At 35.8% G+C, this 72,089-nt stretch overlaps 5 protein-coding genes across 20 annotated transcripts in view; 4 read left to right on the top strand and 1 right to left on the bottom strand.

Annotated features, from left to right (window-relative positions):
* Window positions 1-11,313: 11,313 nt before the first annotated feature.
* LOC150032951 (uncharacterized) lies at window positions 11,314-12,489 on the top strand. The gene is made up of 4 exons (XM_090307083.1): window positions 11,314-11,560; window positions 11,778-12,014; window positions 12,120-12,357; window positions 12,465-12,489. Exons 1-4 carry the CDS (start codon window positions 11,314-11,316, stop codon window positions 12,487-12,489), a joined length of 747 nt encoding a protein of 248 aa, XP_090163209.1.
* Window positions 12,490-18,324: 5,835 nt separating this feature from the next.
* LOC120092055 (Pentatricopeptide repeat (PPR) superfamily protein) lies at window positions 18,325-22,804 on the top strand. 7 transcript variants are annotated; one of them, XM_090306605.1, is made up of 6 exons: window positions 18,325-18,477; window positions 18,636-20,590; window positions 20,702-20,925; window positions 21,651-21,762; window positions 22,133-22,251; window positions 22,482-22,804. In XM_090306605.1, the coding sequence occupies exon 2, from the start codon at window positions 18,765-18,767 to the stop codon at window positions 20,439-20,441; it is 1,677 nt and encodes a 558-aa protein (XP_090162731.1). In that variant the 5' UTR covers window positions 18,325-18,477; window positions 18,636-18,764; the 3' UTR covers window positions 20,442-20,590; window positions 20,702-20,925; window positions 21,651-21,762; window positions 22,133-22,251; window positions 22,482-22,804. The 7 variants fall into 7 exon arrangements, with proteins under 7 accessions (XP_090162731.1, XP_090162730.1, XP_090162728.1 ...); XM_090306604.1 differs by lacking the exon at window positions 22,482-22,804 and having other exon boundaries at window positions 20,702-20,878; window positions 22,133-22,406; XM_090306603.1 differs by lacking the exon at window positions 22,482-22,804 and having other exon boundaries at window positions 18,347-18,477; window positions 18,621-20,590; window positions 20,702-20,878; window positions 22,125-22,406.
* A 3,132-nt stretch (window positions 22,805-25,936) lies between these two features.
* LOC120090170 (uncharacterized) lies at window positions 25,937-32,325 on the top strand. 2 transcript variants are annotated; one of them, XM_039047695.2, is made up of 2 exons: window positions 25,937-26,300; window positions 31,971-32,325. In XM_039047695.2, the coding sequence occupies exon 1, from the start codon at window positions 26,115-26,117 to the stop codon at window positions 26,259-26,261; it is 147 nt and encodes a 48-aa protein (XP_038903623.1). In that variant the 5' UTR covers window positions 25,937-26,114; the 3' UTR covers window positions 26,262-26,300; window positions 31,971-32,325. The 2 variants fall into 2 exon arrangements, with proteins under 2 accessions (XP_038903623.1, XP_038903622.1); XM_039047694.2 differs by lacking the exon at window positions 31,971-32,325 and adding an exon at window positions 26,638-26,860.
* Window positions 32,326-56,793: 24,468 nt separating this feature from the next.
* LOC120090995 (binding protein) lies at window positions 56,794-65,742 on the top strand. 3 transcript variants are annotated; one of them, XM_039048757.2, is made up of 17 exons: window positions 56,794-57,025; window positions 57,132-57,454; window positions 57,572-57,732; window positions 57,818-59,006; window positions 59,143-59,334; window positions 60,095-60,754; window positions 60,910-61,086; window positions 61,493-61,560; window positions 61,657-61,879; window positions 61,961-62,060; window positions 62,177-62,292; window positions 62,372-62,429; window positions 64,045-64,196; window positions 64,275-64,473; window positions 64,757-64,909; window positions 65,001-65,080; window positions 65,607-65,742. In XM_039048757.2, exons 1-16 carry the CDS (start codon window positions 56,893-56,895, stop codon window positions 65,057-65,059), a joined length of 3,963 nt encoding a protein of 1,320 aa, XP_038904685.1. In that variant the 5' UTR covers window positions 56,794-56,892; the 3' UTR covers window positions 65,060-65,080; window positions 65,607-65,742. The 3 variants fall into 3 exon arrangements, with proteins under 3 accessions (XP_038904685.1, XP_090163538.1, XP_038904683.1); XM_090307412.1 differs by having other exon boundaries at window positions 65,618-65,690; XM_039048755.2 differs by lacking the exon at window positions 65,607-65,742 and having other exon boundaries at window positions 65,001-65,219.
* A 329-nt stretch (window positions 65,743-66,071) lies between these two features.
* The window catches only part of LOC120090996 (histidine-tRNA ligase), a 6,887-nt gene continuing 869 nt past the window's right edge, over window positions 66,072-72,089 (bottom strand). The window contains exons 2-8 of one of the 7 annotated variants that reach the window (XM_090307414.1): window positions 70,983-71,186; window positions 70,548-70,653; window positions 70,027-70,166; window positions 68,668-69,135; window positions 68,381-68,464; window positions 68,201-68,299; window positions 66,072-66,368 (exon numbers count right to left, since the gene is read on the bottom strand). In XM_090307414.1, coding sequence (XP_090163540.1) covers window positions 68,229-68,299; window positions 68,381-68,464; window positions 68,668-69,135; window positions 70,027-70,166; window positions 70,548-70,633 — 849 coding nt within the window. In that variant the 5' untranslated portion in view covers window positions 70,634-70,653; window positions 70,983-71,186 and the 3' untranslated portion in view covers window positions 66,072-66,368; window positions 68,201-68,228. Of the gene's footprint in view, window positions 66,369-67,344; window positions 67,773-68,200; window positions 68,300-68,380; window positions 68,465-68,667; window positions 69,136-70,026; window positions 70,207-70,547; window positions 70,654-70,982; window positions 71,187-72,089 lie in introns of those variants that run through there. The other 6 variants (XM_039048761.2, XM_039048759.2, XM_039048760.2 and 3 more) reach the window with 6 other exon arrangements.

Genomic DNA, 72,089 nt, shown 5'->3' with positions numbered 1-72,089 from the left:
GGGAAGAAACCACCAGAAAAGATCCCCAGGTATTCTCGAAGTGAGTACCCAAAGCATGGTCTTTGGTGAATTTGGTAGAGGAAGAAAGAAACCCAGATCGTGTAGGCGATAAGCAAGTGGGAGGGAAATCGACACTATCGCAGAGCAAAATGCTTATCATTTAGGAGAAGCTACACGATCGTGTAGGTTTTACTGAATGATCATTTAGGAAATGGTATACGATCGTTTAGCAAACTCGGCACACTATACGATCATTTAGAGAAGCTATGCGATCGTGTAGGAAATAGTGTGCGATCGTTTAGGCGCGAGGTGGACGATTGTTTAGGCAGAGAGGAGCTATCTTATAGTCTCTTGATTTTCTTAAGTGGTCATTTTCTTTTCTACCAGCGCGCTCCTCTATTTCTTTTGGACGATTACGACGATTGATTCAAAAATGAAACAATTTTCATTTTAATTCATCGGTTATAAACTCATTCCCACTAACCCACGTCCAAACGTGATTTTTGGATTAATTATCATATAATTAACCAATTAATTAATAATAAATATAATCATATTATATTTTTATCCTATAGTTTGATATCACATATCTACTATACAAGGCTAAGTAAATTCTTCCTTGGGTTTAGTTGTATCTCGATTTCTTGAAGATTTCTAGTTAATTGTACTGAATTTTGCAAACTTTTTGGGTTGTTTTGGCTTAGTTTTAATGGAATTTTATTGAATTGATCTGAAAATCGATTGTATTAAAATTCTTACTAGCAAAATCTTCATGGCGCTATGCATAATTGATGATTGAGTTGCACAAACTAGGATTACATGTTTTAGGCTAAGACTTTTTCTATCTTACGCATGTTTGCCCTAGTTTAATCTTGTCCAAATCAATCGTACTATAAGATTAGGCTTTCCAACTTGTAGTACGTCTCAATGTGTGGACCCTTTCGTAATGCAATTTAATTTTAACTTGGATTTCGCTTAGAAAGAATAGTTTTGAGTTAAATTAGGGTCATTTGGTTAATTGGGCATTAGTATCTCTAATAGGTTATAGTGTTCATGGATTTGGTATTATTAATTAGTGTCTAATGATTGAATTTGGCATACATGCTATTTCCAAGTTCCCTTTTATTGTTTAACTCCAACCCAATCGTTTACTCACTATCATTCGAACTTCTTTTCTTTGCATGTTACTTTTTAAATTCCGTTTTCACAACACAAACCAAAAACCCCTGTTACATGAATTCTTTAATTAACTTAGCTAGTCAATAGTTTCCATGTGGATTCGACCCCGTTCTTATTACTCTTACTGCATTTTGGGTATTAATCTTAGGATCGGTGATTATATTTCTTTGTTTGGGGTCAATGATCGTATGCGACAATGTTTCTATTTAATCTGACAATTCCAAAAAATTGGCGTCGTTGCCGAGGAAATTTGGTAACTAGCCTAGGGAAATTTTAGAATTCTGAATAAAAACAAAAGGAAAAAAAGGGAAAAAGTGTTGTTATTTGCCTTTGATTTATGACCCATTCTTCTGAGAGTGCAGAGATTGCCTATTTTGCAGATATTGCTCAAGAGGAGAGTCGAATCTGAAGGGAACACAGAAGAGAAAGACTAAAAGAAGAAAACCATCAATTTGCTAACAATCCAATAGAATCCATGGTAGAGCTTCGGGAGAAAACGTTGCGGGAGCTAGTTAAACCAGATATAGAGTAACAGCCCCTGTACATAGTCTTTCCTCCAACCACCATGCCATTCGATCTCAAGCCTGGTTTGATTAACTTGTTGCCAATCTTCAGGGGAATTTCTGGAGAGAACCCTCACAAACATATCAAAGACTTCCATATGGTGTGTGTAAGTATGCGACCCCATGGGGTTATAAAAGAACAATTAAACCTTAGGGCCTTTCCTTTTTCATTGTAGGATGACACTAAGGATTGGTTGTACTACTTAGCCACCGGGTCAATAACTACCTGGAATGAACTGAAAAAAAAAATCTTGAAAAAAAAATTTCCATCTTTTAGAGCCAATTCAATTAGAAAAGATATTTATGGAATTAAACAGAATATTGGAGAAACACTGTCTGAATACTGAGAAAGATACAAAAGATTGTGTGCTAATTTTCTACATCATCAAATATCTTATCAATTATTAATCCAGTATTTCTATAGTGACTTACTTTCTAGTGATAGGAGTTCCATTGATTCTGTTGCTAGTGGTGCTCTTGTTAATAAGACACCTAAAGAGGCTTAGAAATTAATCTCGCGCATGGCTGAGAATGATTAGAATTTTGGGACCAGGGCTACTAAGTTTGATTCGTCATCTACTTCTAAGGTAAAAGAGTTTAGATCACAGCTTTCTAACTTGACTGCCTTTATTGAAAGAACTCTTATTCAAGAGTACCTACAAGCGGAAGCAGATCTTTCCAATTCATTGTGACAGAATTACCGCATATACCTTCAAACATACTTTTATAAAGCTAAAGGGATCAAGAAATCATACCAGATGAAGATTTCTTGAGTCTGAAGCCCAAACGTCTACCTCGAATAGTTACCACTCGAACAGGAGGAAACAGAGAAGACAACACCACTTAGAGCCCTCAGTATCCTTGGAGTGAGAATCCAAATTGTGGGCTTTGTTCAGATTTGGTAGAGAGAAGAAGGAAGAGCGACCGTACACAATGATCAAGCAAGTGGGAGATACGGTCCTCTATCGCATAGACAATATGCTTGATCGTTTAGGTAAAGTGTACGATCGTGTAATAAAAGTAAGCAATTATCTTAACGATCGTGTAGGAAACGGTAAACGATCGTCTACAATCATGTAGGAAAAGGGTGAGCGATCGTACAAAACGATCGCGTAGAAAGAACTAAATGATCGTCTATACGATCGTTTAGTAAATACCAGGAGCTTAACAATTGCTTAGTAAAAAGGTAAACGATCGTTTAGATAATAGCGCGCGACGGTGTAATTGGTATACGATCGGTTAGTAATATTGTACATGTAAGCGATCGTGTAGTTCTATCGTATAGACACTGATATTCTAAACAATGACACTATCTTTTTCACAAACCCGCGTACCCCGAGATCAACATACCATCTGCTATTTATAATGCACTCATCCGTTATTTTAAACGAAGAGGCGCCTTCCCATTTCCTTTATAACCGTCCAAGATCTTATCTCCTTCATAACTTATAAATTAATATCAAATATTAATTATAATATTTTTTTCCTACTAGATATAAATCATATTTATATCCAATTTTCTCCAAATTAATGTATCTCATACATAAAGTTAATTATATCATATTTAATTAACTCGTTCAATTATATCATATATAATCGAACTCCCTCTTGTCAATTTGAACATTTCAAATTGACCTAAAAACTGACTCTCAACTTTTATCCAAGCTACCAAAGGGACCTTATAGACCTATGGTTCGAAGCTTCAACAGTACGTGAATAGCTGACTAAATTCTTTAGGCACGATATCCACCATCCGTTAACTGCCAGGCATTCCACTAAAGATCGACAGTTGAACTTTTCTTGCCATAGATATATTTCTATGTCCATTGGATATAACCAATCATCAGTACGATGACCCTTCATAGATGCTCATAATTACAGCAGGCCAATTTATCATTTTACCCCGGTAATTACATCTTCCTCCTTAAGTACCACTGATCACTCTAATGAACAATACAACATAGTCCTACTATGTGTGAACACCTCTCGGGCCATGAGAAGGTGTGTGGCGCCACATCGTTCAAGTCCTGGAATCAACCCTTAAGGGAGTCATCTATCTACTTGCCCTTGACTCGGGGAAGAAGTGAATTCCATCTTGTGTAGCTGAGTTCCCAGCTCCCAAATCATACGAATCCCCAAAATGGTAGGTTTGAGTCGGCGTTCTGGCCACTCGCACCCATGCAAATCAAAGGACCGCCCTCAATGGCAGGAGTTCCCAACTCACTCAGGATTGAGGTCATGTTACCTATGATCATCCTAGTGAAGTGAAGCCTCAGTTATGAACGGTATTATATAACGAGACGTTAACACTTCGTGGTCAGGTCTTATACAAACTCTATGTATAGGACACCCCTGCTCGCATGTCCCCTACACGAATGATCAGGATCAGATCATCTATGATAAGTCAAAACACTTGTGACCATTCCAAAAAGCGGGCCACATCCGTAGCGTTACCAGAATAAGGTTTCCCTTCTATATCCATATACTACAGACCATTTTGGTTATCACTCAAGACATGATCCACTTGTATGTCACCACATACATACTTAAGTCACATACAGAGAACCAGGGATTTTATGTTTATTGGTTTGTGGTAAAATCTAAATGTGCAAAGTTAAGTAGTGAAGTAAATATAATTTATATTATACATCACAAGTGTTCGTACAAAGTTGTTTACAAACTACTAGACACGAGACTTTAGGGCACAAACCCCAACACTTATTATGTAGATGACATAAGGGAGAGTAGCCCAAGTAAAGAGTTGTGGAGCTTGTGGAGAGCTAGGACACTCTTCTGAAGCATGTCCTCAAGCCCAAATAAATGCAGTTAGGGGTTACCAGAGGAAGTATGACCCTCATGCTTCTATATGAAACCGAGGATGGCGAGATCACCCCAACCTCAAAAGGGGAGGTCAAGGACAAGGGCATCATAGTTCGAACCACTCCAACCAACCATCATCATCTTCTCCAGGTATGTCATTAGAGGACATCGTTAAATCTTTGGCTCACCTTTCTTTAAAATTTCAACAGTACATGCATCAATTGAAAAAGGACTCCATCCAACTGTCACAAGACACCAAGGCACTACAACATGAGACCAGGATGGGGTTAGCAATTTAAAGTACTCGAGTTACTCAATTAACCATAGTGGTGGGCCATTTAGAAGGTAAGAGTTCGGGGAAGCTACCTGCTTAATCAGACCATGCGAATGTGAGTGCCATCACGCTTAGGAGTGGGAAGGAGTTTCCATCTTCAACGCCCTTCTCAGCTACCCCGACACCACCGGTTGCTATCTCAAATCATCAGGTAAGTCTAAGAAGGAAGTACAACAAAATGTTTGAAGTAGAATTTGAGGCACCACTATTGACTTTTGATGGGGAAAAATAAGTTGATATGGTTGGTCATGCGATGATAATGCGTTGGTCTGATGAGTATGGTTATGCGTTAAGTGTGTATGCGATGATCATGCACTCCTATTGCAAGATTTCTTATTCTCTCGCCAAGTATAACAAGATTGCAAGTTTCTCAGGATGATCTGAGGTTGAACACAGGGACTTGCAACTAAAAGAGAAATGTAAAGTGATGTTTTTGAGGTGGAGAATAAAAAATAAAAATAAAGAAGTTGATTAACTATGCACTACTCCTACTCCTAGCTAAATAAACAGTGAACAATTGAAGTCTAACTATAAGAATCATTAGAGACGCAGCAGCTATTAATGCATAATAATATGCATGGAGAAGCAGGATTGAGGAGGAGACATCGCCAAGTCCCTTTTGGTCGCAAGAGTAGTCCCAGCTCACCATACTCATGCATTGCACACCTCTCGGTGGTCAACTACATGTGTCATATCTCTATGACGCATGAATGATGTTGCGTTGAGCATATGGTTATTTCTATCTCTAGGAACACTTCTTACTTTGCTTAGTGAGCTCCACAACTACTTACCCTCTCGACAGTTGGTTATAGCTACTTGTTTCTATTAGCGATCATAGACAAGCATTGTGATAGCCTCGCACTAAGGAAATAGGATTGAATTGCTACACTCACGCATCACACACCTTTCGGTGAACAGCTACATGTGTTATATCTCTATGACGCATGATTGAATGTGCGATGATTCTTATGATTTGCACTTAGCTCATGGTGGTGAAGAAAAAACGATAAAAAAGAAGATAATGGAAATGATGTTAAAGGAATTAGAGAGATGCATTGTTTACAAATGTATTAATATCTTAACCCAAAATGTAATACAATATAGAGGTGAGAAAGAGAGGTGGAAGGCTAGATGTAGACAATCTCTTGCTTTCATCAGATGTATGTCAAGGCTGTCGGTGGTGCAATGGATGGGCGGTGGAGTAAGCCCTCTCAAGCTCTATCTCCGGCGAAGCTCGATCATCTAGCGAAGGTGGTCGTGGTAATGAAGAACTCTTAGAGAAATTCTTGCTTATGCTCTCACCTGTGATCACAGGAATCTACCCAAGGTAGAAGTCTCGGATACTTGAACATTGGCGCCAAAGCTCTATTTATAGAGCCTAATACCAATAGCTTTGATAATCTCACTCTGATTAGCCGCCATCATTGACGCGGTAGGTGAGAGTTTCATCATGATCTGATTGCTTGTCAGAAGATCTGCTCTGCAACTCAGATATCCCGAGGTATACGATCATATTCGTTTCTTCTGAAGGATCAACACATTTCACCCACTCATTGTGATCATACTTCTATCATGTTTATCATTCTGTAGCTACTTCAGTGCATGCGACCAACTTATCTTCATTGAGATCGGCACATGCTTGACTCTTGCGATAACTACAATAGACACTTTGACGCATGATAACGCATGATATGGGGCTAGGATTTGTAGTGTAAATCAACGCAAATTTATTATTTCACATGAATTCTTAGTATTTATCATCGCATATTCTACTCATCTACCCTCATTATTCTAAGTAAAAGGCTGCAATAGCTTGTATTTCTACAAGCTATCAACTCCCGAGGTAAGTACATATCCCTTGCCTTCAATTGAACCTTATGTACCTAAGGCTTCTTTTCCTACTAGGTTGGCGAAATCGAAGTAGGAAAACAAGGATGAAGAACTGATTGAGATGTTTAAGAAGGTTAAAATCAATATCCCCCTCTTGAATGCGGTGTTGGGATTGGTGTCTTAATTCTCCTGGAGTCTCGTTGTTTGTATTAATACACATTGTTTGATGAATAAAATAATTGTTATTTCATTCTGGTATTTACTCATATCCAATAAACAAAGCTCCTTGGTTATCTTATGTGAACTTAAGCATGTATATGTGATATACAAGTAGATCATGCCTTAAGTGATAACCTAAATCGGTTTGTAGTATAAGGATTAAGGTGGGATACCTGATTCTGGTGACACTATAGATATGGCCCACTTTGTAAAAGTTTGCAAGCATTGTAAACTACTATAGATGATAGATCCTGACCATTCATATGGAGACGTGTGAGCGGGAGTGTCCTATATAAAGAGTTTGTATAAGATCCGGACCACGAGATGATTAAACTCTGTATATAACGCCGTTGATACTAGAAACTTACATCTCACCTAAATGACCATAGGTGACACGACCTCAATCAAAAGTGTTTTGGGAACTCCTACCTTTGAGGGCGATCCTTTGATTAGTATGGGTGAGAGTGGCCAGATTGCCAACTCAACATGCCTACCTTTTTGGGGACTTGTTTGATCTGGGAGCTGGGAACTCAATCCAATAAATGAAATTCACTCTTTTCCCGAAATAGAGATAAGTAGAGAGATTACTCCCTTAAGGGCTGATTCTGGGGCTTGAACATAGTGGCCACAGCTTCTCTTTGAAAGAGATGACTCGGTCATAGTAGGACTATGACTTATGTTAATTAGATGGATCAGTGGTACTTAAGGAGTTAGATGTAACTATATGAGCATAACGATTATTGGCCCAGCTGTACTTACGAGCGATCTGTGAAGGATTGTCGCACTGCTGATTGGTTAAAATGGACACATAATATATTTGTGGTAAGGAGAGTTCAGTTGTCGGTCTTTAGTGGAGTGCCTGACAGTTAACGAATGTTGGATCCCGTGACTAAAGAGTTTAGTCAATTATTCAAGTACCGTTGGAGCTTCGAGCTACAGATCCATAAGGTCCCCTTGGTAGCTCAATGGATTCAGCTGAGGATCAGTTCTTGGTGTTGATTTGAAATGTTCAAATTGACAAGAGGTAATTCGATTATATATGATATGATCAATATGATGTATGAGATACATCTAGTGGATGATTAATGTAAATGAGATTTATATTAATTACCATGGAATAGAAAAAGAACTATGGCTTATATGTTTCATGAGATGAAATATTAAAACTATAGGTTATAAATATAGTATGATAGGTTGGTTATTAATTATATTTATAATAATTTTAATTATTGGATAATTAAATCTTTTTCTTTAATAACCAATTGAGTGGGAGGTTATTGGTGGATCATGGTAATGTGAGATAAAAAGGAAAATTGTTTTCCTATTTTTAGTAACGTTGAAATTTGAGATTGTGTTAATTCTCTCTTGGAAAAAGAATCTCACGGAAGTTGTCAAGTCAATAAGATTTACTAAGCGACAGCGTGACAAAGGTAAACAATCGCATAGTTTTTTTAAGAGACAGACACAGATCTATGCGATGAGCTAAACAATCGCTTAGTTTTTGCTAGACGATTGGGCATCGACCTATACAATAGGTTCAGACTTCTCCTAATTGCTCAATCGTTTACATGATTGTTGTATCCTCCTTCATCTGCCTCATACCAAGTCCACACAGAGCCCAACTTTGGATTCTCACACCGAGAATACCAAGGTAGCCTTCTCGGTGGTGTCATACTCAACTCAACGTCGTCGAGGTTCTGTGGAGGTCGTTCGTGACCGAGGCGATCACTGAGTTCAAGTGCACGGTGTTCGTGCTATGTAGCGGTTGTGTTATTCGAGCATTCGAGGTTGGAGTGTTCGAGCGTTCATGAGCAAGAAGCATGGAGACGAGTCTACCGACGTGCGTAGAGTTTCTCCTTGATTTCTTGTTGTATCATGCTGTAATTTCTGTAATGAATGCATAACCATTTGTTTTGTTTACGACTGTAATTTGTAATGTTCATACATGATTGTAATTTGGAATGATCTTTTCCGCTGCTCAGGAAATCCTCGTGTTCGATTTCCTTCATATGGTCCAATAGATTCCAAGGTATGCTAAATTCCTCAAGGAACTTTGCATTAAAAGAGGATAGGTAAGAACAAGGAGCATGTGGTGGTAAGTAAAAATGTTTTGGCCTTGCTTAAGTGAAATATTCCTGAGAAATGTCGTGACCCAGGTATGTTTACTTTACCCTGTGTCATCGGTAATAGAGTCATTCAGCATGTTATGCTTAATTTAGGAGCCTCTATTAATGTTATGCCTTATCTCTGAAATTAAATGATTTGCAAAAAAACTACCATATGCATTCAGTTTGCTCATAGATCTTACATTTCAGCCTCTAGGAGTAGTTGAGGATGTTTTGCTTGTGAAAGATTTGATTTTTCTTGTTGACTTCTACATTTTGAAAATGGATGAAATCTCTACCCTTGCTTCTTCTACAATTTTGTTAGAAAGGTCATTTATGAAAACTGCAAAAACAAAGATTGATGTTGATAAAGGATGTTTTTCTATGGAATTTGATGGAGAAGTTGTCTCATTCAATATGTATGATTATAGGAAATTCCCTGAAGAATACCTTTCTCTTTGCATGGTTGAGACTCATGATTTGGTGGATGAGATTGTTTTGCATGATGATGATGATTCTGATGAGTTGATTACCCCCTGTATTTATTTGAATTCACATGATCTATCCCTTTCTTTTGTTGATGTTAGCAACTATGATAAACCTTCTTCTGACATTAGTCTTGTTGATTCGCAGTTACCAGGGATTGAGTTAAAGGCTCTCCCTAATCATTTGAAGTACATGTACTTGGGCGAAGGAAACACCTTTCATGTGATAATCTCCAGTGAACTGACGCCGACCCAAGAGTGCTCTTTAGTGAAGACTTTGAAAACGTAAAAGGAAGCCATTGGGTGGATCCTTGATGACATCAAAGGGATAAGTCATTCTCTCTACATGCATAGAATAACCTTGGTGCACGGAGCCAAAGCCACGATTCAACCTCAAAGAAGGCTTAATCCTACAATGAAGAAAGTTATGCTTAAGGAAATCATCAAGCTCAATGAGGTCAGTATTATTTACCCAGTTCCTGACTATAAGTGGGTAAGTCCGATTCACATGGTACCAAAGAAGATCAGCATGACGATTGTGGAAAATGATAAAGGTGAGATGGCGTCGATGCACGTTCAGAACAGATGGAGAATGTGCATCGATTTTCGAAAGTTTAATAAGGTAATGAAAGAAGATCATTTTCCAATTCCTTTTCTTGATCAGATGGTGGAACGGCTTGCCGAGAAGCCATTCTTTTGTTTTCTTTATGGATTCTCAGGATTTTACCAAATCCCGATCGCTCAAGAAGACCAAAAAAGACAACCTTCACCTACACTTATGGGACTTACGCCCTTCAGGAGGATGCCTTTTGGGCTTTGCAATGCCCCAGATACTATCCAAAGGTGTATGATGATTATTTTTTCGAATTTCATAGAAAAGTGCATCGAGGTTTTATGGATGATTTTACAGTTTATGGAAAGTCTTTCGATAATTGTTTGCATAATCTCAGTCATGTGATGAAACGCTGCACCAAAACTAATCTTGTGCTTAACTATGAAAAGTGTCACTTTATGGCCTTGCATGGTATTGGTTTAGGGCATCTAGTTTCTGCTAAAGGTATTGAAGTAGACAGAGCAAAGATAAATGTTATTGTTAACCTTCCCTATCCTACATGTATCAAAAAGATTCGTTCTTTTCTTGGTAGCGCAAGTTTTTACAGGCGTTTTATCGAGGAATTTTCGAAGTTGGCTCTTCCTCTATCCACATTACTGCAGAAAGATGTGCCATTTAAGTTTGACAAGGACTGTAAGAAGACCTTTGACACTTTGAAGGAAAAGCTTATCACTACTCCCATTCTTCAACCCCCACGATGGGATATTTCGTTCGAGATAATGCGTGACGCTAGCAATCTAGCAGTAGAAGCAGTTCTAGGATAGCAAGTTGACAAGAAAAGTCATGTCATATGTTTTGCTTCGAGGACCCTTAATCCTACCCAAGTCGACTACAGCACGACTGAGAAAGATTTTTTGGCTATTGTTTTCGCATTAGATAAATCCCAATCTTATATTTTTTTTTTCCTGTTAGAATTTATACTGACCATTCTGCCCTTAGGTACCTCATGACCAAGAAGGAGTCCAAACCTCGACTAGTTCAGTGGATTCTTCTCTTCCAAGAATTTAACTTGACCATCAAAGATAGAAGGGGGAGGGGGGCAGAAAATTCAGTGGCAGACCATTTAAGTAGGACAGTGTAAGAAGAAGATCCTACACCTGTACGAGAGGATTTTCTTGACGAGTATTTGTTCCAGATAACCACATTGATACCATGAGATGTTGACATGTTTAATTTTCTGGTGACTGGTAAGTTCCCTCATGATATGCCTAGTTCTAGGAAAGCTAAATTGTGCAATGACTCTAAATACTTTGTTTGGGATCCACCTTACCTTTGGAAGATTTGTTCTGACCAAATTATTAGAAGGTGTGTCCAAGATGGAGAATTTGAGTCAGTATTTTCATTCTGTCATGAGCTGGCATGTGGAGGGCATTTTAGCCCTGAGAGAACTGCTAGAAAAGTTTTAGATAGTGGTTTGATATGGAACTCTTTATTTACTGACTGCTCTGCATTTTGTAAACCTTGTGAAAAGTGTTAGAGGTCAAGATCTCTTTCTAGGAGGAATGAAATGCCACTTAACTCGATTCTTGTCTGTGAGGTTTTTGATGTCTGGGGATGGATTTTATGGGCCACTTTTCCTCTTCTTATGAATATTTATGCATCTTTTTAGTCGTTGATTATGTGTCAAAGTGGTTGAGGCTATTCCCACTAGGACTAATAATACTGCTGTTGTTTCAGGATTTTTGAAGGCTAACATATTTTCCAGGTTAAGTATCTTGCATGCTGTAATCAGTGACCAAGGTTTCCATTTCTGTAATCGGACCATTGAGGCCCTTCTGAGGACGTATGGAGTCCATCATCGTGTTGCCACTCCATACCATCCTCAGACAAATGGCCAAGCCAAGATATCAAATTCGAAGTTTAAAAGTATCCTTGAAAAGATCGTAAACCCAAAAAGGAAGGATTAGAGCACACGCTTCGACGACACTCTTTAGGCTTATAGAAGGGCTTTTAAAACCCCTATTGGGACAGCACCCTTCAAGCTTGTTTATGGAAAGGAGTGCCATCTATTGGTAGAAATTGAGCACAAAGCCTATTGGGCGGTTAAGCATTGTAATATAAGTTTAGCCCAAGCCGCGGAGGAAAGGCTTCTAGAATTGCAAAAGTTGGAAGAGGTGCGACTTGAAGCCTATGAAAAATCTAAACTTTACAAGGAAAAGACGAAGCTAATTCATTATAAAGGTCTTGTAAGGAAAGAGTTCAAGGTCGGGTAGAAGATGTTGCTTTTTAATTCGCACCTCCAACTCATGTCAGCTAAGCTTAAGTCCAAGTGGCTCAGTTCGTTTGAAATTATTAATCTTTTTCCCTATGGTGCAGTGGAGATCAGGAGCTTAGCGACTAGAAAGGAGTTCAAGGTGAATAGGCATTGTCTCAAGGTCTACAATGAAGGGGAAGTCAACCAAGCTCAATCGAGCATTGTGTTGTCATCACCCTTGTTCATTTGAGCCCATCCTCACTTAACGTCGAGCATACGACGATAAAGAGTTCGCTTCCTGGAGGTAGCCAGGCGTCAAATTTATCTGCTTTCATTTTCTTTTCTTTATTTCTTTTGTTTCTTTCATTTATTTTTGGTATACTGGGTACAGAGAAGCACAACTGCTGAATTCCTTTTGATAATTGAATCGATTCTTTTATTCATATGTTCTCTGATTAGCCTTAAGCATCTAAGCTCGTCTTTTTGTGCTATGAATAACTTTTCGTTAATTGCTGTGAAATGAAATTAAATATTTGTGCTGAAAATCTATCTAAGTGTTTGGTTTTGAATGGTCTGTTCGCTCTATTTGTCGTTTCCTTTTGACGACAAGTTGATGATGCACTAATTGGGTTGTATATTTTTAAAAAGGAAATTCTTTCATGATTTTGAGCTGCTTATAAAAACTTTTTCATGAAAGCCATGCATAATGAACCTAGGAGAAAAAATATCGTTATAAATCTCTAAAAAGTCTTAGAAACGGGTTATCCATCTCGAATTTTTGTTGTCACCTTGAAAGACCCCTTTTTAGCTTAGGAATAACTTTTAGTGTCTGAGAGCAAAAATAGACAAGGAGAAAATAGTGGTCTAGTGTGTGAATAAATATATATATATAAAAGAAGAAGAAGAAGAAAGAAGCAAAGTAGTTTCTGGAAAAAAAAAAAAAAAAAAAAGCATAAAAATGAGGCACAAGCCGGCGTGCCTGCAAAACAATAGCGTATGTGTGTGCATGGATAGAGGAGAAAAGAGCTACCTCCGCCGTGTCTAGTTAGGACCCGCGAGAAAAGAGCATTAGCCCTCTAGGTAAAATTAATGCTCTCCATGTTTTATGTGTGTGAGTTTTAGGCACTCTTGGCTAAAGTGTTGCTCTTTGATTAGCAAGAACGGTATGTCTTAGGCTGATAATCGAGCCAGAGTAGAGGGAAGATGAAATGGGACTAGGATAAATCTTTTTCGGGTACTTTTCGATTTATGAAAAAAATTTCATGCCTTAGTGTTCATTCATACATGATTTGATTGTATAAGCCCCTTTTATAATGAGTCTCAATTGAGTGATTAATAGAATTTGGATTGTTATGTGATTTATCATGAAGCCCTAAAGACTTTAAGACTTGAGATAGGATCCGATAAATAGAGTAAACAGTTCCTTGCCAATTGCATGATTGAGTGTTATGACCTTGCTCAGGATGATCAAGTGCTAAGTTGAGGGTGTTTGTTAGCTCTCAAAAAGAGCTAATTTTATATCCTTAATCTTACTGATTTGAATAATTCGTATGCTTTGATTCTCTTATTTATAGGTAACTCACCCTCAGAGAGCAAGTGAGTTGTTGGGATGAAAATTGAGCCAAAAAGAAGCAAAAACGGAAGTTGGATGCACCATAGAGTACAGATACCAAAATAACCAAACTGCCTTTGAGGGCAGCGTTGCAACCCTCCCCTAACCATCGCTAGACGCTGAAAAGCAGTAAGCATTGCATCCTGGACAAGCAGTCAGCGTCGCAATGCCCCTTTCCCCCCCCCCCCCCCCCCCCCCCCCCCCCCCCCTAATGCTCTAGCTCGACGCTATTGGACAGTAGCTATTGAACATAGCAGTGTTGCAACACTTAGCAAAGCGTTGCAATGTTACGAACTTTAATGGACAACTGCTTCTGTGCGTGTTCAACTGAGCATCAAAGCAGCACATCTCTGACGCTTGAGTTCTGATTTAGCTGTAGCATTGCAACGCTCTTTGTAGTGTTGTGACGCTGCATTGTTCTACAAATAAGAAGCTTTGCTAGAAGCTGAAGGTGTAGAAAAAAATACCAAAAAAAGGACGATTTGGACGAGATCGGGACGATATCTAAGCTATTTTTCACCAGATTCATCATTCTTCCATCCCCATTCTTTGATTCTTTCATGTTTCTATGTAAGGCTAGGTAAATTCTTCATTGGGTTTAGTTGTATGTTTGGTTTCTTGAAGATTTCTAGTTAATTGTACTGAATTTTGTGAATTCTTTAGGCTGATTTGGCTTAGTTTTAATGGAATTTTATTGAATTGATCTGACAAATCAATTGTATTAAAATTATTGCTTGCAAAATCTTCATGGTGCTATGCACAATTGATGATTCGGTTGCACAAACTAGGATTGCATGTGTTAGACTAAGACTTTTTCTATCTTACGCATGTTTGCCCTAGTTTAATCTTGCCCAAATCAATCGTGCTATAAGATTAGGCTTTCCTACTTGTTATACGTCTCAACGTGTGAACCCTTTCGTAATGCAATTTAATTTAAACTTGGATTTCGCTGAGAAAGAAGAGTTTTAAGTTAAATTAGGGCCAATTTGATTTAATATCGAATTTGGTTAATTGGGCTATTAGTATCTCTAATAGGTTGTGGAGTTCATGGATTCGGTATTTTTAGTTAGTGTTTAATGATTGAAATTGACATACATACTATTCCCAAGTTCCCTTTTATTGTTTAACTCCAGCCCAATCGTTTACTCACTAACGTTCGAATTTCTTTTCTTTGCATGTTACTTTTTAATTTCCATTTTCACAAAACAAACCAAAAATCTTTGTCACATGAATGCTTTAATCAACCTAGCTAGTCAATAGTTTCCCTGTGGATTTGACCCCATTCTAACTGCTTTTACTGCGTATTTGGTATTCGTCTGATTGGAGAACTGGGAATATAGCTACATAAGATGTAATTTACTTCTTCCCTAATATTAGGGTAAGTAGATAAATTGCTCCCTTAAGGACTGATTCTGGGGCTTGAACAATGTAGTGTTGCACTCTCCCTTAGCCCGAGAGGGATTTGGTTATAGTTGGACTATGACTTATTGTTCATTAGAGGGATTTGGTCATAGTTGGACTATGACTTATTGTTCATTAGAGGGATTTGAAGGGATTGAATTCTGCAGCAGAAATGTTCTCTCGTGTGAGAACGCCTTGCATCTTGCGATTCGATTTTTATAATAAACAAAATCGTTATACTAGACGGAATAGAATAAACACGTAAACTAGCACGAGATTGTGGAAAGGGTTAGAACGGTTCTTACCATTATAGATTCCCCAAGTGCCACAAATAATCCTCTCCAAGGTTCTACGAACGGATCTTCAAACGATCTTGATCACAAACAACTCTTTGAGCGATCATAAACAAGTACAAGTGCTCTCTAATGAACAATCTGTTTATGGTCCAACTAATAAATAGAAATCCCCCTCGGGCCAATGAGAGGGTAGGGCCCTTTGTTCAAGTCCCGGAGACACCACTTAAGGGAACACTCATCTACTTACCCTCAAGGAGAGAATGAGTGAATTCCATCTTGTATGATTATGTTTCCAACTCCACACTTGGTCTTGTCTCCAAATTGGTAGGCATATTGGGTCGGCAATCTGGACACTCTTACTCTTGAAAATCAAAAGACAATTCCCTCATGAACAGGAGTTCATAATATGCTCAGGACTGAAACTAAGTTGCCTAAGTCATCCTATTGAAATAGGAACCAAACTAGTCAACGGTGTTGCATCTAGTGGTTACTATTTCACGATCCAGTCTTATGCAAACTCAATGCATAGGATACCCCCACTCGCATGTCACCCACACGAACACATTGGATCATTACATTTGTGTCAAATACAAAGTAGATCGTATCCCTAGTGTTACTAAGATAAGGTACCTAGCCTTATTTCTATTCTATTGACCCTTTAGGTTGTATCTTGAACATTGATCCCTGTATGTCTCCACATACAGTTCAAGACTCATAAGACAACCTTGGATGTAGTTTATTGAATTTAGGGTTATTAAGACAAAATAGACAACAATACAATAATATTTGTTGATTTAATATGTATAACACTTTATTGATGACAATCAATTAATAGCATTTACTATCTACGAGTTTTAGGGCATAAAACCCAACAGAATTAGTGGTACTTAAGGAGTTAGACGTAACTACAAGGGCAAAGCGGTCATTTCGGCCCAGCTGTACTTACGAGCAATTTGTGAAGGGTCATTGCGTTGTTGACTAGTTATATCCAATGGACACAGAAATATATATATATTGCGAAGAGTGCAACTATCGGTCTTTAGTGGAGTGACTAACAATTAACGAAAGTTGGGTAATTTAATTAAAGGAGTTTAATTAACTATCCAAGTACCATTGGAGCTTTAATCTACGGGTCTATAAGGTCTCCTCTATAGCTCAACTGAGATAATTGAGAATCAATTTAATTTTGGATTAATTTGAATTATTCAAATTAATTGAGGAAATTAATTATATATGATATAATAATTTAATTTAACTATGATATACTTAGTATAATGTATTTGATACATTATAAAATGAAGTTTATTTTGAGAGGAAATAAATATTTGAATATGATTCAAATATTAATTGTATGAATTAGATTCATATAATTAAATTTAATATAAATTTGATTTATATTAAATATCATAAATGATTAATAGAATTCAAATTATAGGTTATATCGTATTTGATACAATATAAAACAAACTATAGGTTATGCGTTATATTCGATATAACATATAGTTTAATATATACTATATGATAAGGTGGTGGTTATCATATATATATATATATATATATATATATATATATAACTCCTTCCCTTGTTTCTCTCTGATGAGGGACATGGGAGATAGGGGTTATGTTGATCGTCCTCCTAAAAATGATACTGGGGTCTATAAGTTTTTGCTCTCCCAAAACAATAAAAAGAAAAAAGTTTCTCTCTAAAAAATCTTTCCTCTCTCTTTTTACCAAATTAATTCACAGAGCCTACAAACTCCCGTGATTCTCAACCCTAAGGAGAATACATATGGTTCTTTTATGGTGGTGGCCATATTGGGTATTGCTTCTGTTTGTGTTCCAAGGTGGGTTTGTGACCAATCTAGAAGGAAATTCGTAAAGAATTTGATTCTTCAAGAGGTTAGTAATCTAGACCCCAAATTTCTTCTCTGTAATATTATTCTAAGCATGCGGTAAATTATTTAGAATGCACAATAGTGTTTTGGATTTTATTTTTCTGTGTAAATTTGAAAATGGAAAATAATCTCGCTTCCGTCTGTGGTTTTCACAAACCTTCAAAAGGAACTTAACACAAGACCGAATAGGAGTAGTTTTTTTGTTCATGCGTGACTTACTGTTCTGGTATGGTGCAGCCACATCACTTAAAGCATAACACTTTAAAGGTTGAATCATTGTTTATCCCTATTTATCGATAATTGTTTATTGTTTCAAGTAAATTTATCACTTATCAAAATATAAATTGTCCACTAGTTACTTCGGTTACAATGGTCCATAGTAATCAATTTAAAAGTCGACCTAGTCCTATGGGTTCGATACTTGGAATACTTCAAGATTATTACTTCATCGATAGTGTATGCTTGCACTTAGATCTCATCTAGCTATATTTTTATCACTCATACACAGTTGGTTGATCAGTTCTAATCTAATGTATTTAATGAAATGTAAAACATCTAAATTCGATATATTGATGGGTTTTTTTAAAAGAAAAACAACACTATAGCTTCTTCTTTTTTTTTTTTTTTGTGAATTGTGGATTTTTGAAATGTTATTCAATAAATCATTTGTATGCATTGGTCAATTTTATTTTTGTACAAGAAGTTATTTTATTGAAATTAAGAGGTGAATTAACAAAAAAAAAGGAGTTAAAATTGCAACACCTCACAAGTTAAGGTCAGAATTCATATTTTTCTAAACATGTTATTTTACCAAAAATGATGGAATATCTCTCTCTTTCTCCTCCCTCTCCCACCAGACACGACACAAGCAGCCGCCCCCTTTTCTCTTCAGTCTTCTTCTCCGGTGAGCCTTAGGCGGCGGAGATACCCAGTAAGTAGATACAAATGTCTTTATTGTATCAGATATCAGTTAGGGAAATTTATGCTAAAGATACAACCAGAATTCTTCTTTCTAGCTTTGTTAGATATGCGTGCGTCTTGTGCAATTTGCATAACTCCATCTTATCGTCACAGTTTTCTACCCGTCAGGTTGTTCCAAAAATCTCATCACGAGTTAGAGATTACAGTGCCAATTCGAATGTTGCACGTACTAACTGGCTGATCACAAAGCTTGGTAAAGAAGGAAAAATTGGAGAGGCACGTAGGGTGTTTGAGGAAATGCCTGATCGAGATGTGGTCTCATGGACTGCAGTGATTACAGGGTATATTAAATGTGGAATGATTGAGGAAGCCAGGAAGCTATTTGATAGACTTGATTCTATAAAGAATGTTGTTACTTGGACAGCATTGGTTAGTGGATATGTAAGATTGAACAGGATTGAGGAGGCTAGAAGCTTGTTTGATGCCATGCCGGTTAAGAATGTTGTGTCGTGGAACACTATGATTGAAGGGTATGCACGAAAGGGTTGGGTTGATCAGGCTTTTGATTTGTTTGAAAGAATGCCAGAGAGGAATGTGGTTTCTTGGAACACTGTTATTACAGCATTGATGCAATGCAGGAGGGTAGATGAAGCTCAGGAGCTTTTTAATCAGATGCCGGAGAGAGATGTGATTTCTTGGACGGCCATGGTGGCTGGTTTGTCAAAAAATGGGAGAATTGATGATGCCCGTTTACTGTTCGATAAAATGCCAAAGCGGAATGTGGTTTCTTGGAATGCAATAATTACTGGGTATGCTCAGAATATGCGGCTTGATGAGGCATTTGAACTGTTTGAGCAAATGCCAGAGAGGGATGTGCCTTCATGGAACACTATGATTACAGGGTTCATTCAAAACGGTAAACTAGAAAGGGCAGTGGATTTGTTCTACAAAATGCCCAACAAAAATGTTGTCACTTGGACGGCAATGATTTCTGGACATGTTCAAGATGGGCAAAGTGAAGAAGCATTGAAGATCTTTTCAGAAATGCAAGCAGCAAACAATGTAAAACCAAATGAAGGAACTTTTGTCAGTGTGTTGGGTGCTTGTAGTAACTTAGCTGGCCTTTGTGAGGGACAACAAATTCACCAGATAATAAGTAAGTCGGTATACCAAGAAGTTGCAGATGTGGTGTCAGCTTTAATAAACATGTATTCAAAATGTGGGGAGTTGTATATGGGTCGGAAGATATTTGATGATGGATCAATGAGCCACAGAGATGTGGTTTCTTGGAATGGGATGATTGCAGCCTATGCTCACCATGGCCATGGCCATGAAGCAATTTGTTTATTTGATGAAATGCAGGCATTGGGGTTTCGTCCTGATAATGTCACCTATATTGCATTGCTTTCTGCTTGTAGTCATGCTGGCCTTGTGGATGAGGGGTTGAAATTATTTGAAAACCTTGTAAGAGATGGGTCTATAAAACTAAGAGAAGATCATTTCACATGCCTGGTTGATCTTTTTGGCCGAGCTGGACGACTTCAAGAGGCGTTTGATTTCATTAAGGGGCTTGAGGTTAAGCCTTCGGCATCTGTTTGGGCAGCTCTTCTTGCTGGATGTAATGTTCATGGGAATATAGATCTAGGTAAGTTAACGGCTGAAAAACTTTTAGAAACAGAACCAGAGAACGCAGGAACCTTTTTGCTGTTATCTAACATATATGCTTCAACTGGAAAATGGAGAGAAGCTGCCGAAGTAAGGTTGAAAATGAAGGACAAAGGATTGAAGAAGCAGCCTGGTTGCAGTTGGATAGAAGTTGGAAATGCAGTGCATGTGTTCGTAGTGGGTGACAATTCTTATTCCCAATCTGAAAATATTTATCTTTTACTTCATGATCTACATACAAAAATGAAGAAGATTGGTCATACATTGTACGAAGATTTAACAATGGATTTCAATTTAGTAATTGCATGAGCCTGGAACTGGTAGGAAATTTGCTTGGCCAACCATATGTTCTTCAATGTGATGCTAAATGCATTGCAATCTGATGGGGAAAGAATATAAGAGTAATTCCTTCTTATGGGGATTATCGTGAAAGATTTTGCATGTGACGACGTGACGAGGTGTGGAACTCTGTTGGATCATGATCCTCATTCGATTATGTGTTTCACAAGTTTTTGACAGAATATTAACATCACAGTAACAATGAAATGTACATCTTCTTGCTCTTCCAGTTGGCTTTCAGAACTTGGATGCAGCTGTTCTGATGATTAAAACCAATGCAGGACAACAACCCCTTTTTTTGTCCTTTCTCAGCTTCGCAGCAAGAACTAGTAGCAACGGATTGCTTGTGGTTTATGAGATCTTCACAAATAGAGTTCTCTTTATACGTTCTTATACTACACCCAGAGGTTGGCTCGATTCCTATGTCCATGATACAAGAATTATCCAATGACACGTAATATTCATGGACTACACTCGATTGTAATAATAGCAATTTCACTCAATTTGCTTCCTAGTTGCCTTTTCTGATGAATTTCATAATTTGACTTGTGAATTTTGAATTCTAAACTGAGTGAATTGAGACTACAGTAGTTTCCCTTTTATTCTAGAGTTGATTGAATCTCTCCTTGATCTGCTAAACATGAATCCTCCGTCAACTATTCTTTTATAATTATAAAAGTAAAAAAATTATTGTTAGAATTCTACTTTATTATTTTAAATATATTTAAGATCTGAAATGTCTTAGGGATTTTAGATCTAGAAAACTAGGTTATTGATTACTTTTACTTGTTTAGATTTGGTTACTCGGTGGTTAAATACATTTTCAAGTGAGAAGTTCCATGAATTTGTAGTTTTCTGGTTGTAGAGACTTTCAATAGTGGGTTCTTATTTTCTTTTATTTTAACCAGGAATTCAAGAGAAAAAAAAATGGAGAAACGTCTATAACAAACATAAAATTTACTTCTGGCTCTCTTCAACGGATCTGCTGTATGTTTTATTCTTTGTTATGTAAAATTATATAATATTTGCAAGCAGACAGTTCACAATTAATCTTTAGAGTCAGAAATCTGTTAAAATCACATTTAATTGGTAGTTTGGTATGTTTATAACTTTGTATTATTACTTCCTTGTAACAGCAGATTTCCTGTTATTAATATCCACTCCATCTCTCCTTGCCAGCCATATTCACAGGTAAATGGCAAATGGCAAATAGGGAAGCAAGCGACCTGTGCGGATGAGATTACTTTCATTCCACCATCAACTACTAAGCTAAATATCTCCCCTGTTACAGGTCTGTCTTCTTTTAGTGCATAAACCATGTTATTCGAAAAAGGGATATAGTGGGAAGCAATTAAACTATCGATTTCAATAAGCTGGATTTTGTGCTTTGATTATTGGAATAAACACTTTTCATTGTTTGTTCATGTGATTTTTGCTTTTGATTTTAGGAACATATTTTATTGTTTTTCCTATTGCTAAATTATATTCGTACGTCTCTCATGCGGAAGAAAAAAACATTTGTATTCCTATTGGAAATAAACAATGGCAAGTGAGAGTTGGGGTTTGGCATAAGAAACCTGAAGCTAATAGAAGTTCCATAAAAAGCCTTGTAATTAGCCAAAAATATACATTAATGTTATCTGTAAACGGTAGAATACCAGGACCCAAGAACTTCATGGATCCAGTGCCACTTAACCGAAACAGCAAAGGCAACACAAATCCAAGGAGAAGTCGAGTTGACTGTGGATCTTCACTTCTTGAGCACTTCCATTCCTTTCAGGTTTCTTTATCTTTCATCTCTTCCATTCATTTCGTCTGATTGACACTCGTTTATATCAGAATGTTAAACAGTTAATTCACATTATCTATAAGATTTTTGTACGTAAGTCTTCTTTTTTGGAAAATTGAAATTTGACAGACTTCTTCAAAACAAAACTTTCTGACCTTTTGTTGACATCACTAAGCTTGTTTATGGATGTTTTTTTTTTCTTTTCTCGTTCTTTCCCTCAGTTTGTTTCTTGTCTGAAAAAATTTCGCACGTTCTTAGAAGAAGAAGAAACAACTATGCTCCATGTTGTCATTGTCGTAGGCAGAAAACAAGGAAGGGAATGTTATTGTTGCTATAGTTGGAGGTGAAAATACATGAAAGTGAGAGGAAGAAAAGAGAGGAAATAGAATGAGAGTTGAGAGCTATGAAGCACAGATACTTCATGTAAGGCAAAGAATCAGTATCAGACACGTATCGGATACTGATACTTCTAGATACTTCTCATATATGTATCTGACGCGCGATTTAACGTATCTATACTCTGACACGCGATTTGACGTATCTATTTCTATGCGTACTTTTTTTAAAGAAAAAAGACAAGTAACTCATCTAATTTTTCACAATCTAAAATTAGGCAACCTATTTAAAAAGCTCACTACTCAAGTCCAAAACTAAAAGAAAATAAATAAATAACGGACTAAACCCTAGATTAGAATCATCTAATCTTCATCTTTACATTTGAGTCCCTACAAATTCCACCAAAATATAAACTATTTGGATATTTTCAACAATAAGTTTTTCGTTTATCTTCATACTTCTCCTTCTAATCTTCTTCTTTGCAATATGAGTCACTTTTCTATTACATTTTATTAATTATTGTACTTCATCTTCTTAGATGTTGCTTTTTTTGTATTGTATTTCAATGTTTGTATTCTATTTTATGCTATCGTTATTAACTTGTATGCTAAATTTATCTATATCTTAGATTCTTTTAAAGAAAAAGAAAATGTATCTTCAACGTATCCGTATCCTCGTTTTTTAGAAATATATATATTAAAAAATATATAAAAAAATGACGAATCTTTAGACGTATTTATATCTTAGTTTTTTAGAAATTAACGAATCGACATATCCGATCGTATTCATATCGTGTAGCCGTATCTGTGTCTATACTTTATAGGTTGAGAGAGATGATGAAAAGAAAAAAATATATCAAAAGGTTTAGAAAACCTTTATTTTGAAAACTAAGGCAAATAGCATTTTGGTCTAATTTTTAGGTTAATCTATCAAATTAACCCTTTATTTATTGCATGTAAATTTTTAATCATGACCTAAAACCTTTATAAATCCAACTGGGTTAATGACTTATATATAAATATAATGCATACATTTCTTTTAGTATAACTCGCAATTTCTGCGTTGAGTGTTCAAGTGTTGTTTGATCGATTAATATCTATCTAAACTGATCATTTAGCGCATAGCTCAATACTAAAAGGGTTAAGGTGTAACAGATTTGGTAGGAACGATATAAGATTGAATTTAGACATAAATTCATGCTAATTGATCTTAGACAAAAGGCGATCAATTATAAAATAAAGGATTGTGAGACTTAGGGATGTGTTTGAAATACATTTTCAAGTGTTTAATTTAAAAAATAAGTCATTTTGTAAAAAAATTGAAGTGCTTGAAAATTACTCGAGATAACTTTCGAAGTGTATTTTTAATAATTTTTGTCAAAAATATTTAAAGAAAAATGAGTATTTTATAAAATGGGTTTTTTCTTAATTCAATCCAAACGGATCTTAATTATCTAGGTTCAATTGATTATATCGATCACTGGGACTCTTAAAAACATGCTTGAAAATAAATGGAAATAGAAAGTGGACCTGACTTACAAGTGTAGATAAAATATGAGGAATCCCGTGAGGAGCAATTGCATTGGGGGACAAAATACAATTGAATTATTTGATAGTTCGTATAGGCTATAGCCATTGTGGGGATGAACTTACATTTAATAAATGTGTTCATCAAATAATGATATATCTAATCTCAAAATGAATATAATTCAATCAACATAAAATTTAGAGATTCCATAATTCTATACCATTTTAAAATCTATGAATAATATAGAAATTACACTTAAAATTTAGGACTCATTTGATAAGTTCTCATTTCTTATTTTTCGTTTTCCTAGAAACGAACTTGTTTGATAACTATTCTCGTTTATTATTTTTAAATTTTGAAAAACCTTTTCTAAAAAAAGGAAACCAAATTCTAGAAAATCACAAAAGATAGATTCCGCTAGTCATGGGTTTGAATCACAATGGCTTCAATTTTTTGATCCTTTTCGATTTTTATTTTCATTTTTTTGAATAATCCAATTTTTATATTATATTTTAATATCCCATCCAAATATTTCTAAGCTTTCCTTTATTTATGTATTAGTTTAATATTGAATCATAAATTTTTTTAATATTTAGACTTGTATATTATTTAATTTTCAAATTTTCAATATTTTTTAACTTTAGTATTTTAAATTTTGCAGATAGTATAATTGAATTAGATGTGAGTTGAAATTATTTAAGAGAATGACTCGAGTGACTAATGACATTGTCAATTAAATTTGGGCGACATTTGAAGTATAGAATAGAAACAACTTTGTTTTTGTATTTAGTTGTACATCGAGACTTATTTCCATTACATAATATAAATTTTTAATAATTTATTTTTCGATATTTAATATAGTTGTTTTAGATGATAAAACTGTTAGAAATATTTTTAAATATAGCAAAATATCACTGTCTATCAATCTGATAGACTAATATTTTCATATATTTGTAAATAAGTTAGCTGGTTTTTGTATATTTGAAAACACCCCTTTAATCTATGACATATATATATATATATATATATATATTACTGCAAAAAAAAAAATCATAAACAAAAACCAGAAATAAGAAACAGGTATCAAACAAGTTTGTGTTTCTGTTTATTTGTTTCAAGAATTAAGAAACATGAATAGTTATCAAACATATTCTTGTCTGATTTTTAAAATACAAGAAATAAGAAACAAGAAACAGAAAAATAGGACACGGGGAATAGAAACATTTTCAAATGACCTCTTATGGACCAAAAGTGTATGCTTTCCCCTTAATACATCTTATAAAAATGTTTTTTCTAAAAAATTTCCCTATTATAAAATAAGGGGAAAATACATTTTCGTTCCTAGGTTTTGGTCTAGTTTTTATTTGGTTTTTAGGTTTCAAAATGTTACGTTTTTTTTAGTTTGATTTCAACTTATTCCTTAGGTTTCAAAATGTTACAATTTTATATATGAGATTTGAGTTCTGTTTCAATTTATTCTTTAGGTTTGAAGATTTAGATTTTTAAACTTCAAAACTTTTCTAAATACTTACTTTCAGTGTATTAATGTAAATTTTAAAATTAATGAAGTCTCGCTATTTTTTCATTATCATCAAAATTATAAAAATTTACTTTATAATTATTTAACATTACACTAAATGAAATTGAAAATTAAAAATGTAAATCTCGTGCTAAATTGAAACTAAACATTTTATTGATTTAAAAAAAATAAAAAGTGTAACATTTAAAAAAAAAAACTACTCTTCCCTTAAAATAATGTGAAAAAGGAAATCCTGATCAAATCATCTCGAGGTACACGCTATGACCTATGAGTAACATTTCTTCAATCTTTAGCTTGCAGTTTTTATCTTTTACTTCGCACAATCCAAATTCTCTCTACCTCTCTTCTCCAATGGCTTCCTCTAATTCCAATCTCTCAATTACTTCAATGGATTTCCTCTGAAACATCCCAATCTACGTTTTTTTTCCTATAACAACACACAGCGAAGGCCATGCCATTGCCATTGCACTTGGCGTTCTGGATCGCCGACATGGTTTGGGTAGCCTTTAGCGGCTGTATTACTTCTTGTTTGGCCTTAGCCGACGAGGTCGCCGGCTCCATCAGAACTGGCGATATTGGCGCTTTTCACATTGGCTGACCGGAGATTCATTCGATTTCATCAATTCCTAACTCTCTGGTTTGTATTGTAACCTCGAATTTTTTTCCCTTTTGTTTTCACTTCTGAAGTTTGATTGTTTGTTTTGTCTAGTAATTCTGTTTCTGACCTAATTCATGTCCACGCGAGAGCAACCTTGTGATGATTTTCTAATCTTTTATTTCTGTAAATTGTGCTCTCCCTATGCTTTTGATGATATTTATAGGGTTTCTAAAATCGGTTGGGTCATTGTTTTTGTCTTAATCATTTGAACTGTGATCTGGAATGCCATTGCGCAACAATTGATTTGCAGAGTCTTTTGTGTTTTTTAAGAAATTGAAGAGGTTGCAATTTGTTTATTTCTTGCTTTCTTATACAGAGAAATTATGGCTGCCTAAAATGGAAACTATAGGAATTTGGTTTCCTCTTCATTGATTCAACTGACATTGTCAAGTTTGAAGAGCAAATATGGCAAGTCTTTGTGGCAGCATTTTTCTGCTTCTAGTACCAGTGAATGTTTAACATTTGATCATTGGGCATTCAAAATATGTCATTTCCATCCAATAGAAGGGTTTGGATGCTGAAAATATGGATTCATGAAATGTTTGGGAGTGATTTTGAACGTTTGTTATTTTCAAAACCACTTGAAAAATGTTTTTTAATTCTTCAAAATTAATTTTAATACTATGAAAATTGCATTTAAACATGTAAAATTAAACATTGAATTGATTTTGTGTGATGAAATGTGTGTTTCAGAGTGATTTTAAACATGGCAAAAATGATTTTAGCCATTTCAAAATCACTCCCAAACATGCACTTAATATTTGGCCCAAATTCCCGCTATTAACAACTTAGTGGTCATTGAACTTCATGTGCCTAGTTTTCTTCTTCTATGAGATAGGGGCATCCCCCAGTTGCTCTGAAATTCTTTATCTGGGCTATGCTTTTTCTCACTCATTCTACTCTTTCACTCTGCGAATTCATTGTCAGTTATCTGCCTTATTTTATTGATTCATTTCAATTGAATATATCCTACTCATCAATAGTTTACAACAATGGATTGAATATTGACGGACATCTTAACTACATCTGATATACTGATCTTTCCTACTGTCTTATGATAAATGAAAATCAGCTGGAAAGAATGTTTGTTTGGGATCTATTCTTCAATAGGGTGTCTCTGTAAATAGGAGCCAGTCAAGATATTCTTTAGTTTTCTGAAATTCCAACTGGAAACTTGACGATTAATTTCCATTGTGAAACTAGAAAAGGATGGCTGCTCTGATCTGTTTGTATAGATCTGTTAAGAATACTAGTTGGAAGATTGGTAGAGAAATATTAGAAGAGCATATTTTTCATTATTAGGAATTGGTTAGTGAAAGGAGATTATAAATAGGGTGACTTAGAGGGTTTTCGGATTTGCAAAAATTGGGGGTAGTTCTTTTCAGAGAATCCCTTCTCGAAGTGCTTTTGGGGTTGGGCATTGAAAATTTTCATTTTTAGTGTTATTGCAAAAGCACATGAAACCATAAAAATCACAACTTTTATATACAAGAAACTATATCTGAACCCAACGATTTCACGTTGTCTCTTTAAGACAAATTTATTCACTCTAGTATCTGAGTTTAGAGAGTAATTGTCTCCTAAGATAGAACAGATTACCTTTCTTATGGATGTAGCACTCCATCCACAAGATCAACAAACTAAACTTTGTGGATATACCGAACTTCTTTAGCATATTTTGAAAATGGAGAGAAATTTTTAAGGGAAGAAAATGCTATGGAAAACGTCAAGAAAACAAATTGAAGAAATGGCATATTTATAGACTAATTTGTGGCCATTTGAATAGTCATATCCTTTCTTCAATTTAGTTATTTATGAAGCGATGCAATCATCCATGAAAAAACACAACTTATGGAATTGAAAAGATACAACCCTACATGAAGAATAATATACCATTTATTTCAACAATCCCCCGTAAATGGTAAGTTGAAAAATTAAGATAAAAGAAACAAAAAAAATATTTGGTATTTTCCAATGAAGAATCTACATTGAGATAAGTAGTAAACACTTTGAATTTTCCCTAGTGAACATCAATCGAGTTTACTTAGTTAATCAGTGGACTTTGATGCCTTGAACTGTCAGCCATTCTAGAGTAAACTAAAATATTTGAAGTACACAATTTTTCATTATAACAAAGTTTGTTCTCATAATTATGTTCATTTTGAACACTACCTAGTCTCATGGGTGTTTTAGAGAATTCGCCTTAAAATTCTCATAGAAAGGACCCTTCACACTCACCTAGGTGATTCCTATAACGACATCATTTATGCTCTTTTCATAAATAATTATTCAACAACTTATAGAAATCATTAAAAGCACAATGCTTACCCTAGAATCACACTAGCATTGTCTCATCATCCTTAAAATGGATAAGAAGAAAAAAAAATTCAACGCAGTGTAAGTTATCCAGAGGTTGGTTTGCTCTTTGAACCTAGATCTTGAGATCTCCAGAGGTTAGGTTGCCTCTCTGGTTAATTTTTTAAAATTAAAGGCTTTAATCTCATTCTCCATGAACTTTCAACCAATTCTCTAATTAGGCCTTTTGTAAGCGGATCTGCAGTATTATTTTTTAACCTTACAAAGTCAATTGTGATAATTCACTAGAAAGTAGTTGTTTGATTGTATTTCCTAGCCTCTTTTTAAATTGTTTTCCAATGTTCTAAAATTGAATTGTCAATTTCGGAATAGCCAATATTATCAAATACCTCACACTAATACCATTTCCATAACCTACACACCGAGGTTTTGTGGTATCCTTGCAATAGATTTTTATCTACTTCTTAGCAAGCACTTATAATGGTATCAATGTGTTGTATTTAATACTTTTCTTTTACCACTTTTGGATATGAAAATTGAGAATCATGATAGCTCTTCAAATTAGGAATTAAATCCGCATCATCCAATGTCAAACTTTAGGAGAATCAACTAAGTAAGCAAATTGAACAATATTCACTTTATTAATGTGACAACCTGACCCATTTTCACCGTTATAGTAAAAAATTACTGAAACAGGGATGACTATTTCAAATCATTTTATTAAATAAATAAAACTATTTAATCGAGTCCCTAAAAACATTTTTTAAAAAAACATTCAAAACACTAAATTTTTTGTCTGACATTAAATTCTAGTTTCAAAACATTCAAATGACTAACAAAAAAACATAGTCTGAGCGGAAGCGATTTCTCATGTTCTCATATGACTGTCATGGGACCATCTGTCACTTGTCAATCGATTCCTATCATTGCCTGGAAAACATAAAGGAGAAAGAATGAGTATAACAATACTCAGTAAGTGACCCACTACTGGGCCCCTGTTAACTAGTCTATTTAGACAATCGTGTACATCCTAAAGCATAACAGTTGTGGTGAACTCGAAATGTCACAAATCAGTCATAAACATGATCCAAAGGAACATGCATCAGACATAGTGTATATCCTAAAGGTATACAAATCAGTCGTAACGTGAACCCGAAGGAATACGCATCTGTCATAGTGTGTATCCTAAAATACACAAATCAGTCGTAACATGAACCCGAAGGAATACGCATCAATCATAGTATGTAACCTGAAGGTACATAATCAGTCATAAATGTGCACATATACAGTCATATGTGTACATTTGCCCAAATAAGAAAAGCTAATAAGAACCCAGTAGTTTATCTTAGGGGTAAAATTACCAGTATATCTTTAGTCAACTGTACATATCATCATGGTCGAAACAGTTCATTAAGTCAATATCATTAAATCATGCAGTTTAATCAATCAGAAAAATTAACAGTCCAAACAGTCTAGAATAATTAGTCCAATCAGTCTTATTAGTCTCAAGAAAGTAGTCCTAGTAGTCTAAAGTAAACAGTCTAAGTAGTAAGGACAACTGGTTCGAAGGTGAACCAGTAGAAGGTCACTTACCTTGGATTAAAATTCTAAAATTAATCAAGGAAATCAATCTCCAACAAAAACTTGAATTAACGTTCCAAATGCTTTGTTTGCTCCAAATTTATTCCAAATTTCACTCAAATATTCAAATCTACACATAAACCACAATTAAGGATTTAAAATCCAATTCCCAACATTTAACTAATCTAAAAAGTTTCATAGTCTTAATACTCACCAAATAAAAATCTAGTGAACGGCGGTAACCGGAATCAATCGACGAGTGACAGATAGACTCGTGACAAAACCATATGGGAACAAGAGAAACCACTTCCGCTTAGTCTATGCTTTTTTGTTAGTCATTTGAATGTTTTGAAACTAGAATTTAATGTCAGACATAAAATTTAATGTTTTGAATGTTTTCTTCCTAAATGTTTTTAGGACCCTGATTAAATGTTTTTATTTAATAAAATGATTTGAAATAGTCATCCCTGTTTTAATAAATTTTTGCTATAACGGTCAAAATGTTTTGAATGTAAATGTGCATTATGTCATAACGACCCTTGTCAGAGTACTTGAAAGGTCGAGTCGTTACAATTAAAGATAGAGTGCTTGAGTATTATATTCTCATACAAACATAAAGCTCACTAAATTCACAATAATTACTAAATCAAAGACTAGACATTTTACACACTTTAGGCCGATAAAGCAATGTCTGCAACTCCATCAAAAAGATTCTCCATCTTAGTTATATGGGCTTCGGCATTTCTCTTCTGAAAGTTCCTTGGCTTGCAACAATCCTTCGATTGATGTCCCATTTTATTGTAATTAAAGCACTTGTCATTGAACTTTCTTGTGTATTGTTGCCAACAATATTTTCCTTGGGATCTATGACACTGTCTAGAGAACTTTTTTCAGCAATTTTATTGTTCTCTTCAATCCCAAGACGAACCACAAGTTCTTCAAGTTTTATCTCCTTGCTTTTATATTTGAGATATTTTTTAAATTGCTCCATGAGGGTGATAATTTTTCAATTATTGTTGCTACCTGAAATGATTAACTCAAAAGCATATTCTCAAAATGTAAATCATGAAGAATTACTTGGAGTTCTTGTACCTAACTTATCGTCATTTTTAATCCACCAATTTATAGTCCAAAAACTTGCCAACTATGAATTTCTTCGAACTGACAACTTCTATTTTATACTTTTTCTCTAGTGATTTCCATAGATTCTTTACTGAATCAACACTACTATATACATTGTTAAGTGTGTTGTCCAGTCCATTCAGAATATAATTCTTACATAGGTATTCAACATGTTTCCATGAGTAATCCACCATTTTATAGTCCAAAAATATTCCTCGATGCACAATCACTCGATACGGCTGCAATCGACACGTGTATACTTGATCATATCCACGTCATACTCAATGTTTGATTACTTTATACTCGATTCTTTTGAATTCTCCGTGTCGTCGGAACCTGCTCTATAATTAATGCTCATGTACGAACATACACAAATTGGAGAATTTTCTGACAATGTACACGATTCTTTCAAATCAATTTCTTGAAATGTGAAGTAATTTTTTTTTATTAACTAAGAACAAACAGAATTGAAACACAAAAGAGAAAATCGAGATCACTTCTTTCCTTCCAAAAAACCCACTTCACAAAACCTGTTTTTCTTGACAGAGACCAAGTTATAAAGGCATTGAGATCATTTTAATATATTGTCTCACACCTCAAGTAAATAAATGTTTTTTTTTTTTTGCTCAGATTTTTCTTTTCCGAAGATGTGCAAGACACAGACATAGCAAAGAGAACAAGTGAGTGTGAGTTTGTGCATGTGCACTGATACATGCAAGTAGCTCCTAGTGGAGCGAGGATGAGGGGAGAGGGCTATGAAACAGTAAGCATCGAGTTGAGAATACCAAGTATCGAGTGACAAGCATCAAGTATCGTGTAGCAAGTAGCGATTATAATGAGTATTTAACAGTTACCTATTTTCCTAACTGCTCACTTTCTGTATTGTTTTTCTTGAATGATGGAGAAGTATATATTCTTATGTTATGGTGGTACATGGGACGACATAGAAGAACACTATACTGGAGGCCGTTTGAAGGGTTTGCTAGTTCTGAGCACGTTGACGTATAATGAGTTGGTAAATCTATATGAGATCATGCAAGTCAGTTTGGCATAGTTCAAGCTTAAAATGAGGATGACAAATAAGATAGATATTGATTCTCTTTTGGTATGCTTAATGGACGGTGCTGATGTTAAATTTATCCTCTTAGAGTATAACCATACTAGACCGTAGGTATTTGTAAGTCTTGAGGAAATCGAAGAAATTCATCGCGGGGTAACATTTTATTACCCAGAGAGATTAGATCAACCCATGTGTGAAGGTGATGTCAATGAGCATGATGTTTTTCCATTGGGTGTCTCACTGGAAAACGACAACATCGATGTTAATATAGGAACGTATTGCATCCGAATGTGACAATAAAAGATGTTGGGACATATATAAATGAGAATGTGATGATAGAAGAAGAAGATGTTAGGAATGAAGAACAGACAACCCTAGTTGTGTTAAGGACTAATCCTTTTGTTGTAAATGAAGAACAACCAACCTATGTTTTTTTTTTTCTGGAGAGTGGTCTTTCTTGTTGGGGTTGATACTCTAAATCTCATGGATACTGTAGTTTGTAATTGTAATATACAAGCATTTTATTTATTTAATAAAATATGAGATGTTTTATTCAATATTTAGTAGTATTAACCCACAAACAAATAAACTAACATCCAAGATTATCATCTGTAGCTTAAACGTGTATGTAGAGGCATACAAGTGGATCATGTTTGAGTGATAACCTAAATGGTCTGTAGTAGATGGATAAGGTTGGGTACCTTATCCTGGTGACACTACGAATATGTCACTTTGTAGATGCTACAATTGTTGTAAAGTGCTACAAATGATCTGATTCTGATCATTCGTGTAGAGACATATAAGTGAGGGTATTCTATACAAAGTAATTTGTATAAGACCGAACCACGAAATGAATAGTCTCATTATATAACACCATTTATAATGGAGACTTACATTTCATTGGGATGATCATAGATAACACGACCTGAATCATGAATGAGTTGTGAACTCCTATCTATGAAGGTGGTCCTTTGATTTGTATGGGTGAGAGTGGTCAGATTGCTGACTCAATAAGCCTACCATTTTGGGGATTCGTCTGATTATGGAGTTGAGAACACAGTTACACAAGACAGAACTCACTCATTCTCTAACGTAGTAAGTAGATAAATTGCTCCTTTAAGGGCTGATTCTGAGGCTTGAACAATGTGACGTCACACTCTCCCTTGGCCCGAGAAGGGTTTGGTCATAGTTGGATTACGACTTATTGTTCATTAAAGGGAGTAGTAGTACTTACATAGTTAGATGTTAATAGAGGGGCAAAACAGTAATTTTGATTATGTTGTACTTACGAGCAATTTGTGAAGGGTTATCACATCGTTGATTGGTTATATCCAATGGACACTAAAATATATCTATAGTGTGAAGAGTGCAGTTATCGGTATTTAATAGAGTGACCGTTAGTTAATGGATGTTGGGTAATTTAATTAAAAAGTTTAATTAAATATCCAAGTACCATTGGAACTTCAATCTACAAGTTCATGAAGTCCCCTCTGTAGGTCAATTGGGATTATTGATAATTAATTTTGGATTAATTTGAATTGTTCAAATTAATTAAGAGATCTAATTATGTGTGAAATAATTAAATTAATTATATATGTGATATAGTTAATATAATGTATTTGATACATTATAATATAAAGTTTATTTGAAAAGAAATAAATACTTGGCTATAATTGAAATATTAATTATATGGATTAGATTCAGAGAATTAAAACTATAGGTTATATTGTATTTGATACAATATTGAATTATAGGTTATGTGTTATATATGATATAACATATATATATATATATATAAATAAATTAAAATTAATTTATTTTAATTTTAATTTTAATTCTAAAGTAACTTCTCCCTTTAATTCTCTATTGATGCCACATAGAGAATAGGAAGTTGGTGGGAGTGGTTTTACAAAGAATAATTTTTTTTGTTCCATCATCTTCTTCATGGAATCTTCCAAGTGAATTCTCTTCGGGATTTTCCTAACTCTCATAGAAGATTTTTTCTCATTATTCTGCCTCCTCCCAAAATAAACACAGAGCCCATACCTCCTGTTATTCTCATCCCCTACAGAGAATACAGAGGAATTTCTTGTGGTAGCGTCCTCACGAATTGTTCGTGGCCAGTTCAAGGTTTTCCTATTCGTGATCATTCATAGGGAAAGGGATTTCGTGAAGATTTTTTATTCATCAAGGGTAATGTAATTTCTTCTCCCTTTTTCTTCTTAATACATGCTATAAATTTTTCCATTTTATGCAAAATTGTTTGTTCTGTAATTTTGTGTTATGTGAGATTAAAATTGTGCCAATCCTCGCTTCTGCTACAGAACTTCACAGTTCCTTCACTTCTGTTTAAATGAAGAACAACCAGCTTTGATTATGTCAAATGATTTTAGCCATTTTGTTGGGAGTGTGTCTTGCCAAAATCTGAACAATGTACCATCTAGTAGTAACGCTAGAACGAGGGGTTTGATCATGCAACCACAATCGTCCATAAGGTTGGTGGATACAGTTGAAATAGGTCAAATTTTCTTCAGCAAGAATGATGTGAAGATAAGGTTAGCAATGTTAACCATTAAGAACAACTTTGAGACACAAGTTAAAAAATCGAACAAAAAATTGTAGTGTTTGGTGTGTACACCAGACTTATAAGTGGGACATTCGAGCAATTAAAATGGATAGATATGATATTTTTAAGATTAAAAAATGCACGCCTAATCAAACGTGCTCGGTTGAAGTATTGAATCATGACCACAGGCAAGCCAGCGCATTCATTATTGGTCACTTAGTCAAGGACAAGTCATTGGTCGGGGGAACAAATCGCACCATATTATTGAGGATATGCAGCATCAATACGGTGTCAATATTAGTTATGACAAGGCATGGCGTGCGAAAGAAACTACTTTTGCTATTGCAAGGGGGACGCTAGAGGAATCATATGTCGTCTTGCATGCATATGGTGAGGCTTTGAAGATAGAAAATCCTAGAATTGTATTTGAGATCGAGCTTAAAGAATCAAAATATTTCAAATACATGTTCATGGCACTATGTGCGAGTTTAAGAGGTTTTAAGAGTTGTTGACCCATGATCATTGTTGATAGCACTCATCTAAAGGGTAAGAATAAGGAACAATGATAGTTGATGTTGCAATGGACGGTAATAACCAGTTGTACCCACTAGCATATGCAATTGTTGATAGAAAGAATGACCGAGCCCTGGAGTAGTTCATGACAAACCTTAGAACAGTAATTGGAGAATGCTCTAACCTCGTATTCGTCTCAGATCGTGGACATGTTGGTTTCATGAGCGTCGAACAATGTGGTTTAATAGTACATCCACACACTCAATGTATACAAAGGAACTAATGGGTTTAGAGTGTGACAAAGTTAGGCGATACCGAGTAAATCCAATCGATTGTTATAGATTTCATGTCAAGAACTGTGTATTAGATGGTATAGTCAGCCTTAACACTCGAGAATGTAGTTTCATGCAATTTCAGTGTTTAAAGATTCCATGTTCGCACGCTATTGCTACCGCTAGAAAGCGCAATATCAATCCGTTTACTCTATGCAACAGATTGTATAGTGTTGATTCTCTAGTACTAGCATATGCGAAGTCAATAAACTCGTTTGGTCATGTATTCGAATGGAAAAGGCCACAAGGGTATACTGAGGTAAAAATACTCCCACCGAAAAGAGTGGTATAGGTTGGTAGACGAAGGGTAAATAGGATATCGTCTACTGGAGAACATGTCACATTAAAGAAATATGGACGATGTGGCTAACCAGGACATAACAGACAAAAGTGCAACAGACCACTTGATATGTCCAAACTCAACAAACGGGCAAGGACGACTCAGGGGACCGAGACTCTGATAAATACTTGATAGTTTATTACTTTGTATCATAGATTATTCATTTTGTAATGTAAAGACATTCTGATAACACTCGATACATGATACCTGTTACTCGATACTCGTTACATGATTCCCGTTACTTGCTACTTGATACGTGTTACACAATTACTCGACAATACTCGATAAACATTAACTTAAATTACAATACTCGATACACGATTACTCGACAATACTTAATGCATGTTACTATATACTCGATGCATATTACTCGATAGTCGATACAATTTGGATTCGGTTTGATTTACAAATAATGTCGAATTTTACATCGATTTACATAAATGTCAAAATTTACATAGAAACCCCTAATAAAAAAAAAAGTTGATCTGCCCACAACTCGGCACCATATTGCAACCTAAAATCATGCATTTTATCTTGTCGTAAGCTCTCCATACTTGACCATGTCACCAAGTACTCAAAGTACTTAAGATAGAATATCCCACAATCCAGTGTATTCCCCTATAGAGCGCTTGCATTGACATGACTCAACTTTCAAGGACTAGGTGCAAGGTCAGGCTTTGCATCATATACGCCGCAAAATTGTGCCAGTGAAGGGAGAGTGAAGCATAGGGGCGCCAGGAATGTTACCAGATCCCTCGGTGTGATGTATTTGGGGAGTGGGTCATACAAAAGGATGCGCCCGAGGTTCATGTCTACTACCAACATAATCTAGTGTTGCTTGTAGTTGATTGGGCTATAGATGTAATCGACATCTGCCCATCCAGACTGATGTTTAAGTACCAATTCGAGCACGTAATTGACATACGTGTGTTCTTTCTCCTATACTTTAGCAACTTCTTCCCTCGTTTTCCCACATATGGCGTGGAACAAGCTATCTGGATCTTGGAGGTTCAAGTGACTCTACAAATTAGATAACAATAGGTTCAAGTGTATATCAATAAAGAATCGAGAATCTGTAGTTTGCAAGTCCAGTCAAAAAATGGGAATAGTAAATAACAAGCATACAAATGTAATAAAGGATGTTAACTTACGTTGTTCTCAACCCAATTACTATCACGTGTTAGCTCTCGGAACAACTCCTTCATCATGCAATTCCTAAGGACTTCATTACCCAGCCAGTGAGGACCTATATCCACGCTGATCAACCAAAACATAAACTCATTCATCACGTCCTCTAGAATAGCTTGTGCCGAGTCATAAGGGGCAATGCCAATCAGATGTTAACTGAGTTAAATGTATTTCTGCTTTTTTCCCGTCACCTTTGTCGTGTCAACTGGAGAGGTGTACGGTTGTATCGGCTTCCTCTTCCTACTTGTCCAACTCTGTTTTCCTTCACCGTCCATAGGCCCACCCTTCACCCCATCATCAATGGCCCTTAGTAGCAACAATGACATTATGATATCTGACCTCAACCGTCTGTTTCAGTTCGAAGGAACGAACTTCAAGCGGTAGAAGCAAAAGATGCTATTCTTTCTCACCGTTAAGAAAGTTACCGAAACTTGTACCAGAGCTAAGTCAATCATCCCTTTAGAAGAGCACTGAACAACAGATGAAAAAAGCTGCTAACTAGGAGAAGAAAGACTTTCTTTGTAAGAATTTTATTTTAAATGGTTTGACTGATGATCTGTATGACTACTACAGTACAATGAAGACAGGGAAAGAGGTCTGAGATGCCCTGCAAAAGAAGTATGACATCGAGGAGGTCGGGTAGAAGAAATATGTTGTTAATCGCTATCTCAAGTCCAGATGACAGATGAAAAATCCATGGAGGTCCAATCCCATGAACTCCAGAAGATAGCCCACGAGATAATTACTGAAGGTATGCCTCTAAACGAACAATTCTAAGTTGTTATTATTGATAAACTACCCCCTTTGTGGAAGGACTTTAAGAACACTTTGAGGCATAAGACCAAGGAGTTCTCCTTGGAGAGTCTTATAACCGAGCTAAGGATTGAGGAGGAAGCTCAGAAGCAAGACCAGAGGGAGGAGGTGAACGTAGTACCGGGGAAATCTGCCTCTGCCGTGGTAAAACCTGACAAAAAATCTAAGAGGACAAAGAGGAAAGGTTAGAACCGTGGCTCCAGCAACCAGAACCAACAGAAAAAATAGAAGTCTCCTTCAGGAGAAACGGTACAATTCCTCTGCTTTAATTGTAATAAACCTGGGCACATGGCTAGGAACTGTAGGAACAGGCTCGTCCTGCTGGTCAGGCGAACCTGACAGAAGAATCATTAGTCGCCATGATCACAGAAGTAAATGTGATCGGTGGTTGTGAAGGGTGGTGGATAGACACTGGCGCTACGCGCCATGTCTGTCACGACCTTAGTCTATTTAAAACTTATACTGAAACTAAGGATAAGAATATTCTGTTGGGAGATCACCACTCCATGAAAGTTGCTGGAACCGGTGAGGTGGAACTGAAGTTTACCTCTGGGAAGACCCTCACGTTGAAGGACATCCTGCACACTCCGGTGATAAGAAAGAATTTGGTTTCGGGCTATCTCCTCAACAAAGCTGGGTTTACTCAAACTATAGGGGCAGACCTATATACCCTTACCAAAAATAATGTATTTGTAGGGAAAGGGTATTCAACTGATGGAATGTTCAAATTAAATTTAGACCTTAATAAAATGAAATCTTCTGTGTATATGTTGTGTTCTATGAATATTTGGCATGCTAGACTCTGTCATGTGAATAAGAATTTAATTAGTAACATGATTAGGCTGGAAATGATACCTAAGTTATCTACGAATGATTTTGATAAATGCGAGTATTGTAGTCAAGTTAAAATTACTAAAACTCCGCATAAATCTGTACTTAGGAATTTTGAGCCTCTAGATTTGATTCATTATGATGTTTGTGAATTTGATGGCATCTTGACTAGGAACAGTAAAAGATATTTCATTACTTTTATTGACGACTGCTCTGATTTTACTTTTGTATACTTGCTGAAAAACAAAAGTGATGCTTTTTATGTCTTCACACTTTTTGTTTCTGGAATCGAGAATCAATTTAATAGAAAGGTTAAAAGACTTCGTAGTGATAGGGAAACCGAGTATGACTTGGACAGTTTCAATGAGTTCTTTAACTCACATGGAATAATACATGAAAAGATCGCACCTTATTCTCCTGAAATTAACGGAAAAGCCGAAAAGAAAAATAGAACTTTATATATGTATTTCAATGTGCTTTTATTAATTCTTTAAAATATTAATTTAAATGTTTTCTTTAAATAATTCATTTAAACCTATAAAATTTTGGAAAACCTATTTGGATGAGAATGAAGTAAAAGAATTGTTAGAACAAGATTAATTTTTTAAAAATAAAAAAAAAAATTTCTTTTTTAAATTTGCAAGGAACTTGATCTGGGTGAAAAATCTCCATTTCGATCCTCATGAAACAAAACAAAAAATTTTGCGGAAATAAAGATTAAAATAGGAGGCAAGAACAGGGAAGTATTTGAGGGATATATATATATATTTTTTTTTTTAACGGATGATCCTTTCACGGATGTCTTAATAATTAATGATCTGCCTCAAAAAACAAATGAAATCTAACATTTTCCTTACGTCAAAGTGTATTACTGCATTTTAGACAATAGAGATGTCTACGGGACAAGACGGGGACGAAAATGGGGTAGGGATTCCCCACAGGGATTCCACAAGGATCAGATTCCCCACAGAGAAAAATTCCCCACCTTTGTTTTTTTTTTAATTTTTTTATTTTAATCAAATGAAGACTTTTCCAATGAAATTTTAATTGAAACAAAACATTTCTTAATGCAAATTTCAATAGAATATTATCAATTTTTCTATTAAAAACATCCATTCATAATCCATCAATTATTCTCATAAAATTCAACTTAAACTTAAATAATAAAAACATCCATCCATAATTATTTTAATAAAAGTTACAATATGACAACAACAACATATTTTTTTAAGGTACAACATGACAATAACATAGCCAAATCAGACCGCCATCAACGAATTTTATCCAACTTTGTAAGAGATGATTCCTGGAAAAAAAACACAAATATTGTACATATTAATATAAATCAATATTAAAATAATAATAATAATAATAATAATAATAATAACAATAATAATAATACACGAACTTATAACTTACATCATCTGGAACTCAATCCTCATGAACATTTTCCAAAACTTTAGCATCTATAGGAGTATGTTTGTCTATTTAAGACATGTAAAAAGAAAATTAAATTTCAAATTGTAATTAATAAAAGTTTATTAAATAAATTAAACAATAATACTAATTCATACTTTCCGTCCATAACCAATCTTGAGTACACATCAAAGCTTCCAATAAATTTTCATGAATTTGAGAACGATGTAGACCTACATGTCTACCACCAATACTAAATGCAGATTCAGAAGCAACAATAGTGACAGGAACAAACTAGAACATCTTTTGCAATTGATACAAAACAAGATACTTCACTCCATTCAACTTTGATTTGACATTTTCAACATAATAAACTCTTCAAACTTGAGATATCGATCTTTCCTATTAACAAGAGCAGTTGAACTACTACTTCCATCTCACCTTGAAGTCGAAGAAGTACTAATTGTAGATGTAGAACGTTAAGGTTCTTCTATTGTTCTTGACTTTGAACTATAAAACTTCATTAAATCACAACACAAGTCTCTAATGCGTTTAATTTCAACAGTATGATGAGATTCATAGATTTGAGAAAAATAAAACTGGATCAATCTCATCTTAAACCTAGGATCTAATATTGTAGCTATTGCCAATACACCATGAATCGCACTCCAATATTTTTCAAACTTAGCAATCATTCTTGATGCCATTACATGTACCTCCTCAACATCAGAATTAAGCCACTTAGAAAGTTCCAACCTAATTTCACAAGCTTCTTCAAAAAAGACATTGGAGGTTGAATAACTTGACTCTGAAAACAACTTAGTCATCAAGTAAAATGGTTCTAATCTATCACACATTTCTTTTGCAAAATTCCAATCAGTATCTAAAGGAAGACAAGTGTATAGTGGTCTAAAGGAAGACAAGTGTATAGTGGTTCAAGTTGTTTTAGACGAGGAAAAACATCCTTGTATTCCAAAGTAGTTTTGAGCATCACAAATATTGAATTCCATCTTGTAACATAATCAAGCTTAGTTTTTTAGTACATGGAATTTGTAATTGATGAACTCCTTCTTCAAATTTTTCCTTCCTTTTTGCAGAAAGAGTCCAAAAAATGAACAGTACCTCTAATTTTCTCTATACCATCTGAAATTACAGCCAAACCATCTTTCACTATCAAATTCAAAATATGTACACAACAACAAATGTGGAACAAACTTCCATGCAACCACAATATCCTTAAATCTACTTCCTTAATAAAATGTCAACCATTGCATCATTTGTTGAACAATTGTCTACTGTTAAAGTGGATAATTTACTATCTATGTTCCAATAAAAAATACACTCCATTAATGCTTCAGAAAGTAACTGTCCAGTATGTGGATGTGACACGTGTACAAACCTAGTACCGTAGTATTATGTAATAATATGTTAAAATGAAAACTACCAAATGAACAAAAAAATACATAACAACATAAAAGATTTAAATTACCTTAAAAGTCTGCTTTGCAAGAACCAAGAATCATCAATAAAATGTGCAGTGATTGCCATGTATCCCGTTCTTCTAGCTAGACGTAGTCCACATGTCCATAGTAAGAGCAACCCTACTTCTATTGTTTTCCAGAAACCTCATTGTTTTAATTCTCTCTTCTTCATAAAATTTTATTATATCTCTCCTCATCATGGTTCTTGAAATCATCTTAAACAACGGTTGAACACCACTAAAAAAATTTCTAAATCCTTTGTGTTCAACCATCTTTATTAGATATTCATGTAAAATTATAGCACAAGCAAGATCTCTTCTAGAAGCTTCATAATTAAAGAGGGTCGGATTTAGGATTACTTTTCCTTCATTGGTTTTAATGGGTCTCAAACATGATTTTCTAATGTCTCTTTGTCTCCGTAGGGGACAAATTTTGAAATGGTCATGTAAATGCTTTGTCCCATTTTTAGATTCCCCTCGTAACTTTTTTCCACAATAGTTACATATTGCTTTCATGGTGTCATTTATTTTTTGTCTTTTATAATGATTTCATACTACTAACGTCAACCTATTACTTACTAGTACATCCTCATTATCATCAATATCTAATGTAATAGGTGTAGATTGATCATTACCGCTAGAAACACTATTTGTTGGGGTTGATTCGCTCATGTTCATAGATGTTGGAGTTGAACCACCTTATTCTAATTCATTATTATTCGATAGAGTCATTTTCAAATTTCACCTACAAATAGTCAAATAGTAATGAAACAATCACAAAATCGAACAACAAAAATCAAATTTGTACACCAACAATCAAATTTGTACACTAAATCAAAATTTTCCACTAAATCAAATTTGTACACCAAAAAATCAAATAGCACAGTAACAAAAATCAAATTTGGTATGTAAGAACCAATAACAATAACTCATAAATCTTCTACACACATCAAAGTCGGACATAAATCAGATCGGCCAGGGATGATTCAATTTCAAACATACCAAAAAACAAATTTGGATTTCTAACAAATCAGATTAGAGATCAGACATACCTTCAAATTTCTAACGATTCAAACATACCAAAAATCAAATGAATAACTATAACTCATTTTATCTTCTACACAAATCAGATCAGAAAGGGGAGATTCAGATTTCAAACATACCTTGGAACGAAAAGACGTTGGCGACACTTCAAATGACAGATCTGATAGAGGGACATCAAAGAAGACTAATCGAGCGCCGGTGAGATGCGTGACGGAGAAAGTGAGGAAGACCGATCGAGTTCGAAGAAGTTTATTCTCAAATCCTAGTCTGTAACGCTACGATTTCAACAGTATGGTGGCCGGTGGGTGGGACTGACACACGAGGGAGAAAATTTGGTGGGTGGGTGGGACAAAGACGCAAGGAAGGAAGTTTGGTGGGTGGGATGATCGATGGAGGTGAGTGTGAGACACGAGGGAGGAAGTTTGGTGGGTGGGTAGGACAAAGATGCAAGGCGGCAATCGGTAAGGGAGCAAGTTTGGTGGGTGGGATGGTCGTAAGCGATGGGAGTGAGTGTGAGTGTCATGTTGCGTGAGAGGGAAAGAGAGTTCAGGTTAGGGTTTTATAATATACATACATATATACATATATATATACACACACACACACACACACACACAATCGGGGCGGGCCAAAGTGATGCTTGGAAAATGGAATAAATAAATATGCGTTCATTGTTCGCTCTCCATGCATTGCTGGTCATGCGTTGGACTAAGGGATATGCAATATGCGTCTGATGACCATCCGTTCCTGCCACAAGTTTTCTTGCTCTCTCGCCAAGTATAACGAGATCGCAAGTTTCTTGGGGTGATTCAAGGTCGAACTCAGGGACTTGTAGCTAAATATTATGAAGTAAAATGTTTGCAACGAAGAATAAAAGAATATTGAAGTTTAAGGGCTATGCGCTACTCCTACTCCTAACTAAACAGATTGAGCAGTGGAAGTATGACTATGAGAGTTAGAGACACAACAACTGTTAACGCGAAATAAGATGCATGGGAAAATAGATAAAATGGCAGGGATGACTTCACCGCATCAATAAGCTTGATCGCAAGGGTAACCCCAGCCAGCGCAAGCTATGCGATTATGCTATACACATTTGACGAAGACACATGCGATGTATATGCGATAGTGTCGATAGGACTTATGTCTAAGTCTCTACTTTTTCTCACGTGCTCCCACACATAAACAAGGTGACCGCATACCACCGTATCCTACTTCTAGACGCATGCGATGTGACCGCATACTTTCATATCCTATCTATAGAATGCATACGCTATGTAATAGTAAATAGACCTTATTCTTAAGCTTCTATTCTTGCTTATGCGTTCCAACCTGACTCTCTCAAGCCTAGATTTGGTTTTTAGACTACTCTCTTAAGTATGCCTAAATGATTAATGATGCGCTCATAAGACAAAGTAATCACATAAAGCATGGTTGACATAAGCTTATTCCTATCTCTAGGAACACTGCTTACTTTGCTTAATGCGTTCCACCACTTACCCTCCCTGGTAGTTAGTTACCGCTGATCGGCTCATAGACAAGCGTTGCTTCAACCTCACACTAAACAAATAGGATTTTCTCATAACACCCGCGCAATGCACACCTCTCGGTGGTTTGCTACATGCTTCATATGTCTATAACGCATGATTAAATATGCAATACTCTAGCAATCTTACTTAGTCATTGCAATGAAAGTAAAGGATGATAAGAAAAAGTAAATGAAGATGGAATCGAAGGAAATAGAGAAATGCATTGATCATAATATGTATTAATCTCTTAAGCCACAATGTAATACAACACAGAGATAGAAGAGATTTTGAGGGCCAAATGGGCAATGTCTTACTTCCATCAGATGTGTGTCAAGGTTGTCGGTGGTGCCATGGATGGGCGGTGGAGTAGTCTCTCTCGAGATCTATCTCCAGCGGAGCTCCGGTCGTCACTCGGAATGGTTGAAGGGATGAAGAACTTTCAAGACTATCTTCTCACGCTTTCGTCTGGATCACAAGGATCTGCCCTAAAGTAGAAGGTCGGATGATTTGAAGTTGTGCTCTAAGGCTTCTATTTATAGAGCTCGGTCACCGACAGCATTAATGGTTCTTCTCTGAATTTCTGTTGCTAACAGCATGATGGACCTGCTCTAAATCTCTGCTACTAACAGCGTGGTAGGTGAAATGTCAACATCACCTTTTGATACTCCCAAAGTATGCGTTCATGCTTGGTTTCCGAGGTATCATCGTATTCCACCACCCTTGCATTCATCCCTCTATTATGGTTATCACTCTGTAGCCGTAACCTCTATGCGGTTAATGGCCGCAACATCCATGCGTCGAACGTATGCAATCGCTTCTGCGATGATGAGATTCCCCGCATGCGATCGATTCCTAGGATAGCTAAAAAAATAGACAATTGTACGAAAAATAACGCATAATAGTAGGTTAGCCGAGATTTCTCATGAATTCTTAGTATAATTGCCACATATTCTTATTATTAGCCCTCATAATTCTAAATAAAAGGCCTATAATAACGCATATTTCTGTCCTTCATCATAGAGTCAGGGAATATAATCACCGGCCCCGACCCTAAAATGTAAATGGGAAAAAAATTTCCCACTCCCTCCCTCATTCCCCGTGTATTCGGGGATTTCTTGCCCCGTTCGGGGCGAGTCTCCGCAGGGCCCCAGCCCCGCAGATTAAATGGACATCCCTATTAGACAGTATCATGTTAAGGATGACCATGTTTACCATGATCTTCATTTTTCTCACACTTTGTCGTGCTTTTACCATGCGTATTGTGGTGGAGCAGAGAAAAATCGCAATAAATATGACCATCACGTTAGGACTACGATAAATGTGATTGTCCTTAATGCAATAATGTATACAACGCAGTAGTTTGCTTTGCTTTGCTTTGCATAAAAAGAAGGTTAGATTTCATCAGTTTGTCAGAACGGGTCATTAATCATTTAGGGGCTATTTGGGGCACTAAGTTAAGATAGGGTATTTGAAGTTCATATGTCTGTAGAGTTCATATGTATGTGGAGTACATATGTCTATGATTTTGGTGTAGAGTTATTTGGTTTGAGTTCATATGTATGTGTTTAAGGTGCAGAGTTAAGTTCATATGTCTGTGTATCTGTTGCAGTTTTTTGAACCCTAAGCAATCTGCTTTTATGACTACAATTCTTGTTTTGAAACTTTTTTATTCAATATTCTACCCATGTTTGTTTGAATAAAGTATAGATTGCAATTTTTTCTTTTAATTTTTAAAGTTTTTCTTTCTTTCTTTCTTAGGTAATGAACAACAATTAACCCACTTACATATCTTGAAGAAATATGGTTAAATAAAATGATAAACCAAAAATAAATAAAACTTTTGATTCCTAATTTTTCTCCATGAATGTCATTATCATCTTCTTTTTTTTTCTTTGCTATTGTAATTCTGTATTCTTACTGTCTGATTTTTTTAAAATTAAATCTCCCTATCATCTTAGCATCCAAAATGGAATGTCACCACATTTCTTCAACAATTTCACTTTCAATTCCTCCAAATTTGGAGAATCACCAGAGAACAAATATTCATTTTTCACTAATTCTTGGTAAAATGTTCCAGGAAAAAATCTTCATTTAATGGGTTTTTTTTTTATATGTTACATATTTTTCAACTACATATATACTTTTCGTCTAAATGTTCTTAACCCTCATTTGATATGTAAATTTAATTAAATAACATATATTTTACATATTTTTACGTATAAATATTGCACAAAATACGATTGTTTATATAATCAACAACCCTACAACATACTTTAAAAATCATCAGTCTTATAATAGTCGAAAGTGGTTGACGAATTTGATTATCAAAGATGATGTTCACTAGAGTTTGTAGTCGGGGGTGGGTGTCGAAACTTGAAGTTGGTATTGGAGTTGGTCGTCGAAGGTGGTTTTTGGAGTCCAGAGTTGGTTGTGCGTAGGTGGTCGTCAAAGTTGATCATCGAATATGGTTTTCACTAAAGTTTGTAGTTAGAGGTGCTTGCCGGAGCCCAAAGTTGGTTGTATGGAGGTGGTATTAGAGTTGGTTGCCGGAGTTTGTTGTCGGAGGTGGTTGTTGAAGCCCCGAGTTAGTCATCGGTTTGCTCACTCGAAGGTGGTCATCAATGTTAATCATTGAAGGTGATTTTCATTAGAGTTTGTAGTCAGATGTGTTAGTCGGAAACTACGAAGGTGGTTGTCGGAGGTGGTTGCCAGAGCTTGAAATTGGTCGTCAAAGTTGGTCGCGCGAAGGTGATCTTTGAAGTTGATTTTCGAAGTTGGGTGTTGGAATTGTCATCAAAGGTGGTTGCCGGAGTCCGAAATTGGTTGTTAGAGTTGGTCGACGAAGGTTTTAGCCTGGAGTTGGTCGTCGGAGTTGTCATTGGAGGTGGTTGTCAGAGTCTGGAGTTGATCGCCAGAGGTAGTTGTCGGAGTCAGGAGTTAGTTTTTAGAGTGTGACAGCAATAGCCGTCGATAATAGCCAATAGGTGGAACCATTGAAAACTGTTGAAATTAGGGTGTTAATCCTATAGGGGCAATTTTGTCTTTTCACTATACTTTAGGGTTTCCCTTTTATTCTATTTAAGCATGTAGCCTCTGTGTATCTGGTGTATCAAAATCATAATAAGAAAAACTCTGTATCGTGGTTTTTTCTCCCTGTATTAGGGTTTTCCGCATATACCTGTGTGTGCTTTTTTTTTCTTCCTTCTCTTTTTACTTTTCATCATGGTATCAAAGCAAGGAGATGAAACTCTGGCCACCATCGAGGAAAATCAAATAGGAGAATCAGAAGTGCCATATGGCACCATGGATATTTCAGTCGTCATACAAACAGCCATAGAACGATACTTCCAGACGATCTTACCACACCTTCATCAGTCGATTGGAGCAGCCCGACCTAGAGGACAGGTAGCCGACTGGGTAAAAAATCAACAGACTCAACTGGCTGATTGAATCGATCACCAGACAGCATCGACCGGAAGCCAGATGGGTTCACGCTGGCCATTCCACGAGCAGCAGCCAATCGATCATTCGTGTCGATTCTTCTACGAGCGGCGGCCATCCGATCGAAGACACCCATCCAGTCAGAGCATTTTGGGTTGGTTCCAGCCGAGTGCAACAGTCTATTCAACCCTAGCCACCGTTCAGTTTCAGTGCTGAAGTCCACGTGTAAGCCAAGACAGTCGGCTCCAGCTCCACCATCCTAGCCAGCCGAATGACATCAGACCTAAGCCACTCTTCCTTCCCAGCCGCACCTGCAAATTTACCTATTACAGCCGCATCATCCTTCCAGTCGAGAGTGAGTAGTGATTTCAGCCAAGGACCTCCCATTGGTGGCAGATTGGAGATGAATGGATCATTCTCATATCCGAAACATAAATTTGATTATATCCAGAAATAGTTTGCTCAATTTCAACTCCAGATTAAAAAGCAAAATGAGTCAGTTCAGCAATAAGTGGCCACTCTCGGAGAGGTTCTTGGGGCTACCTCTAATGGCCTATCAGAACTCCCCTCTAGTCTACCAACTTACTCAGGAAGCCCGGTAACCTCTTTCCCTGCTTTATCTACAACAAATTTATTTTCTAGTGCAATAGAGAATACTGCTAGCTATATTGTAGGGGAAAAATTAAATGGTCATAATTATTTTTCTTGGTCCCAATCCATAAAAATGGCCCTCAAGGGTCGGCATAAATTCGGATATCTGACAGGAGAGATACTGAAACCGAGACCGAGTGACCCTCAAGAACGTATATGGAAGGGAGAAGACTCCCTACTACAGTTTATTTTAGTATGGAGCATGGAGCCTCAAATTAGCAAGTCCCTATTGTATACAGCCACCGCTCGGGACATTTGGGAGGTTGTACAGAAATTGTATTCCAAACGGCAGAATGCTTACAGGCTTTATACCTTACGCAAACAAGTCCATGAGTGCAAGCAGGGAACAATGGACGTTACAACATACTTCAACAAGCTATCTCTTATCTGGCAAGAAATGGATTTATGTCGAGAGATGGTCTGGAATTGCCTGTGTGGAGGAGTCTTACATTACCAATCTGAAGAAACTGACCGAGTTTATGACTTTCTAGCGAGGCTAAATTCTAAGTTTAACGCGGTAAGGAGTCAAGTACTGGGAACTCGTTCGATACCATCTCTGATGGAAGTTTGTTCTAAAGTCCGCCTTAAGGAGGACAGGTCGAGTGCTATGAATAATCCACTGGTTTCGTCAACTGACTCAGCTGCATTTAAAGCATCAAGTTCTGCTAATGATAAGCAAAACGGTAAGCAAACCCTAGTATGTGAACACTGTAAGAAGCCTTGACACATTAAAGATCAATGCTAGAAGTTGCATGGTCATCTGCTAAATTGTAAATGACATCAATCAGGGTCTAGACAAGCACTGGCCAGTGAATCGAAAATCGGAGGTTCTCGACCTCAGAATCAGGAAACCAATCAAACTAGCTCTAGTATAATGGGTGTAAGTGCGATCGCCCAATCAAGTACTCTTCAATCTCTTGGTCTTGTTAGTATATCTGGTAGCAAGCCGTGGATTCTAGATCTAGGGGTTACAGACCACTTGACTGGCTCTTCCATCTAGTTTATTTCATATCATCCTGTGCTAGGAATGAGAGGATCAGAATTGTTGATGGGTCTTTCGCCCCTGTGGCTGGGAAAGGCCGCTTGTCACCCTTTAAGGGGTTGGTTCTTCAGGATGTGTTACATGTGCCTAAAATTTCTTATAATCTGTTATCTGTTAGTAAGATTACAAAGGATTTGAGATGTCGAGTTATTTTCTCACATGATGTTTTTTTTCAGGACCTGAATTCGGGGACGATGATTGGCATTACCCGGCATGATGAGGGGCTCTATTTTCTTATTGAAGATGCTTCATCTAGGATACGTGATAGGACTAGTTTACTTTCGTCTTGTTTTTCTACCTCTGAAACTAATTATATGTTATGGCACTATCGTCTTGGACACCCTAGTTTCCATTATATGAAATATTTGTTTCCTCATCCACTTCGCAATGTTAATCTTTCTAATTTAAATTGTGACGTGTGTGTCCAAGCTAAACAACCACATGTCTCACTCAAGCCTCGACCTTATAAGCCTTCCAAACCATTCACCCTCTTCCATAGCGATGTGTGGGGTCCGTCACCTATTACTACCGCCACAGGCAAACTCTTCATTGATGACCACACTAGATTAACTTGGGTCTTCCTTCTTACCGACAAATTTGAAGTCACATCTGTTTTCAAACAGTTCTACAATTCTACAGAAACCCAGTTTAATGCAAAGATCACTATCCTTCGTAGTGAAAATGGTTGAGAGTTTTTTAATAACTTCTTTAGGGAATTCCTAGTCTTAAAAGGAATTATCCATCAGAGTTTGTGTGCGTATACTCCTCAATAAAATAGAGTAGTTGAATGGAAAAACCGTCATCTGATCGAAGTTGCTCGGTCTCGTATGCTGTCAACTTTTCTTCCGTCCTATTTATGGGGAGATGTTGTTCTAACAGTAGCTCATTTGATAAACTAAATGCCTTCCCAGGTTTTAAAATTCCGAACCCCCTTAGATTATTTCAAAGAGTTCTATCCTTATAATCGGCTTATCCCTGATGTTTCGCTTCAAGTGTTTGGGTGTGTTGTGTTCATCCATACCATGGCCCTAATTGAACCAAGTTTACCTTCGGGCCCAAAAGTGTGTCTTTGTGGGATATCCACTTCATCAACGTGGGTACAAATATCACCATCCTTCTTCTCGAAAATATTTTGTCTCCATGGATGTGACCTTCTTCAAAGATCACCCCTTCTTTCCCCTTAGTCCTCTTCAGGGGGAGAGTACTAGTGAAGAGACTAATTGGGATCCAAATCTGTCAGTCTTACCTGAACCAATTCCTAACATAAATGTCAACGAACCCATTCTACCCACCGAACAAATCCCGTGGATCACGTACTATAGGAGGAATCTCAGAAAGGAAATAGCGCCGCCTGTTACTTCTCCGGCTCTAGTCCATGAGTCAAAACAGGTGTCAATTCCAGGTACTAGTACTCCTATACCTAATAATGGTAACATCATGCTAACAATGATGCTTGTGTTGAAAATGATGTGAGTAAAGACAGAAAAGACAATGACAACACTAAGAACTGTACCGAGAATGTGATTGATACAAGTGATGGTAGCTATGAAGAACCTATTCCAGCAGAGAACATTGTTGACATTGAAGGAGATCCCTTAGAAGATAAGACACATGAACAGAAGGCTGAATGTAGTAGGGAGCCAAAGGAGAAGAAAGACTATGATGCCTCTCTTGACCTCCCTATTGCCTAAAGGAAGGGAACGAGATCATGCACGAAGTATCCTCTGCAGAGTTACGTGTCTTATAGCAACTTATCTCCCATATTTAAAGCCTTCACTAAAAGCCTAGACACAGTTACAATATCGAGCAGTATATATGCGGCAATGGAGATTCCCGAATGAAAAGCTACAGTCATGGAAGAAATGGGGGCATTTGAGAAAAATAATGCGTGGGACTAGGTAACTCTTCCTAAGGGACACAAAGAAGTTGGGTGCAAGTGGGTATTTACTGTTAAATATAGACCTGATGGAACAATTGACAGATACAATGCTCGACTAGTTACTAGAGGTTTCACTCAGACCTTCGAAATAGATTACTCTAAGACTTTCTCCCCACTAGCAAAATTAAACACAGTTCGGGTTCTTCTCTTAGTTACGGTTAATAAAGACTAGCCTCTCCACCAGTTTGATATGAAGAATGCCTTCCTTAATGGGGAATTAGAAGAAGAAGTTTACATGAGTCCACCCCCAGGGTTCGAGAAACCGTTCAAACATCGGGTATGTAAACTACAGAAGTCCTTATATGGGTTGAAACAATCTCCGAGAGCCTGGTTTGGCAGATTCACTACCTTTGTGAAGTCACGAGAGTACAGTCAGGGACACTCAGATCACACCCTCTTTACAAAGAGATCAGTATCTAGGAAAATTTTAGTTTTAATTGTGTATGTAGATGACATTGTTATTTCAGGTGATGATGCTTCAGAAATTGACAATTGAAGAGGAAAATGGTTGAGGAATTCGAAATCAAAGATCTCAGGAAGTTGAGATACTTTTTTGGAATAGAAGTGGCTCGATCGAAAGAAGGAATTTCGGTTTCTCAAGGAAAATACACTCTGGATTTACTTCAGAAGACATGTATTACAGGCTGTAAACCAGTAGACACTCCTATGGAAGCTAATGCTAAACTTAGTAACTTGAGTAACAGTGCTCCGGTTGACAAGGAGAGATATCAGCGGCTTGTTGAGAAGCTAATCTATCTCTCCCATACCAGACCAGATATTGCGTATGAGGTCAGTGTAGTTAGTCAGTTCATGCAGTCTCCTTACGAAGAACATATGAGAGCAGTAGAGCGAATCCTGAGATATTTGAAAACCTCTTCAGGTAGAGGATTGATGTTCAAAAAGTCTGACAGACGATGCATTGAGGTATATACGGATGCAGACTGGACAGGATCTGTGGTAGACAGAAAGTCGACATCGGGATACTATACCTGTTGGGGTTGATGCCCCAAAGTCTCGTGCCTGTAGTTTGTAAACAGTTTGTACGAATGCTTGTGATGTATAATATATGATATTTACTTCACTTCTTGATTTTGCTCATCTAAATATTTTAGTTGCTTTACCACAAACCAATAAACTAAAATCCCCGGTTGTCTGTATGTAACTTAAGCATATATGTGGTGAGATACAAGTGTATCATGTCTTAAGTGATAACCAAAATGGTCTATAGTATATGGATATAGGAGGAAAACTTTATCCTGATAACGCTATGGATATGGCCCGCTTTGTGGAATAGTTACAAATATTGTGACTTGTCACAGATGGTCTGATCCTGATCATTCGTATAGAAGACATGCGAGCGGGGGCGTCCTATACAAAGAGTTTGCATAAGATTTGACCACGAAGTGTTAACGTCTCGTTATATAACACCGTTCATGATAAAGACTTCACTTCACTAGGATGACCATAGGTAACATGACCTCAATCCTAATTGAGTTGGGAACTCCTGCCATTGAGGGTGATCCTTTGATTTGCATAGGTGCAAGTGGTCAGGCCGCCAACTCAAACCTACCACTTTGGGAATTCATCTGATTTGGGAGCTGGAAACTCAGCTACACAAGATGGAATTCACTCCTTCCCTGAAGTAAGGGTAAGTAGATAGATAGCTCCCTTAAGGGTTGGTTCCAGGGCTTGAACGATGTGGTGCCACACACCTTCTCTTAGCCCGAGATGTGTTCACATATAGTTGGACTATATTGTATTGTTCATTAGAGGAATCAGTGGTACTTAAGAAGTGAGATGTAACTACAGGGGAAAAACGGTAAATTGGCCCAACTGTACTTACGAGCATCTGTGAAGGGTTATCGTACTCATGATTGATTATATCCAGTGGACACAAAAATATATTTGTAGTAAGAGAGTTCAGTTGTCGGTCTTTAGCAGAATGTCTGACAGTTAACGGATGGTGGATCTCGTGACTAAAGAGTTTAGTCAACTATTCACGTACCTTTGGAGCTTCGAGCCATAGGTCCATAAGGTCCCCTTAGTAGCTTGGATAAAAGTTGAGAATCAGTTTTTGGGTCAGATTGAAATGTTCAAATTGACAAGAGGGAGTTTGATTATATATGATATAATTGAACTGGTTAATTATATATGATATGATTGACTAAATGTATAAGTTACATTATTTTGGAGAAAATTAGATATAAATATGATTTATATCAAGTGGAGGAGAAAACACTATAGTTGATATATGATACCAAACTATAGGCTAAGAATATAATATGATTATATTCATTATTTTATTAATTGGACGGTTATGTGATAATTGACCGAAGTTTTCTCCGAATTCGTACGAAAGTGGGAAGTTCAATTCAGTTCTTGTAACTGAGGAATTAAAATGAAAATAGTTTTCATTTTGCAAGAGATCCGAAAAATCACTCACGGTGTGAAAGCCTTCGATCGCTTAGTGTTGAAAGCCTTCGATCGCTTAGTGTTGAGAGTCTATACGATAGCTTCTGCCTTCCTAAACGATCGCACACCCGTGTAACTAAACGATCGCCCATGATTACCTAAATGATCGCTTACGTTTATTAGACGATCGCTTAACATGCCGAGCGAAACTAAACGATCACTTACCTTTTGATAGACGACCGCTTAGCATTTACTACACGATCGTGTACCTTGACCTAAACGATCAAGCACCCGACTATACGATAGTCTTCTCCTTTCTCCCACTTGCTTGTTCGTAGTACACAATCACTTTTCCTCCTTCGCTCTACCAATTCCATCAAAGTCCACCCTTTGGATTCTCACTCCGAGAATACTGTGGGCTTTAAGTGATGGTGTCGTCCCTAGTTACTTGTTGTTCGTGCACTGTTAATCGTGTAGACAACTGTGGTGCTGCTAGGCAACTGCTTGCTAGATGAGTAAGAACGTGAGGAGTTCATTCACGTTGGACCGAGTTTTATTGGAGAAAGTCTTCAACTGGTACGTTCTCTCTGTCTTTTATATTTATCTTTCAAAGCATGCCAGTAATTAGTGTTTACAATGCATACTGTATGTTAGAATGTATGTGTGGTAATTTTGTCACAATGAAATCGGAAAGATCTACTTCTGCTCATAGGCACTCTTGTATAAGAGTTCCTTCAGTACCTTCGTGTGGGGTAACCTTGTTACGTGGAGGAGTAGAAAACAAGGAGTTGTTGCCAGAAGTAGTGTCGAAGTTGAATATAGGACCATGAGTCTGGGGATATATGAGGAAATTTGGCTGGAAAAGGTCCTAAGTGATCTCGATCAAGGTCATAACGGACCGATGAAACTCTACTGTGATAACAAAGCCGCAATATGTATCACAAACAACCCAATACAACATGATAGAACGAAACATGTGGAGATTGATAGGCATTTCATCAAGGAGAGACTTGACAGTGATAACATTTATGTTCTCTATATTCCTTCCAATCAGCAGATTGCAGATGTTCTTATGAAATGGCTTCCCAGACAGTTTTTTTACTCATGTATTAGCAAGTTGGGCCTTATTGATATCTACGCCCCAACTTGAGGGGGAGTCTTAAAATTAGGGTATTATCTTAAAATTAGGGTATTAACCCTAGGGGCAATTTTATCTTTTCACTGTACTCTAGGGTTTCCCTTTTTTCTATTTAAACATGTAGCCTCCATGTATCTAGTGTATCAAAATTATAATAAGAAAAGCTTTGTATCATGGTTTTTTCTCCCTGTATTAAGGTTTTCCACGTATACCTGTGTGTGCTTTTTTTTTTCTTCCTTCTCTTTTTACTTCTCATCAAACTTTGGAAGAAGAGAGAGTTGGGATGAGTTGGTAAAATATACCAACTCAACTCCACCAATATTTAAAGTTGGTGGGCTAAATATTGAGTTGGTATATTATACCAACTCAACCCAACTCATGTTGGTGAGCCAAACACCCTTCAGGAAGTTGAAAATGAATCATTTGTACAAAAATTTCATGTGCACCGCAAGTCTACCACATTACCTTTGTGCTATGTATTAAGTTAACCATTTTGGCCTTTTATGAAAGTACACCAGGAGCTTAGCTTAAGAAATGCATTCTATATATCTATGTTCGATTTTAACTTACATGGTTAACCATACAATCTCCAAGACCCTCTAGGTAAATGCCCTATGCCAAGGTCACTTAGAGAATGTTTATGTCGACATTCTGCTTCTATATTGGCTTTACGAAAATTCATTACTTCTCAACCTTTTCAGTATTGAGATAAAGCTTATATACAAATATATGTCAATTTAGACTCATAATGGTCGTGAAAAGTCAACAAATGCGTGAGTTATTAATAGTCAGAGATTACTCAATTATGTGTTTAATCGATTCTTAACATTTTCATGAATTTATAATTAGACATATAATTAATTTTATATTTGATAAGACATCCAACTTTCAATTTTGTGTTCAATAGGTAGGTCAATTTTAGAAAATTTGAAATAGGTCAATATCCTATTAGACACAAATTAAGAGTTCGATAATTTAATAGAAAGGTAATTATAATAGGTAACATTTTTAGGGATAATAACTAAGTGTATAATAACATTTAAAAAAAATTACAAATATAGAAAAGTCTATTGTTATAGACCTCTATCACTGATAGACTCTTACCAACGATATGGTCTATCACTGATAGACTTCTACCAACGATATAGTTTATCACTTATTGACTATTTGAATTTTGTCATATTTATATATATATATTTTTTACATTATGCTATATTTGTTAATATTTTAGATCTAATTGCTATATTTGCAACTATCCCTAGATAGAAACAAAGTCAAAAAAATATTATACTTATTACACACTTTTCAAAATTCATTACATATTATACACGAAATAGAAAGTCCAACAACCTTTAATACAAACCTGAAAGCTCAAGCTTGTAGTTTAACGTAAAATTTTTCAATTAGCTCATTTGGTAAAGTATTTTATTAAAAGGGGATTTTCAAAAATAGAAAAATAATGGAAACTATTTACACAAAATAGTAAAATGTAATATTTTTTTTTTATAGAAATTGATAAAAATTTATTTCTATCACTATTTTTTTAAAAATAATTTGATATTTTTTGTATGTGTGAAAATTTTCTTTAAATATTATTGTTTAATTAATTCTATTTGGACATGATACAACACTCGAAGTGTTAATATAATATTTTTATTTGAAAATTTTAAACGTTGTATTTATTAAAGTAATAAAGAACCCAACTACGACCCGACCCGACCCACAGTGCCTTCCCGCTCCTTGAAAAGCTCTTTCAATTTGAATTTGGATTCTCAACATTCATCTCAGCTATTCCGAAGCTTCTTCTTCTCTCTCCAATGGCTTCCCACTTCGTATTCCCCCAAACCCTTCGATCTCTCGAACAGGACTACGACGACAACCGCCTCTCCGTTCAGAATCCTACTGAAATCGCCTCTCTTCCTCCATCTCAACTCGAAGAATTCGTCAAAGGTTCGTCCTCTTCCACTGTTTTCACTACTTTGTTCCCCATTTCGGAATACGTATCGATAACCCTTAATTTCCCATCTACATTCTTCATTTCCTTGAATTTCAATAGGAATTTCCTTTGATCTTTCCGATAAGGACCTCTTCTGCGTCGAAGAGCAGGATACTTTCGACCGTGTGTACTCTTTGATTCGAGACTACAAACACCTCTCTCCCTCCTGTAAGTTGAATATTGTTGAGAGTCTCCGCTCCAATTTCAGTGTTCTTCTTCCCAACATTGATTCCCTTGCACGTGCTTCCCCAAGTAATGATGGCGACGCTCCGGTGCTCGATCAGATTGCGTCGCATCGTAATGCTTTTAAAATCTATACGTTTTTCCTCCTCAATATCGTCACCAGTGAGGAATCTAGTTCTAGTAGTAGCAACAATTCAAAGGTTTTCTACTAATTCCTCTACGCTGGTCATTATTTTCTTTTGAAATAGTTTGATAAATTTTGTGGTTATGTTAGCTTGATTTGAATTTCACCCAACCTCTTTCAATTATGCCTTTAGGTAACCGCTAGTACTCGGAAGAAAATGCCCAGAAGTTCATGGAATTGGGAACTGCAGAGGGCCCGTATATTAAACTTGATTGCTAATTCACTGGAGATCAATATCTCGTTGCTCTTTGGTTCTCAAGACCCAGATGAGAACTATCTGTCTTTTATTGCAAAGTACGTACTATTACTTAACTTGGTGAAAACGCTCCCCTGTGTATTTACTTGTAATTTGAACATTATTAACTCGGGTTTTCTTTAGAAACGTGTTCTCAATGTTCGAGAATCCAGTCCTTTTGAAGGACGTTGACACAAAGGATGCTCTGTGTCGTGTAATTGGTGCTTGTTCTACAAAATATCACTTTACGACCCAATCGTGTGCCTCAATTATGCACCTTATTCACAAGTATGATTATGTTGTGACCCACATGGCTGATGCTGTTTCTGGGGCAGAGAAGAAATATTCTGATGGAATCCTGGCACTCTCTCTTATTAGAGACGTTGGAAGGACTAGCCCGAAAGAATATGTTAAAGATACAGCTGGGGCTGATAACATAGGGCGATTCCTAGTAGAGCTTGCTGACAGGCTCCCAAAGTTGTTCTCAACAAACATTGGACTTCTGATTCCACATTTTGGTGGGGAATCCTATAAAATAAGAAATGCTCTGGTGGGGGTTCTTGGTAAGTTGATTGTTAAAGCATTTTGTGACATTGAAGGTGAACAGAGTTTTAAATCAGTTCGTCTTCGGAGCAAGCAGGCAATGCTAGAAATCTTGCTTGAACGTTGTCGGGATGTTTCAGCTTACACTAGGAGTCGAGTTCTTCAGGTTTGGGCTGAACTATGTGAAGAACATTCTGTTTCTATCGGTTTGTGGAATGAAGTAGCAGCAGTTGCTGCTGGAAGGTTGGAGGACAAGAGTGCAATTGTCAGAAAATCTGCGCTGCAATTGCTCATCACTATGTTGCAGCATAACCCATTTGGTCCACAGCTGCGAGTAGTTTCATTTGAAGCCACTTTAGAGCAGTATAAGAAGAAATTAGATGAGCTTGAACCAAACAAGTCCTCAGAGAATGAGGAAGGTGGCTCACCATTTGATGACAATATCTCTAATGGTGATGGTGAAGTTGTTAATGGCCATATAGAAGGTGAGGGTGGAAACCAGCAGGATAGTTTAACCGATAGTTATCCTCCTCAAATGGAGGAAGAGGTTGTTCAGAAGGACAATTTGACTTTGGATGTTGGAAACATGGAGCAGATCAGGGCTTTGGTTGCATCACTGGAGGCTGGTCTGAGGTTTTCGACATGTATATCAGAAGTAATGCCAATACTTGTTCAGTTAATGGCTTCTTCTTCCGTTACTGATGTTGAGAATACAATTCTTTTGTTGATGAGGTGCAGACAATTCCAAATAGATGGCTCAGAGGCTTGTCTCCGTAAAATGTTGCCATTGGTATGCTTTAACTTTTTATCAGGGCTTAAAGTTGTCAATTTTTGTTTTTCCATTTTCTAGATATCGTTCATCATTAATTCGAACAGTTCTTTTGTAGAATAAATTGTTTATTCTTTTATATTTCATTATTTTGTAGGCTTTTTCTCAAGATAAATCTATATATGAAGCTGTTGAGAATGCCTTCATAACAATATATATAACAAAGAACCCAATTGAAACTGCCAAAAATCTTCTACATCTTGCCATTGAATCAAATATTGGAGATCTTGCAGCTCTGGAGTTTATGATTGATGCCTTGGTATCGAAAGGTGATATATCTAGTAGCACGGTATGCCTCGCTTTATATCTCTGTTTAACATCGTTTCTTAGCAAGTTAACAACTTCTGGGAAATTTGGCCTGACAATCGTATCTTATGACAGTGAAAAATTTAAAGCGAATAGTTCTCTGGTCGTTTTGCAAGAAAAAGAACTTTCACATTTCCCCATTGAGAGCTATAGGCCAGTTAATTTTTAGGATATTTTCTAATGTAAAAAAAAAAGGGCAAAGAGGTAGCAAGGGTTGAGGAGCTTAGTCGACAAAAATTCATTTCATATTATATTTTACAGGCTGAGTGGCACCTGAATAAGTTGAGTATTAGCTAGGATCCCAGAAGTAAAATAAGTTACGAATGAATTCACTTCTATGATATTCACTGCATTGACTGGAAACAACCATAGAACTTATTCATTTATTTTTTAGAACATTTTTAACTTAAGACTGGCATGCAGCCATGTACTACCATATCAGTTTTAAAAATATGTATTTTATTAGAAAGAAACATGGATAAATGTATCTTCATTTACTTGAAGTTATCAGATGTTACTAATTAGATCGGCATGCCTATATTGAGGTACAAAGTATAAGTTCGGTTGTCATATGATGACATCTCAAAAACTTGTATGTAATTGTTAACTGTTGTGATTTTAAAGAGCTATACTTGTTAATGGCGCATGGATCTCCAGCATTATGCGTGGTTTGTCGGTTTTTAACATGGAATGTATAAGAAGTTTAAAAAGTGTATTTTGTATTTTTTTCCCCTTTTTTTCAGATATCAGCTTTATGGGATTTCTTTTGCTTTAATGTTGGTGGAACCACAGCAGAGCAAAGCCGGGGTGCATTATCTGTTCTTTGCATGGCATCAAAATCATCTGCTGGTATTGTTGGCTCTCATATACAGGACATCATCGACATCGGGTTTGGTCGATGGTCCAAGGTGGACCCTTTACTTGCCAGGACAGCGTGCATTGCCATCCAGAGACTGTCTGAAAATGACAAAAAAAAGTTGTTGGCTGGTAATGGCTGCCGGGTTTTTGATAAGCTGGAAAGCTTGATTACTAGTTCTTGGCTTCCAGAGAAGATATGGTATGCTGCTGCTGATAAAGCCATAGCAGCTGTATATTCAATTCATCCGTCTCCTGAAGTCTTAGCAGCAAATTTGGTTAAAAAATCCCTTACTTTCGTTTTTAATGGTAACAAGGAAGATGAACTGCAAGCTGACATTGAAGGTGGAAATGGTGACATATTAACTACTGTCCACATAGAGAAACTTAGTAGATATTTATTTATCGCAAGTCATGTAGCCATGAACCAATTAGTATATATCGAATCGTGTACCCGAAAGATTCAGAAACAAAAAGCGAAGGAAAAAATGGTTGTTGATGGTCAGACTGTACACGGTAATGGTGCAACAGTAGCTAATGGCGAGAAGGTGAGTTATCCTTTTGTATAATGAATCGATTATGGGACCAGGGTAAAGTTATGTTATGTCTAACTGTTGTTTTATTATCTTTTGATATCTATGATTCTTTTTTTAAAAAAATTAATATTTCTATAATATAAAATGTGACAGTTGAATTCTTGCAGGAAGATGGCATCAATGCTGAGCTAGGCCTTGCTGCTTCTGAAGATGCAATTGTTGATTCTCTTTCAGAGAAGGCGGAAAAAGAAATTGTTTTTGGTAATTCAGGAGGGAAGAATTTAATAGGACACTGTGCACCATTTCTTTCCAGGCTTTGCAGAAATTTTAGCCTGATGCATAAGGTGAATGTTTGTGATCCTTTTTATATTTATACTACGGATGAATTGTTTTATTCATTAATTTGTTCGTCACTTAGCTGGTGTTTTCGGCCACATTGGACTGAGACATGGCCCAGGGTTCACCATATTGTGGGAATCTTCATTTGTTTCTCTTGTGATGTTTTTCCTAGTGAACTCTTACATTACGTCTATTTCTTTGACATTCGATATGTCTTAGTAATTGCAAAAATACAGAGCTTTAGATTCATTTGATTTGTATGGAAAGTTGTAACATGTTACTGGCATACTACGTTTATTCATTGTATACATATTTCATACATTAAAACCAATTTCTTTATAGTTTTTTTTTATCTGAATGTTGAAATTTTAATTTTGAATTGTTCATATTGTCTATTATTTCCATCTGCAGTTCCCAGATCTACAAGCATCTGCCATGCTTGCTTTATGTCGTTTAATGATCATTGATGCAGATTTTTGGTGAGGCCCCCCATCTGTTTCTCTCTCTTTCTCTAGTCTTTATGTGTGATAATCGATGTAAAGATTTCCTAACTCTCAAGTATTGTGAATTTTCAGCTATGCAAATCTTCAACTTCTTTTCACGGTTGTAGAAACCGCACCATCAGATATTGTTCGTTCCAATTGTACTATTGCTTTAGGAGATTTGGCTGTTCGTTTCCCTAATCTCTTGGAACCATGGACTGAAAATATGTATGCCAGGTTGAAGGATCCTTCCAATTCTGTTAGGAAGAATGCTGTATTGGTGCTTTCTCATCTCATATTAAATGATATGATGAAGGTTTGATTGATGCAATCCTGTTAGTTTGCCTTAATTTGGATTTTCATATTTGAAGGAGACTAATTTGATATTTGTGCTTAGGTAAAAGGTTATATAAATGAAATGACTCTACGTTTAGAAGATAAGGATGAGAGAATATCAAATCTGGCCAAACTATTTTTCCATGAGCTGTCTAAGAAAGGTATTGTTTACAACATCAATGACCTTTTTACCAATGCTCAGTTGCTCACATTTTGTTTCACCACATGAACTGGATTTTGCTCATTCAAAATTCTTATTCTAATCCCTTATCTACAGGAGCAAATCCTATATACAATCTACTACCAGATATATTAGGAAAGCTTTGTAATCAAAATCTACAGAGAGAGTCCTTTTGTAACATCATGCAATTCTTGATTGGCTCCATCAAGAGGGTAATCAAAATTCAATTGAAGGAATCTAACTAATCTTAACTTATATTTCTAAAACTAACTACTTATTATGTTTTTCTAGGATAAACAAATGGAGTCACTCGTGGAAAAGCTTTGCAATAGGTTTAATGGAGTTTCAGGTATTAATTTTCAACGTTTCACTTCATATGAATGTTTTCCAATTTATAATTTCCCACTATAAGAGTAGCTAACTTTTGATTTTTGTACTTGCTTACGTGATGCTCTCTTGGTATGAATACCCTCTACTTTATAGAATTATCGATTATTAATACCCTCTACTTAACTCAACAAATTATCTATTATAGAATTATCAGTTATTAATACCCTCTACTTTATTATTGTTTATGTAATTTTTAATTTGTTTAATTGAACTCAAGTTTTTTAGTAGTAGTTGTAGTAGGGGGAACTTTCACATGCTATGTGGTCATTGTGGTGGCTAAATTGCACAATCACATACTATTCACTTATGAAAGAGAGGATAAATATTGTTGACGGTTTAACTTTATAGTTTTGTGAAGCATTATTTATTAAAGTTGTTCCATTGGTAACGTGAGCAACCGTTGGAGAAAGATATTTCATTTAGAAAGTCCATAGATTAAAGATACTTCTTTTAAAAGTCATTTCATGCTCACCCGGAGTTTGATAGTAATTGAAGTGAGATGACTTGAAGTTCAAGATCCAATTGGAACGAGATCACTCAAGATATATGAGGAGCTTGCTGGAAAATAGCAATCTTGCCAAAAAGAAGAAAAATAGAGAGTGGGGAAAAGGTTGCAATGCACCAAGCTGCGCATCCCCTTTGCATTCTTCTTGCTCATGATAGTACAACCTGGTGCACAAGGAAGCAAGCATCTTTGCAAGTATAAAAGAATGTATGTGGAGGCAGGATATAATCTTGGGAGAAAACGAGGAAAAAAGATTGAAACAACCTAGGATTGGAATTCGGCAACAATACTGAAAAATATTGATTCAGTTTATTTAATTATGAATGCAAAGATCTTTTTGAATATTGCTGTCTTGATCAACTAAACCAGTCAAGAAACAAACAACTATAACAATAGACTTATAAACCAACAACTACCAACAAACCAGTCATGAGGCGTAATTGCATGGCTACTCGGTAATAAATTCACTACATCAATAACACCCAAGTATTTGGATGAAAATATAGGTTTACTTTCCCCTTGATGTTCTCTCTTTCTCAGTTTGTGTCAAACTCTGACAAGAGCCATCTTTAAGCTAAAATCCCGTGTTTGGACGATATTGCTGGTTTCAAACACCTGGAAAGTATCCATTGTAAATTCATGGCATTGATACTTTTTCCCCTTTCATTGACGAGCATAGCTTTAGTAATTGTCTTATTTAGTTATTTAGTAAGATTGCTCGACGTGTTCAAACTTTAGACTTCTAATTTTAGAAAAAAGAACGCTGGTGATATGGTGCTAGCACTTGAAAGAAGTGACCCCCTCGTTTAGTATGATTCATTAAATGAACTGAACCTTAAAAATTTGAAGGTTTACACTATTGGATTATTATTTCTTGAACTATCATGCTCACAGCTTGTGGACTGCATTCTACCATTCTCAGATATAAACCATCTCTTTCGAGTTTTAATATCTTCTCTGTTTAACCTATCATAATTGGCTATATTCTTACTTTTTGGTATCAAGTATCAAGTTCTCAAATTTACTAGTATGATGATGTTTCGAAGCTTATGACTATTATCGTTTGCAGATGTTAGACAGTGGGAATATATTTCATATTGCCTTTCACAGCTTGGCTTCACTGAAAAGGGGATGAAAAAGTTGATAGATTCATTCAAGACATACGAACACGTTGTTTCGGAGGACTCTGTAATGGAACATTTCAAGAGCATCATAAACAAGGTATGGGCTTATTGGCTATAACTCACACCCCCTAACCTTTGAATTGCAAAGTTCTCATGTCTTCATATTTTATTTCAGAGTAAGAAATTTGCTAAACCAGAACTCAAGTTTTGCATTGAAGAATTCGAAGAAAAGCTTAACAAGACGCATATGGAAAGGAAGGAGCAGGAAGTTACTGCTAGAAATGCCAAAGTTCATCAACAGAGGATTGGTGATATTGAAACTTCTGTTGTGCCGGCAAAAGATGAAGATGCTCCAGAGTCTGAAATCACTGAAGGTTGGTTCAAGCCACCAACTCATTTCTATTCTTCTTTTTCCACTGTGTTCCTCGGTTCTCTTGGCTCTAAATATGTATGAGGATTTAGGTATCATTAAAGCTGGCATATAATTGTTATCATGTTTAATTTTTCATAATCCAGTGTTGAAGTTTTTCTGAACACATATTAGGTACGATGAGTACTGCAAAATATGCCGTTTCCCCAGTTTTGTATGTTCCAATTTCTAAGTAGTCTAATTCCATCACTGGTAGGAACTTTTACATTTAAAGATCATTCTTGCAGATGAAAACATTGAATCATCTGAAGATGCTGAATCTATAAATGACAATTCAGAACCTAAGTTCGTTGAGTCAGAAGATTCTGGTACTTCCAGTCAGCTGACAGAGTCAGAAACATGTAAAACTGAAATTCAACCACCCCAAGTGAAGAATGAAGGTATTATGAGCTCAAGAAATTGATTGTTTTTATCTTTTTAAGATATCAAGAATCAAGCATTTACATCAATACATTGCCGGCCATTTTGCAGGGACCTCCAAATTGCGAGTTAATAGAAGAAGCTCACGTAGAAGAGGCATTTCTGCGTGAAGTTAATTTTGTCTTTCTTATGTAAGTTAATTTCTGCCGCTTGTGGTTAAAAACTTAAAAAACTGTCTATTTTCGAGTTTTGACCTCATAATATGCCTCCTGTGACATGACAACATCCTGACCATGCAACAAATTTAGTGAATTATTTTCATTTAAAACATCATATAGCTTAATTTTCTTCCAAACATTTATATAAAAAAATGGTTTTGAATCTAAAACCCATGAGAAGGGACATTAACAGTGAATCTCTTAAACTACATTGATTTCAAGACTTAATTAAGTAGCATCATCTTTAATACACTTGATAAGCAATTATGTAGAGTCAGATTGCCTCCAGGAAAGCAAACTTTGAGTGAAGCTTAATTGGATAGGCATTTATGCCTTCCTGGGAACTCTTACGGGCTGTATCAATAGTATTATTATTATTATTGAGATAATTACAAGTTGTATTTTAAGTTTGAATGTAATCTTATTTGTTATATAATATTTTTGAAGAGAAAAGATAGCCTTTATGGAAGGTGATGTGTATGGTTGACTAATCTTTCAGGTTCTTTGCAGTTGCGAGGAATGTGAAAAGCAATTAATGAAATCAAGTCTTGTGGATTTTGTGAAATTTGAAGTAAGATTGATGTTATACTTTTAAGAACCTCTGAAGTACAATAGAAAACAGAACCAAATAAATAAATAAATATATATATATATATATATATATATATCAAATGAATTTGTGAAGCGGAAACGTGATGTGTATTTAGTGTGCTTGCATTCCAGGTACGAATGAAGAAAAAAATCAACATTGTCAACATCAGCATGATATTGATTTTATTATTTATTTATATGTGAGTTTTTATTCGTTGATTTTTCCAGACGGGAAATAAGACTTTTTGTTTTTTCTAAAGAAAGTCAACTCAATTATGGGAAGAGCATTGTAAATGCAATTCTCTCGTTCATAGCTTTTTAATACCTGTGCCATGTTTTGTAGCCTCATCAATAAAGAAGGAAACAACGTTAGTGATATCGACCTGAATTCCGTTTTTCATTTTGATCACTTTCACAGTTAGTTTCAACCAGAATTAGACGTAAATTAATTGTCATCACCCCCAAAAAGTCCATTACAAATTGCCTAAAGCTCAAAAACTTTACCTCCATACAACTGAAAATGGGCTGCTAGAATGTGCTGCTAGAATGTGCTGCAAACTAGCAAGAGCCAAGTGATCTGAATCACCCATCCTTGTCCCTCAGAAAATTTCAGGCGGCATTTGTATTCAACTTTCAATGCATGATCCATTAACTTTTACTCTCCATAAACCTTCAATTTTATCAGATTGTGCTGTTAGATAATGCCACAATCTTTATCTTTTACTACGTTTTTTGGGAAAAAAGAAACGTGAAAGAGAACCCACTTGTAATTTTAATGGTCTATGTTTACTATTAGATCAATGAGAATAAAAAATGTGAAACCCATTTGATTACTTTTAGTATTGTTTACTTGTGTTCTACATTTTGACATATGTACCCCACATTCAATTTTGTAATACATCTAAATTTATAATAATTACAATGCAATCTTATTGATAAATAAAGAGTAATCAATCCAATTGTCCTTAAAAATTACATCCAATCATTATTATTACCATTACCACAATAATATTGTTACAACTAAAAAAGCATCAATTTTAACATTTTTACTATTACCATTACCGCTTAATCCTTGTAGGTAGACGTAAAAGTAACAGTTACGGTAAATTTGACAAAATTCATAATTTTAAGTAAATACTATCCAAATCAATCCAATTACATTTACGATTCAAGTTCATTACAATTGATCCATCAATGAAATTTCACTATGTACCAATTTTTATTACAATTTGGTAAACGTAGACTTGGTACAAATTAACGAGTTTTCAAAGAGCAAAGCTATTATTTATTATTTCTTTTTTCTAATATCATTAATCATATATAGATCTCAGCAATTTTCCTTGATGGTTGATTTTCTTTTTCCATGCTGGTAGACAAAAATTGGACAAAATTGAAAAATAAAATTGATTTCTTGTTCCCTTCCCAAAAGAAAAATATATGTTCATAAAATTTTAATTAACATCATAAATAGAAATCTCGATTTATATGTAAATAGGAATCTCAAGCACTTCCTAAAATTGAGCTCGTGCAAACTGCCAAAGCAAAGCAAAAATAACTAATATATAAAATAGTTGACTTGAGAATTAAAAGTATTTCTCTAACTAAAAAGAATCTCTGATATTCAAGTTACTTGAAATTAAAAGAAGGGCACCAAACTATTTGCTTCATTCAAACCCTAAACTAAACCAAACAAACGAAAATGTGTCTAATCTAAGATACTTTGGATACAATGTCATCTAAACATTGTTACATTTAATTTCGACCAAAGATTTTTATTATTAAAAAAAAAAAAAAAACACGAACCAAGCCAGGTACAAATCCTATCAAAAGAAAATCAATTGAGACCAAACGAGAAACTTGAGAAAAAGAAAATGATGACTTTACATACATTTCTGGAATCGAACCAAAGCTTTACCACTACATGTTGTGATGTCAGTATAATCAGAAGTTTGTGCTTTTCTTCCTCTTCTTTTTTGAAAGGGAAAAAAAACCCCCAAATCTGATGCATTTCAAAGTTTGAAACTACCCAAACATTATCAGTCAAACCCCATTTCCTCCAAAAGAAAATAAAGATCTGCAATAGTAATTAAAAATGAGACACAAAATACACATCAGCAGAGATTCAAAACTAAGAAAATAGGTTAAAATCATACTATTTTGTTCATCATTCTATGCAAAAATTTTCCCTAAGGTGATCTAGTTTATGTACACCTTAACTATTCTCACGAGATAACCTGTCTGACCCTACAACATTTGAGTGTCAAGGAAACACATAAGACACTAAATCGTAGGTAGACGACCACCATGAAATGAATTAAACTCATGTAGTCTTTGGTATTTCCTAAGATCATGTCCACCTATTTACCCACTAGGCCAAGGGTTTGGCCATGGTATTAAAAGCTAATTATAATAAGTTGTGAACTCAACACAGAAAATTTGAAAATGATTGATGGAATAAGCATGAAGTTTGAGAGAGATAAAAGAGAGTTAAAAAAAGGGTACCTTAATCTAACCAAACAGGAAATAAGACTCATGAGTCACTTCCGAAGTCCTCATAACTCAAGCCTTCTGATATGGTATCCAACGACCTTTTATTGTCTTCTAAGCATGCAAAAGAAGATGGAGTCGGTAATCATTCTAGCAAACGAATTGTAAGATTTGGTACATACAAATAATTCGCACCTTGATGTTCTCTTTCGCGAATATCCATGAAGTTCTCAGCTTCTGTAGCGAGAAAAGGAGATCTAGCATAGCTCTCCAGTATATCTGATTATGAGAGGCAAGATATTGGTTTCAAGCAATGTTTAACAAAATGTAATTGAAGAACTTGAAGGGCTAAGCTGAATACACCATCAAACAATTTATACCATCGGAGAAGTTATGCCCTCTAATGTTTATAATGCTACATCCGATTTATGAACATACGATTGCCAGCTTTCATATAAGAACAGCAAGAAAACACTACAGACCTGAACTCTGCGAAAAGTCTGCTGTTAGATCTGATAGGCTGAAATTCCGAGGAATCTGACCAAGAAATCCAAATGAGGAAGTGTCAGGTTCCAGGAGTGGTTCATTCATGGGTTGAGCACTGGACTCCATGCCAGAGAAAGGAGCCACCGATACATCCCCTATTGTTTGGCGTGCTTCCACTACATTGCCATCGACACCCCCATACATATAAGAGGAATTGCTTGAATATCCAGTTTCAGATTTTATTGTCCTACCATTCAACCCTATGTTTGAGCTTTGGGTTGGTAGTATAGACTGTGGTGCTTCGATCCTACTTGCATGTGCAGACATGTCAACTGTCGGATGCATTCTCGAATGCAAGGACATGGCACCATTGAGAAATGCATTGTTTGGCATGCTGTTACCAAAAGGATGCTGCACATTATTCTGCTTAAGTGAAGATACTGAATATGTTGGATTCGGGTGCACTGTTCAAAGATGCACTGTCAACAACTATTGTTCAAGGTAGAAAAACGATCCATATGAAGGAGTAAAATCTGTCCCTAAGGGATTTTGGAAACTTAATAAGACGTTTATAAAATTTGAACCAATAAGTTGATTGGTCTTTGCTTAATTTGTACCAGATCTCTAATGGATAGGGCATATCCTAATGCATATGAGCATTATCTGTTAAATAAAATATAAAATCTCAGATCAAAATATCACAACTTGATAAAATAGAGGTGCTTTTAAGTATAACAACTACAAAACTATATTTCTACTACCAGTCCTGTTAAAGACAGCAGAAATAGTTCTTGCCGGCAATTAACTATCCACGTCCATTAAGTGAAGCAAAGTTACACCAAGATCTTCTCTTCAAGTATGCTTACTATTTATTATTTACTTGAACAACAGACCATAGCAAAAGAAGTCATGGCTTCATTCCTTGAGCTGATATGTTTTATATCTGAACTGGGTAGGAAAAAAATATTAATTTTCCATTTCAAGCTGACACCAACTATCTAAAGAACCCACAGGTTAGGTTAGGGATCAGAAAAACAAGGGATCACAAAATATCATGAAATAGAAATGGGTAATCATTTCTTCCCTTGTCTAATTCTCCAGTTTCAACTTGCCACAACTATATTTCATTGGATAAAGTAAAGGGATAAAAAGCAACCATTTGTTGATATTTTTTTAGAAGAAAAATGGGTGGTGTGCAATAAAACTTATAATAAATTACTTACACAAGACATTTCAGATAAAAACCATAAGAAGCATAACAAAAGAAGCAGAAAAAGAAAAAAAGACAAACTCCTACACAGAAAAGAAAGGAAAGAAAAGGCAAAGAAAGCAAGATAATTGCATAGCTGACTCACTTTGTTGGACGAGTGATCCATTGGCAGTAGGCAATGGAGTAACTCCAGTTTCCTGTATTTGCATCATCCGAACTTGTTGCTCAAGCAACCTGTTGAATTCAACTATCTGGCGCTTCACCATTAATCTCAGATAATACTCCCTGAAGAATTCACGATTCTCTTCTTCAAGTTTTTGCCAAACTAGAGTGCAGGAAATTCATTAAATTGCTGTAAGACAATAAGAATATCTACTGTAGAAAATGACTGATCCAGAATTATCGACTGTCCAAAAGTTAGGTGACAAAGCAAATATTACATAGAACTAATAATTTTGTAATTTATATGGTGAAGTTAGGATTATCAACTGTCCAAGAGTTAGGATCATATTTCTATTACCAAAAAAAAAAATCCAGGAAAGCAGTATTATGGTAATTAGGTCTGATATAATAATCCTCTCATCAACATCTCTCGCAATTTCAATTGTTATTGACTGTATATGCAAGGGTGCAAAAGGCAGCAAGAAATATGAAGTTAACTGTTACCAAGTTCTGTAAAACTCGGCTCGATTTTTGCTTGATTCAGCAGTGTATCCACAACTTCCTTTTGGTTCATGTATAGCTGAAGGCATCGTTCAATCAGATTTTGCACCTAGCATCAGACAGATTGGAAATAATGTAGCACGCCGTTATCTCATAAAAGGAAAGTTAGATGGTCAAAAAATAAAAGTATCTTTATAATGATTCAAAACATAACTGCAGCAGGACAAAATTTCTTTTATCATAAAAATGACCCTAAAAGCAATGGAGATACCAAAACCCTCTCTTTGCTTTAGTGTTTTTTGTTAAACATTGGCATATGGCTCCTCATGTATATTTATATGGTGAAGTTTAGTTTTTCAACAATTTTCGATGCCTTAAATAGGGGAGAGAAAGAGAGAGAGAAATGATAAGTGCTGGAACAAGAACACTTCAGCTTACCAACTGAATATCTTGGCGTGAGACTCTTCTCATCGATCCACTCGACATTTTTAAAGACTATCCAGCACTCTTCCTCCACTACAGATTCTGAATACAAATTACTGGAGATGGATAGTATGGGACACTAAGGCAGGCAGTTCAGTGCATCAAATACAAGTTGAATGGCGAAACCAGATAACTTTCAGATGCAAAGAGCATTATCCGCTGCAGAAGCAAAATATAATCAAGGTTCATGTCAAGAAGTCTAAAATAGGTAGTTAAATGAAAGAACAAATCTATCATGTCATGCAATTTGACAGATTCTTCACTCAACAGGAATACTGTAGAAACGACGGACAATGGGAATAAATGATCAGAAAAAGATATCTTCTAGAAGAAGGTAGAACACTAGTCCTGTGTGCAATACTCTATGGAATCAAGATATACTTTACATGTTCCAGAAATTTCTTGCATTGTTCCTTAACTTTTCATTTCTATTTTCTCTCATTTCCACACTATCTGCACAGGGGCATCATCTTTCTTTTTCCATTTTTTTTTTTAACTCCCTTTACTATACTTTTCTTGGGTTAGAAACCAAACATTTATTGAAAAAAACGAAAGAATAATGAGGGCATACAAAAAATAAGCCCAACAAAAGGGAGTTCAAGAACCATCTACAGAGACAAACTCAGATCCAATAAAATCAAACAAATATCATAATTACAAGAAAGCCAAATCACCGAAGCCCACAAAGACACATCAAACCTCATCACACGACCTCTCAACTTCTCTGAAAATCCTATAACTACACTGAAAGTCAAAACCTATTATTATTGCTAGGTGGATCCATGAAAAATATTCTTGAAGACAACTTTTTTTCGTAACAGATGAATGATATAATGGCTTGCATTAAATAAACTAGATGTGAACGATATTGAAACAACAATATTTTAGAGATTAATTTTAAAAAAAAAAAAAAAAACAATAATTTATAGACCCTATGTCAATAAACAACAAATAGTCTAGTTAAAACTTCATGTAGTGATTCACAGGAATAGGTTACAATAACGTCAAACTGCTTCAATGGACACAATTCACTCCAACAATACAAACCAATAATGAGAAACC

Source organism: Benincasa hispida, chromosome 11, assembly GCF_027475165.1.
Source record: "Benincasa hispida cultivar pf3 chromosome 11, pf3_genome.v1.1, whole genome shotgun sequence".
Taxonomy (NCBI): Eukaryota; Viridiplantae; Streptophyta; class Magnoliopsida; order Cucurbitales; family Cucurbitaceae; genus Benincasa; species Benincasa hispida.
This window is presented reverse-complemented; position numbering and strand designations above follow the sequence as displayed.

Bases quoted from the DNA above. Each gene is read 5' to 3' on its own strand.
- LOC150032951 (XM_090307083.1), top strand. From the start codon at position 11,314: ATGTTTAATTTTCTGGTGACTGGTAAGTTCCCTCATGATATGCCTAGT. The intron at 11,561-11,777 runs GTTTGATATGGA...TATGTGTCAAAG, and splicing joins TAGAAAAGTTTTAGATAGTG to TGGTTGAGGCTATTCCCACT. The intron at 12,015-12,119 runs GTATCCTTGAAA...CTATTGGGACAG, and splicing joins ATCAAATTCGAAGTTTAAAA to CACCCTTCAAGCTTGTTTAT.
- LOC120092055 (XM_090306600.1), top strand. From the start codon at position 18,492: ATGTCTTTATTGTATCAGATATCAGTTAGGGAAATTTATGCTAAAGAT.
- LOC120090170 (XM_039047695.2), top strand. From the start codon at position 26,115: ATGCCATTGCCATTGCACTTGGCGTTCTGGATCGCCGACATGGTTTGG.
- LOC120090995 (XM_039048757.2), top strand. From the start codon at position 56,893: ATGGCTTCCCACTTCGTATTCCCCCAAACCCTTCGATCTCTCGAACAG. The intron at 61,880-61,960 runs GTTTGATTGATG...ATTTGTGCTTAG, and splicing joins TATTAAATGATATGATGAAG to GTAAAAGGTTATATAAATGA. The intron at 64,197-64,274 runs GTATGGGCTTAT...ATTTTATTTCAG, and splicing joins TCAAGAGCATCATAAACAAG to AGTAAGAAATTTGCTAAACC.